General features: G+C 36.9%; 1 protein-coding gene across 2 annotated transcripts; it reads right to left on the reverse strand.

Moving 5' to 3' along the window:
• Positions 1-22,008: 22,008 nt before the first annotated feature.
• LOC121383175 lies at positions 22,009-50,058 on the reverse strand. Of its 2 annotated transcripts, none has more exons than XM_041513017.1 (19): positions 49,621-50,058; positions 47,151-47,270; positions 44,755-44,929; positions 43,355-43,499; positions 42,094-42,221; positions 41,712-41,766; positions 41,000-41,099; positions 38,225-38,608; positions 37,344-37,505; positions 36,579-36,675; positions 35,483-35,570; positions 34,161-34,230; positions 32,601-32,714; positions 31,985-32,049; positions 31,435-31,523; positions 30,594-30,660; positions 28,895-29,061; positions 27,499-27,673; positions 22,009-22,225 (listed from the first exon to the last, which is right to left on the reverse strand). In XM_041513017.1, the coding sequence occupies exons 2-19, from the start codon at positions 47,254-47,256 to the stop codon at positions 22,154-22,156; spliced, it is 2,259 nt and encodes a 752-aa protein (XP_041368951.1). In that variant the 5' UTR covers positions 47,257-47,270; positions 49,621-50,058; the 3' UTR covers positions 22,009-22,153. The 2 variants fall into 2 exon arrangements, with proteins under 2 accessions (XP_041368951.1, XP_041368952.1); XM_041513018.1 differs by having other exon boundaries at positions 49,677-49,705.
• Positions 50,059-72,089: the final 22,031 nt, after the last annotated feature.

The raw sequence follows: 72,089 nt of genomic DNA on the forward strand, positions 1-72,089 counted from the left end.
AACAAAAGTCAACAATGCGAACTGAATAAATTATAACGAACAACAAATAACGAGAATTGAACACTGTAACATAAAGCAGAAATGCGAACTTAACAAACAGAAGTCAACTATACGAACTGAACAAATTGTAACATACATCAATAATGAGAACAGAACAAACTGTAAAATAACGATAATTAGAACGGCCAAACTGTAAAATAACGATAATTAGAACGGCCAAACTGTAATATAAACCAATAATGAAACCCCACGATAATAAAAACTAAACACACTGCAGCAGAACCCAGTAATACGTATTAAGCAATCACTTAACAAAACTAAAAGAGAGAACTGTAATAGAAAACAGAAACGAGAGAAACCAATGAGAAATGAACACACCATAACAGAAACCAATGATGGGAACTGAACAAACTAGCAGAAATTATTAATAAAAACTGAACAGATGAAACTGAACAAGACAATCAAACTGAACAAACAACAGAATGTTTAAGACGATAACAGACTGAAATGTCAGAGAAGGCGATACGAACACATATAACATATATTAGTAAGTAATATATTAATAAGATTTTTTGTGTGTTAAATATCATGTTCTGAAAAGAAAAGAAAGAGAAAAACAGACACCAAATATAACGTGCAAGACCAGACACTGAGAGATAAGAAAGGAAAACATTAATTAAAAAAGATATGACTATATATACATGTATGTATAAAACAAATATATAATACTTTCAACTACATTCTCGTAGAAAACTAATACTAAATAATTGCATTTACTAGTAGTCCACTGGCTAAGGGGGTCGCCTTGTGCATAAAATGTCCCCTAAGATACTCTTCATATTCTTTAAGTACAGCATTTGAATGGATAAAAAAAAAGTGAGGGTAGACTGTAACCTGCCAATAACTGAAAAAATGACGTTCAAAGCTGAAGCATCCATGGCCAAATTTAAGGGAAAGATTTAGAGGGGGCAACTAAACTCGTTCTAACTATGTAACCAACGCTGCCCTGTCACTACAAAAGGAAGCAAGATACGTTTTTAAGTTTTCTAGAAAAGAAGCAAAAACATAAACTTAATGGCTCTCATAGCTAGCTGTAACCATTCAATAAACCATTCATCTCATAGCTAGCTGTAAGCTAGCTGTAACCATTTAGTTGTGTTAAAAGGGACTAAATGAACAGATAAAACAATATTATGCATTAAAATGTAGCAATGAGAGTCAACAAAGTTTGTGTGTTTGTTTGCGAAAATGTTTCGCCATGACAGGGCTGTTACGGTCACAGAACAGCATTTGCTAATACTGGATACCTCAAATCTATATTGTATAAACACTATATTGAAAAAGGCATACTTTTTATGCAAGATTTATTGAATGAGCAAGGACAGTTTATGGATTATGAAGTTTGTAAAGCAAGATACAATATAAAATCAATTTTTTTAGAATATGCCACTTTAATAAGAGCAATCAGAACATTTATTAAAACTGATAACCAAATATTTGTACCTCTGAACAATCCAATTTTCCCTTTCAATCTAAGAATTTTTCTAAAAGATGCAAAGGGATATAAAACAATATACCAATTATTGAACAGGGATAAAGTAATACCTACATCACAAATAAAATACTGTAAATTGGGTTGTACTTTTTCTCCACAAATATGGGGATATTATTACAGTTTACCGTTTTCAGTTTTAAAAGACCCATCTTTAATGTGGTTCCAGTATAAAATCTTACACAGAACTATAGCAACAAATACTTTTTTGCATAAAATAAAATATATAGATTCTGATATTTGTCATTTTTGTTATCTCCAACCAGAAACATTGGAACATTTGTTTTATAATTGTACAAAAGTTGCTGAAGTCTGGAAAGCTGTTAAATATTGGTTACAAGCCAAAGATGAACACATCTCATTGGACAAAAATATAGTTTTGTTTGGACTTACAAATCAAAAATACAGATTTAGTAATTGGCTAATTATTAATGTAAAATATTACATTTATATAATGAAACTTCATAAGTCCGGTCTAAATGTTGAGGCACTTCAAAATATAATAAAAGATAAACTGCAAATTGAAAAATATATATTGTATAAAAAAATGTCAGTTCAGTTAATTTGAAGAAGTTTGAAGACCTTGGCAAATTTTCTTCGAAACAAATGGTTAATGGTTATAGTTTGGAAATCTGTCTTCTTTACTCTTTATTTTATTTTACTCTCTCTCTCTCTCTCTCTCTCTCTCTCTCTCTCTCTCTCTCTCTCTCTCTCTCTCTCTCTCTCTCTCTCTCTCTCTCTCTCTCTCTCTCTATCGACTTGAACATTCTCTCTTATTTTTTTATCTGCCCATATGAAACCTGTAATGTAAAGGTATTGTATATTGGTTATTTTTAATAGAGGTTATTCACGGCACATCATTTTGCATCCCTTGTTGAGAATAACCTCTATACATGCATATTTATATATGTACATGCAGAGATTTGTCCAGGATTTTTCACCAGGGTCCCATAGCAGATGAAATTGGGAAAACAAAATAAACAATGAAGACAAATTGAGAATTTTCAATGCATGTTTCTTTTGGGAGGGGGACCTTTATGGGTACCAGAGAATGTCTGGATAGATCCCTGACATATAGGCCTATATTATAGACTCATACTGTAAGTAATGACTTTAGGGCCCCCAACCCTGACATTACCAAATGGTTTCTGGGGTAATAAAAATTTAAAAAAGAAAAGAAAAAAAGAAAAAAAAAGAAAGATACTGGATACCTCTGAGCCATAAAACTATTTTATTTAATGAGGTCAAAAGGTCGTGGATATCAAACAATTCACAAACTTTGAGTCTTGGATGAATAAGATTAATTTTCCACAAATGATTGGTCTTTATATAATTTGTTGTATGTGTACATGTGTGTGTGTGTGTGTGTGTGTGTATGTTTGTACTGATGTATGTATGTATGTATGTTTGTTTATATGTATGTACTCGTATGTATATGTGTATTTGTGTGGGTGTTTGTATTTGTGTATATGTGTGTGTGCTTGTGTTTCTATGTGTATGTGTAATAATTAATATGGTGGGTGATATGTTATTGAAAGAAGATCGCCAAAATCATGTTTTGGGCGACTAACGTCATTATGTTTAAATGTTTAAAGTTGTCCAAACGGGACTGGTCACATTTGGCTACCTGGCGACTGGCAGTTTGGAGCCCTGGTACATGTGTATGTATGTGTGTGTACGTGTGTGTGTACATACATCTGCATGTGCATGGTGTGGTGATGTCTTTGTGTATGTATGTATGTATGTATGTATGTGTATGTATATATGTATATGTGTATGTATATATATGTGTATGTGTATGTATATATATATATACAGTGTTCGAGATTAAAAATTTGGGGCAGTATCCCAGATGGATGCTAACATTTCAAAATCTGGTATCCCACCTGAGAATTTAGTATCCCGCTTAAATGATATTCATAAATAACATCGTAATAAACTTGGACGACACTGTTACTTAACTTAACCGGTAAATGACGATTTTCATTGTTTTATCGAACAATAAAATGCAGGATTAAAAAAATCAACAACATTATATGGTATCCCGGTGGGATACTGGGTTAGTGAAGTCTGGTATCCAAAATTAAATTCTGGTATCCCCGGGATATTGGGATACCGTTAATCTCGATCTCTGATATATATATATATATATATATATATATACTCTTCAAAAAAAGAAACGCAAAAGGGTACAAATGGGTTATAACTCCGATTTTATGTTTCCTACCGGTTCATGCTTTGTGAATATAAGGTCATTGCATGTCCCAAACACATTCCCACGGTTACATTCAATAAAACGCAGCTACTGTACAATAAAGTTCCAAAATGTGAATATTCGCAAAAACGCAGCCACGTGCAAACCATGTCACCACTGCACGTGTGTTGTCTGCACGTGCAACATGAACACCGACAGTATAAAAGTGCAGGGTGTTCGCTTGCCTGGCCTCTGTATCTGGCCGACAGTTGACAATCCAGGACATGCCACGTCTCAGTGAACCGCAGAGAAACAATGCCATCGGCCGACTAGACGCAGGCGAATCCAGAACGGCCGTTGCCAGGGCATTCCATGTGTCCCCAAGCACCATCTCCAGACTGTGGGACCGTTACCAGCAACATGGATCAACACGTGACCTCCCTAGATCCGGTCGACCACGGGTCACTACCCCCGGGCAGGACCGCTACATCCGGGTACGCCACCTTCGGGAACGATTGACTACTGCCACCTCCACAACCGCAGCAATACCAGGTTTGCGCAGGATATCCGACCAGACAATACGGAACCGCCTACGTGAGGTAGGAATTCGTGCCAGACGTCCAGTTCGAGGTGTCATCTTAACACCACAACACCGTCGACTCCGACTGCAGTGGTGCCAGATTCACCGACAATGACAACTGCGATGGAGACAGGTGTGGTTCAGTGACGAGTCCCGATTTCTGCTCCGACGTCATGATGGAAGATGTTGCGTGTATAGGCGTCGTGGTGAACGTTATGCGGCAAACTGCGTGCAGGAAGTGGACAGATTCGGCGGGGGTAGTGTCATGGTGTGGGCAGCCATCTCACACACTGGCAGAACTGACCTGGTCCACGTGCAGGGCAACCTGAATGCACAGGGCTACATTGACCAGATCCTCCGGCCACACATCGTTCCAGTTATGGCCAACGCCAACGCAGTGTTCCAACATGACAACGCCAGGCCTCACACAGCACGTCTCACAACGGCTTTCCTACAGAACAACAACATTAATGTCCTTCCTTGGCCATCGATATCACCGGATTTGAACCCAATTGAGCATCTATGGGACGAGTTGGACCGACGCCTCCGACAGCGACAACCACAGCCCCAGACCCTGCCCGAGCTGGCAGCAGCCTTGCAGGCCGAGTGGGCCACCATCCCCCGGGACGTCATCCGTACTCTGGTTGCTTCAATGGGCAGGCGGTGCCAGGCAGTTGTCAACACACGCGGAGGCCACACCCGGTATTGACTCCAGATGACCTTGACCTTGGTGGTGTGTCCTATCACTTACTCACAATGGACTAGAGTGAATTGTGAACAATCCTCCAACATTTGGTAATTATCGGACTCACCATTCAATAATTAAATCAATTCTCCAAATGTTACGACAATGTGGTTTTGCGTTTCTTCTTTTGAAGAGTATATACATATATATATATATATATATATATATATATATATATATATATATATATATATGTGTGTGTGCTGTGTGTGTGTGTGTGTGTGTGTGTGTGTGTGTATGTGTGTGTATGTTGTGACAGTTTTAGCACAATCCATTGTGTTCTTGCAATTAGCTCCCAATTCCAGTTTGTATGTTAAGACTTGTTCAACCGTTGCAATCAAGCTATCTATATTGATGCCATTACGATCAGATCAGGTCAGGTCATAGGGTTTTACATGCACATTCAGAGCAAGCTGTTGTAACACACGTCTGTCATGGGCACAGATGCCGGCCTTGGTCGGCTCCTCTGTCCAGGACAGGAATATGTCATAACGATGTTTCCAAGTCGTTTATGCTTTCAATGTTGCTTGTCCTAGCTTTACTTTTGTAGGCACAGCCAGTTAAAGTACTGATGGCATGCAATAGCTTATACACATTGGATCCAGCTTTTGCAACCAAGATATATACAGGATCACATCGAATGGAATCATTAGCTTTCACATAGAGATTATAGACAATTAAAATGGAATATGTGTCTGGAAACATCACTAATATCTGACACAGGGTTTCATATTTTTGCATGTAATGTGGACGAATGTTCATTTGCTTCTTTGACATCAACACACTGCTCTGGACTTTACTTGTACATCTATTATATGGCATGGATTCATCTGGTCTCCATGTATATGGCATGAATGATTATATCTACAAATCTGCTGTAAACATTGAATTGCTACATAGGGTTTTCTAAATCAGCATATTCATGAAAAATAGGTGTGTGGTGTTAAATACATTTTTTAAAAAGTTTTCTAGTTTTCGTTTATGAAAACTGGTCCCAAACGTCATATCGCTATATCATAGTTCATTTCAGAGCTTATTATATCTAGTAGATTATAAGCCTTGGTGTGGTGGTCGAAAGTGATCATAATTTTGGAAATATCATGTCACATGACCCTGTATGCTTTTGTAAAACATATAGTTCAATATTGTAGTAGACTGGCGTAGCTTCAAATATTGATAAAAGCATAAAACGTGGCAGATATGAAGACTAATATACTAATTTTATATAGATCATTTTCAGATATTAGGTCACCTGAAATTCTACACGCATGCGCAGGATGCTGAAATGACCTAGAGCCTGTGTGTACCGGCTATAGAAATTAAAGCCAATATAATGGGTGTCTATATAAATATTATTTGTGCTGGAATGTATTGAAAGTTGAAATTAAGACCAATTTAATTCATACAGTAGGTAGCCATCTTAAAATTGAAAATGACTACATTAAAATGTGTTTCATTACTATAACTGGTTTCAATAAAAACACAGTTGTGATAAAAGAAAAAAACAAGATAAAAAAACCTTGCACATAAGTAAACTAGTATATATACAGATAATTTTCAGATATTGGGTCACCTACAAGTATTCTTGTTTGCGCATGCGCCATGATGTACTTATATGTACCAGTTATGCAAACCTGACAACTTACTGAAACCACAGCTTGATTGTGGTACTGTTGTTCTTTATGTTTCAAGCTCAAAGAGCTGGGCACCAAACTCACTACTACATTGACGTGCCTCCAGTTGTATGCGAAATTAAAGAAACACCTAGTTTAGCTTCAGGTGTAACGTCCTTGTTGAGAAATATGTTTGAACATGTGGCTCAAGAATATAAGAAAATGTCGAAAATACAGTGCCATCTTGTGATACATACCATGCAAACCGACAGCCACTGAATATCGAATTATCTCACACACTTCACTGCTTCCTTTAGCGCATCATGCTACCCATTCCTTTTGTCATGATCAGCCTTCTGTGGACGTGGGTGATAATGCAGTTGATCATTTAAACAAAAACAGTCACCAGTACTGATATTTAACAAGCGGCAATAATTATAATATTACCAAACAGATCCAAAGGAAGAGGACTAAAAGGTATACTCAAGCTTACGGAGATGTTTGGAGGGCTCGATGTAAAGATGGTAACTCTGGGGACAATGAGTAGCTTACTGGAGATAAGTAGATGGATAAACGTATTATTACTAGCAGAAATTGTATCACCTGGAACAGATTATTCTTTCTTCTTCTTTTTTTTCCTTCTTCTTTTTTCTTTTCTTCTTTTTTTGTTCTAGGTATACAGCACAGTGTAAGCTGCTGCTGTCTTGTACATTCTGCAGGACTAGTCCTATAAAAATTCCATAATCGCGGATGCAAGCAATGTGCAACCTTTAATGGGATTTAAATATTGGCAAAACTACAAACCTGCCCCCAGTTTTAGACCTGAGCAATTGCAATTGCAATGGATTTTGAATTGTGTATTCCTGTCTATGTGTGTTCGCTACGATAGGCCTAAGTTAATGCACCATGTTAATGACTTTACAAAGGCCACACCTACTAGAGATATGGTCACTTCACGGTATACAAGACAAAACAAGTGTCCCTATCTGTGCGGACCGACTAAGCACGTGAAGAGAATAATGGAGTTGGAGGTGCAATTCGTTTCCCTTAAAATGCAGGTGCTCTTCAATGATGAATGATTGCAAGCCCAGAGGTCACCCGCGTTATAACAATACTATCAATACTCTATGCAGCGTTTGGTAACATGTTGATGCCAAGCCCTGATATGAATACGGCCAGAAAGAAGCAGTTTGCAAGAAGAAAATCTGTGTAACGAAGATCATCCAGCTAACTGTACTTGAGCAACATGCAAAGAGTGAAATCTACCAAGGTGGTCATATCTAGGCTCTTTTTGCCTACTAGTTGAGGCTGAATTAAGATGGATGATGACAAGTATGAGCCACACTTGTCGGTTTATCCAGAAGCCTGAAACGCCTATCATAAATTGGTTTCTTGTGGCTGCAAGAAAGGATGGCAAATGTTACAAAGCTCATCTTCAGATCATTGCCCTGTCTTGGGGTGTGAAGTATGGGGGGGGCGTTGTATCCATTAGCAGGCTTAGCACCAACATGTACAATATAGCATGTTATTTGAATGAATGAAGTATTTTTTATAATTACACTGAACATCGATACTATGATGAATTTCTATGGTTTGTTGAAGGAACATCTTTCAAATTAAAAACACTTATGAATTATGCTATAGAATCAAGTTTAAAGGGGATTTTTTTTATTATTTACTGTGACAAACATTCATTTTTTTTTAAATCCTTTTTTTTTCAAAATAAAGAGATATAGCTATTTATTTGATTTTTACTAAAAATAAAAGTGATGGGGTCAATGTGACATGATATTTTTGAAATCGTGTCCACCGTTGACCATCACACAAGATGTTTTAATAAGATACATGTAATAAGCTATAAAATGAGTTATGATGTGGCCATGAGACTTTCAGAAGCATGTTAGAAAAGAACATGAAAAGTATTATTTTTTATTTAACCATCTGGTTTTGTTTTTGTGTCATTAATATGATATATTTTCTTGTTTTATATAGCAACAATTTTTTTTTTTTTTCTCTTGATCCATTAAACTAAAACAATATTGACCATAATTTTAGAATGTTAGTTAACCTTAAAAAGAAGGGGGGGGGGGGGAGATATAGCTCTTTATATATAGTTTTTGCACAACATAAGTACTGGTCACATGACATGATTTTCCTAACATTCTGACCACTTTTGGTCACCACACTTGAGGTTTATAATAAACCACATAAAATAAGCGTTCAAGTGAGGTATAAAACCGACTTCGATGGTGTTGTGGTTAAGCTATCGGACATAAGGCTGGTAGGTACTGAGTTCGCAGATCAGTATCGGCTCCCACCCAGAGCGAGTTTTAACGACTCATTGGGTAGGTGTAACCCCACTACACCGACTTCTCTTTCACTAACCACTAACCAACTATCCTGGACAGCCAGCCCAGATATCTGAGGTATGTGCCCGGAACAGCGTGCTTGAACCTGAATTGGATATAAGCACGAAAATAAGTTGAAACTTCAATGAATTAATGAATGAATGAGCAATGAAGGTCGGAAAACGTTGTTTTAGCGTGCATAATGATTACCTATGGGTGTTTGATCTTGCTATATGCTTTCATGTTGTTTGAATCTGAAAGTACTTGTTTCAGTGTGTCAGTGATATTACAAACACAATGATAATGGCGCCACTTTTACCTGTAGCTTTGGCGAACTTTTAAAAGTTTATTTATTACTTATAGGTGCATTCCACTACTCAGTATCTGAAGAATTACGACAATAAATTTATACAAATTGCTATCACTTGGCGAAAACATTGGTCCATTCTCAAATGTTCATGACTTTTTTTTCTTCTGGTGACCTAATTAAATTAAATATTTGCTTAATGATTATTTCATTGCATAGATGGTTCTAATACAAACATTTTGAGAGGTCATGTGTTGTTCTGACAGATAATACAAATTTAGTTGCCCACACCCCTGAAACAAATTTCTAAATATGAAGAGTAACTTAGGCGCAAAAGAATACTGACTCGCTACCCAATCCCAAATTACTTTCCTGGTGTGACTTGGTGTGGATCTCGGATGGGCAGACGGATGACGCACGGGAAAGATGGAAGAAGAGGACCAGAAAAAGAAACAAAAAGGATAACAACAATAACGGCACAAGCTTTCCGGCCCTTATCTGCCGACCCTATACGAGTTGCCCCCGACAATCGGTGGCGGCAGAACTGGACAAACGATCACTGACGGATCGGGTACAAATTCTATATCAGATTTTGGTTACAATGGCAAAGATTAATATGTAAAAAAAAAAAAAAAAAAGGCTCACAAATAACCCCCCACCCCCCTCCAACGAAGAAGAATCCAAAACAAAAACTCACCGAACTTCCAGGCGGTTCCACAAACTTATCGTAATAATTGTGACGTCAAATCATTGATGACGTCAACAACGTTTGTAGCCAAGGATCAAAAGCACCTCCTAGCGGATGTTTCTAAATTAAATGGACAACTCGTCCTTAATTCCTCCATCTTCGACTAAATATTAAGTGAAAAAAATATTATGCAGGGTGGGTGTCTGAACTATGGGGAGCGACATTTTCAGAGGGGTTCGAGTCGTAGGCACGGCGGAAGTAAGTAAACACTGTGGGGTGGGGGTGGCTGACTGAAACGAGGGCACAAAGCAAAGTTTCTGTTGTCCGAACCAAATTGTTAACAACTACGAAAAATTACTTTCCTACCTTTAATTGCCGTTAGATTTCCTCCAAAGTTTGTCCAGACAGAAATCTTGAAAAAACCCATTACAATGACACAGATTCCACATACCAGATGATAACTATGTCACCTATATCGACTTAGCCGAGAGCGCATAGGGCAAAAAGCATGTAATTTTGTGTCAGCTGCCATTTTATGGAATATTCTTCAAGAGGGGTGAAAGGATAGGACTTAATCTAACAACGTCATAACATGTTATGATATGAAAGCAAACATGATCACGTCATATTATTATTATTTTTTTTTTTTTTTTTTTAAAATAAAGATACCACTAGAGATAATTGATTTCATATTAATTGTTTCAGATACTTTGGAGGCTTTCACCCCTCTTGAAGAGTATTCCATAAACAAGCAACATGGCAGACAGCAGAAAACTGCATGTATTTTTCCCTATGCAATATCAGCAAAGACGATATCGGCGACATCGTTGCAGTCTCATGTGTGGAATCTGTATATTTGTAGTGGGGTTTTTGCGATTTGTGTCCGGACAAACTTTGGAGGAAATCTAACGGCAATTTAAGGTAGGAGAGTACTCTTTTGTAGTTGTTAACAATTTGGTTCGGACAATTGGGGGTTCGGAGGTAGGTCTACGCTCCTCCATAAAAAAAACTATTGTCCGAACCAAACGTGTTAACAACTACGAAAAATTACTCTCCTACCTTTAATTGCCGTTAGATTTCCTCCAAAGTTTGTCCAGACAGAAATCTTGAAAAAAAACCATTACAATGACACCGATTCCACATACCATATGATAACTATGTCACCTATATCGACTTCGCTGAGAGCGCATAGGGCAAAAAGCATGTAATTTTGTGCCAGCTGCCATTTTGACTTTTTATGGAATATTCTTCAAGAGGGGTGAAAGGATAGGACTTAATCTAACAATGTCATAACATGTTATGATATAAAAGCAAACGTGATTATGTCACATTATTTATTATTAATTTTATTATTATTATTATTATTTAAAAAAATTTAATGAGTATTCCAGAAACAAGCAACATGGCAGACGGTAGAAAATTGCATGTATTTTTCCCTAAGCAATCTCAGCAAAGACGATATCGGCGACATCATTACAGTCTCGTGTGTGGAATCTGTATATGTGTAGTGTTTGGTGTTTTTTGCGATTTGTGTCTGGACAAACTTTGGAGGAAATCTAACGGCAATTAAAGGTAGGAGAGTAATTTTTTGTAGTTGTTAACAATTTGGTTCGGACAAAGATGCCCTGAAATGCAATTTCCTGCATTCTACAAGTAAAGTTCATCTGATTTATTACCAATAATATTTTTTATTCAGAATTATTGCCAGAGTCCGGGTCCTCCATGGTCCCGTATCCATAGACTGTTCCCTTGTGACGCGCCACATTGACAATGAACCTTGTTTTGCTTAGTGGCCGTTCCTGTAAGTTGAACCCGGGGAACATGTGGCCTTGTGCACGGCAACACAGGGAATGAAAATGCTCATTCTTTTTCATACGCCACAAGAGTGTACAAGCCATTTTGGTGTTGATAGTGATGTGAAGCTATTCTTAATATGAGTGAAGCTGGATTTATTGAGGTGGTGAGAGGACAGTAGCTGCTGTAGGACCCTAAAAGTAAGGATCACCATGACAAACACCAGTAGTTCGGTTCATCCTTTAGTTGTAAACAAAATAATTTTTGCTTTAAACGTTTTGGTGCTTTCCTTGATTTCCATTCTGTTCAACGTTTCTTTTATAAGATAATCACGTGGTGATAAGTAGAATAATTCAGTAGTGCACACTCCACAGGGAACATGCTATGAAGACAGAGGATACACGGCCAAGTACGAGGTCATAACGCCACAAGTTCACAAGGGAACAGTCTATGGATACGGGGCCTAAGGGTCTATACATTATCGGTCTTGTGGTTCTCTCATTCACCTTGGCGCCAGACTGGAGATAAGACGTGTCGTTTGCAGCTATCGGTCAAGCATTGTGGGTGTGGGTAATTTTTAGCATGCTGCCATCAGAGAACAGTTCAAGCACGCCTGCTGTGGGCACAACCTCGACTTCGCCAGAGTTGTCTATGACAGTAAGGGGGGGGGGGGGGGTGGATTTCGAGGTATGGCTGTAAGTTTCCGTTTAGTACTGGCCAATTTCAAGCATAATTAGGTTCGGCTTTGATTTACCCAATGTCAGAAAATATTGAATACTACTTTAATTTTTATATAATAATAGACTTTGCAAAGATAGCAAAGGGCAAACTACATGCAGTTTTCTGCCGTCTGCCATTTTGCTTTTTTATGGAATACTCTTCAAGAGGGATGAAAGCCTCAAAAGTATGTGACATAATTAATATAAAATCAATCTTTTAAAGGTCATTGATTTTATATTAATTATGTCACATAGTGGTATCTTTTAACAAGCAAATACCAATAATAAAAAAAAGATAAAAACTTTATTGCATATAAACATTCCACATACGGAACTGGATGCAAAACATATGCATAAACAAGAAACAAACAAAATGACTAAATAAGAACTAATTATGGGCAGTACATGTATAATCGTGAACAAATTTGCATTCCGCACCAGCACAGGCTGGATTTTGGTTTTGCATAATATATATAAATTTATCTTGCATACTCATACTTTTAAATAGGTAATTATGGAAAGTTAGATATGCATATAATGTGACACGTTGACTATTATATTTCTTACATATTATGATATGATGGTATTCATCTTCAGTTACATTGCAGTGGTCACATAAATGTTCTTCCACTGGAGTGAAGGGTTTTGTATGGCGCCCAGTCTCTATTTTTAATTTGTGGTCACTGAGACGTAATTTAGTAAAAGCTTTACGGTGTTCCGGATGTATACAGTGTAATAAATATGGCTCTAGTTGAATATTGTGTTTATATAATTTGTACGTTCGCATCTTATTACTGGATCCATCTCTTTTGGCTGGAGCTATAAGGTTTTATTTTTAAATATTCTGATACTTAGTTTTAATTATATTTATAAGATGAATGGGATAATTGACAGTGCTTCGTTTTTGATTCAACTCACCAATGTAATAATATAATTTGTGAAGCCAACCAATATTTTTCTTTTCAAGGCTTGTGCATTCAGAGAAAGCATGTTGTAAAATAATGTTGTCCGTAGTTTGCATATGGGAGTAAAAATGTAACATTCTTTTTACCACAGACAACAGGAGTGGGTACAAACCTAGCTCAGCTCTAGAGGCCCAATTATGGGTACGACTATTAACCTGTAGTGTTGATTTACAGAATTTTAAAAGCACTCTCTCTGGCAGGAAAGGTTCCAAATATTTTAATGATATGAACTGGGCACCCCAAACCTCACTGGCATATAAAAGGACAGGCTCAACAAGAGAATTAAATAACTGGCATGAAATGTCTACATGTAGGTTAACATTTGAGAATTATTTCTGCATCTTGTAAAAACAACCTAGTCCTTTGCTCCAAAGTGATCGGGAACATTCTTTAAAATTTCCATTTTGAGTAAAGTCAACCCCTAAATATGTATACTTTGTTACAACTGGGACTTTATTGCCCGAGAGATGCCAAGTAAGCTTATTTGTTGTACTTTGGCCATCAAAAATAACAAGTTTTGTTTTATTTAAATTAATAGTAAGATTGTTTCATTACAATATATATCTAGTTGATCAAGGAGCTGTTGTAGACCATGTGGGGTTTCTGATAAAAGTAGAAGATCATCTGCAAAAAGTAGATGGCTTAAGCGCATTGTGTCTAGTGATACTTTATCTCCAATGTTACATAAATATTCTTGGAAGTCATTAATAAACATAGTAAATAGTGTTGGAGATAAAATACAGCCTTGGCGAACACGAATGTTTGATTGGAATGGTTGTGATATGCCTTTATCAGTCTGAACACTATATGTAACATTAACATATAAAGATTCGATTATTTTTAAAACATTACCTGTAACCCCCATAAGAGCAATTTTATTAAATAATTTGCTTCTATCCACAGAATCGAATGCTCGTTTGAGATCTACAAAGCATGCATAGACCTTTTTCGTTTTACATTTATAGTTATCAATCAGGGTTTTTAGTGTAAATATGTGATCTGTTGTTCTAAATCCTGTCCTGAACCCAGCTTGACAGATATCAATTTGGTTGGTTTGTTGTAGGTAGTCTACAATTCGTTTATCTGTTATTTTGCAAAACAATTTACCAATACAACTACTTAGAGAGATTCCACGATAGTTACTTGGGTCTGTTTTGTCACCTTTTTTTGTGCAAAGGGACAATTATTGAAAGGCTCACTGTGGAGGAAAATAGCCTATTGACAATATATCATTGAAAAGTTTGACAACATGATCTAGTATTAACGGAAAGAGACATTTGATAAGCTCATTACTGACATTGTCTACACCCTGTACCTTTTTCAGCCTAATATCTTCAATACATGCTATAATTTCCAGTGCTGATATTGGTGAATTAATCACTTGGTTATCCTGCAGATTAGTATAATCAACCTCATTAGAAGAACAATTAACTGTTGGATCTTGGTAGATCTTTTCAAAGTGGTCTACTAATTCATGAGGATCAGGGAACACTTCGGGGTTTTTTTATCCTTAATACTGTTAATTGTATGCCATAAAGCTTTTGTGTCATTCTTAGGTATACTTCTAAGTTTTGAAACAAGATCACTTTTATGAGACCTTTTTTTATGACGGGTTAATCTCTTATATTTCTTTTTGGACAGAAATGCATTTTGCTTTGTTTCTTGTGTTATTAGCATTAAATGTCTTGAATTTAGATTCCATAGCCAATTTGGCATTTTAGCATTCTATGTCAAACCAAAGATTTTTATTCAGAGATCTATTTAGATTCTGATTTTTGGTAGCATATATATTTATGGCATTTACTATAGATTCAAACAAGTTGACATAGCAGCTTGCGTCTACATCCGACGTTGGTGGTGGTGTCAAAATGAACCTATTGAGTGCCTCTTTGTTTTCATCTGACATTACTGCCGAGTATACACGTGGTTTGCTATTATTGTGCCATTTTCTTTGTTTACGTTTCGTGAATTTATGGCTGATTTATTTTTTGGATTTTCCTGTGGAGAACTGACAGTGATCTGATGTCCATGAAAGTGGTTTAATATTAAAATATTTCAAATGGCTGTAGAGTTCTTCAGATGCAAGAACATAATCTACAACACCCTGACCATTGTACGTGTGGCATGTAAACTGTCCCAAGTGATCTCCAACTGTTCTACCATTTAAAATAATTAAATTTGATATGAGGTATTGTCCAAATTTGTTCGTTATATTATCTCGGCTATTTCTTTTTGTCTCTATGGTAGTAAAAATATCTGACGGTACACGTTTTCAAGAAAATTAACTCCATCACTATTCACACACCCACACTCGGTAGCAGTTCTAGCGTTAAAGTCCCCGCCAATTATTATCGATCCATGCTGCGAATATTTTAAAACTTCATTACTTAAAACTTCAAGACATTAAAGGGATCTGTTGTTAAATTTTTCCAATATGATGAATTTTCAGGTGGTACATAAGTAGTGCAGACAAATATATCTTTGTCAACCGATAAAAACGTTTTACTAATTCTAATCCATAATGTAAATTCACTACATGCTACAAAAGAAACAAAAGGCTTTAAACCAGTTTTACATTTTAAAAAAAGCCAATCCACCACGGGATGCTTGCACAAACTGTTTGCGTGGATTGGAAATTGAAAAATATCCTGTAAAAGTGAAGTCACTCGTTTCCTAACCATGTCTCAGAGAGACCAATAACACGAAAGTTTTTAAAACACTTATTAAATTCATCACGTTTTAAGTCGGATATACCTTGTATATTCCAAAATGAAATATTAAATTGTGAATTTGATGTTAACATTAATCAAATTCAACCTTCCGGAATGCTGATCCATTGGCTATATAACCCCCTACTTCACCTCTCTCACATACACTTCACGTTTTGCACACATTTGTGTACATGAATATCGGAACAGTTTATTGAGATGCTGCAGTATATATTGAGCACTCTGATGATCAGTGAATGGCATCCTGCTGGTAGCGCTTGAGAATGGATGATATTGATGTTGATTGCTTATCCTGTCATTTGGAGTTGACGTCATAATGTTTGCTTTTATATCACAACATGTTATGATGTTGTTAGATTTAATCTAAGTTATATCATTTCACCCCTCTTGGAGAATATTCCATAAAAGGTCAAAATGGCAGCCGACACAATATAACATGCATTTAGCCCTATGCGATCTCAGCGAAGGCGATATTGCTGACATGGTATCATCTAGTATGTGGGATCTGTGTCATTGTAATGCAGGGCCGTACCCTCCGGGGGGGGGGGGGGGGGCAGCTGCCCCCCCTGAGAATCTTGTCCTCTTTTTTTATATATATCTCCAGTAATAGCATAGAAATGTTTAATCTTTATAGTATGTTAAAAATTATTTATAAAATTTCGCTATATGACCGCATCTGGCTGCAATACCGGTCCGAACAGGTGGTTCATTAACCGATTCACTCCGGCTGTCTCTTACGTTATACACTACTGTCCCAAAAGGTCAATGCACAATATTACAAAATAACATGAGGGAAATACAGCCAGAAGGCTTACCATTAAACATATACTACTCAAAAGAATTTAAGGGCCAGACGATATTTTCGACATTATTTTCTGAATGTCAATTATATTAGCTAGACCATAATGTCACACATGGTATTGTTCCATTTTGGCGAAAGTGGGTCTAAGCAACCCATAAATTAATTAAAATCCAGTCATTGACACTGTCGACTAGTTCTAATGGCGAAAACATGCTTACATTTGCACGTAAATTAGGGCGAAAGCGAAAGGTCTGCTAAGTGCCCATAACTTGCTTTTTCACAAAGCGCTTCATTTGCACGCTTTGCATGTGTATTCCATGTTCCCAATGCTGAATTTCCGTATAATTGGAGCTTGCGTTCGTGTACGGTGCACACTCCAAATTCGACAATGGTACGACGTCAACTGACTATCGAAGATCGAGGAAGGGCTATTGCTTGGCTTCAGAATGGCAATACGCAAAGAAATGTTGCTCTGAGACTTGGTGTCGGTCAGAGTGTCGTTGGCCGACTGTGGCAACGGTACCAAGCATCGAATTCTGTTCGAAATCGTCCACGTTCGGGAAGACCCCGAAGCACTACAAATAGAGAGGACCGCTACATCACCAATATGGCTCTACGTCAACGCACAACCACTGCACGCCGATTACGTGACAATCTGCGGACTGCGACTGGAACTCAGTGTCTGATCAAACCATACGCAGTCGTCTGAGAGCCAATAATCTACGCTGCCGTCGCCAGGCTGTTCGACCACCACTCCTACCACGTCACAGAACGGCCAGACGTCACTGGTGCACGCTTCATCTGCGGTGGCAACGTGTTCAGTGGGGTCGAGTGATGTTCACTGATGAGTCCAGGTTTAGTCTCCAGTTCAACGACGGTCGGGTTCGTGTCTACAGACGTCCTGGGGAGCGCTTCGCTGACGTTAACGTTAGACAACATCGCCGGTTCGGTGGTGGCAGCGTCATGGTGTGGGGCGGCATCTCTATCCACCACAGGACCCCCCTCTATGTGGTGGATGGCAATCTGAATGGAATCCGCTATCTGAATGAGATTATCCGGCCGTTGGTTCTCCTAGGCCTTCAGCAGATTGGCGGCGGGGCAGTTCTGCAGGATGACAATGCCAGACCCCACCGCGCCAGGGTGGTAACGGACTTTCTCAGACAACAAGGTATCGCCAGGATGGATTGGCCAGCATATTCGCCTGACTTGGCCCCAATAGAGAACTCCTGGGACGAATTAGGCAGGAGAGTTCGGGATAACCATGCCCCTCCGGCCAAGCTTCATGATCTGGGTCAACTTCTTATGGCAGAGTGGCAGGCCATTCCCCAAGAGTTCTTCAGACGTCTGATCAACAGCATGAGGCAACGATGTGTCGAGTGTATTCGCGCCAGGGGTGGATTCACACACTATTAAACGAATGTTCTAATGTGTAAAATCCATGTTTGACAACCTTCAACTTTGACAGCATGTCATGTGACTTTCTTGTATACAATGATGTTCATTTGTGGTTTTTTGTAAATATGGAACAATAAATAAAATATATGAATATGAAATTATTTTTTTCGCCATGACTACTATCACTTTCTGTCTTAATGGACAAGTCTAATAAAACTTGGAAAAAGAGCTTTGTTCGTTCAACAATATTTCATTCGGCCATGTTCAACTGCCCCCCCCCCCCCCCCCCCCCCCCCCCGCGCTAGCTACGGCCCTGAAAACTGTATATTTCCCAGTATAGTGCTCATGCTAAATGTTTATTTGCGTATAAATAAATTTTGAATTTTTTTTTTTTCGGGGGGGGGGGGGGGGGGGGGGGGGGTTTGGGTCCTATTTCAAAAAATTATTTATAAGGCTACCAATTTTTACCTAGGGCTATCGGTGAAAAACGTTAAGTTTAAGGCCTGTAATACATAGCCTACGTGTCATGCAGTAATATATTTTTGCAATTTAAATATGAACAGAAATAAATATTATTGAAAGATAGAAAGAAAAAAGAAAACAGAAGAGATGCAACGAAGTTCCCTAACACATACGGTAGTTCAGCTCCCAAAGTATCTGTGCTCATGTTTTGCATTTTGCAAACCATGTTAAATAATGTGAAGGAAGACTGATTTTTAATACATTTAATTAAACACATGTAACAACAAGAAGTTTGAATCTGAAAACAAATGTTAGAAAGAAACATTAAATAATGAGTGAAAACTGAAAACTGTTAAAACTTTTCAAATAATCCATTAATCAATCCATAAATACGCAAAATAACATGTAGGCCTACATACAATGTATATAATATAAAATAATAAATTATTTTCATGTACCTTTGAATGTGCTGGCATTTTCCTGCCGCTCCCATGATCCAGAATTATTCAATATCCATCAAGTTACTATCAAGTAAAATATTTACCACACAGTTGGATCTGTAATGTGTATCCCCATCTTGTGTGCTAAACACTAATCGAACAAAACTTGATTAACATTTTCCAATAATTCAGAATATTCTTGAAGCAAACAGTTCAAATGATCATCAAATTAGCTGTCTAAATAATCTATCACTTGCTCAAAATGATAACACATTCAAAGATGATGTTTGATTATAAAAGTGTTTTTCATTATTGAAAACAAACAGAACAAATTTCAAGTAAAGAATGCTTTTTTCTTTACACAGTAATTCTTAGCATACAACATAGTTTGTGTCACAAAATAGTTTTATCCAACCTTGAATTCTGCAGCTGTCCGTGGATGTTTCACCAACTTGTTTTTCTAGGGTTTGAGAGAGAGTGAGCGACATTTCAAAATTATTGTTTTTAATCATAAAATGGATTTTTGTTTTTTAAACATTTCGTTACCAAATTATTTGTTTTCGCTTCTCACAATTTTTAGAGTTGGCATTTATAACACTTTTGACTTATTTCGTAATGCAGGAGAATAAAAAATGTGTTGGTATGTGCCCAAAATAGCCGAATTTGACAAAGGGATGCAAACTGAATTGAATAGGAAAAGCTATTGAAGGGCAACCAGAAAATAAATAAGCAAGGACCTGCATATAGCAACATTTTCCAAAGGATATCAACTTTGCCAGTCGTGGGTGAAAAAATATTCAGCAAAGCATGCTTAAAAAGTTATACTGCAACACCATACAAATTCCTAACCGATACAACATATGGTATCGATCCCAATATTCTTCATAATTTGTCACAGCAACTGGCTCAGAGGTACTATGAGCCTGCTCCAGTTTCAAACATTTTTCATGGGCCTTGCAGGCCCCCACAAACTCCTAGCTGGAAAGTACTTGTTCAGCTAGTGATGACCTCTCTATGCTCAGGTGAAATCAGGTGGGGGTCTTATGGCGGGTTGGGGTGGGGGTGGGGGAATACACAATCACCTGGTTTACAGAGCAGAGGCGCCACTAGTATCCTGTAATAAAATTGGAACCCAAATAACCCTATGTCCTGCATTTCTTTGGCATTCAGTGAAATACTATAGTATTTGATGTTTTGCTCTTTGAGGACAACTATAAGCTACATGTTCAAAAGAGCTGCACATGGTACATCTTCGCTTTCCAGGCACCCACTGGTAAGTGCGAACCGGTTTCTTCGGAGACTCGCCGGTCATCACCGGACTGTTGTGTTGGGCCCCACTGCCCGAGTTCAAGGATTCATCAACGATTTTGGCATAATCAACATCTTTAAAGTCCAACAGGAAACTGTCATCATAATCATCATCATCAAATTCATCCTCAAAGTCTAAACCAGAAATATATTGAGGTATAACTCTCATCGGCTTGACGTCACTGCTTTCAATTTGAGCACCTGCTTCAACATCGTGTTGTTGAGTGAAAAGAATGTGTTGGTCGGTTACATTTGTCATGTTTTTGCCGTCTGCTTCGCTTTCCGACCACGACTCAACATCATCACCGGAAGTATCACCGACTGATGCTTGTCCATCGTATTCCGTAAACAATTCTGTTTTGGGAGACTTGTTGCTGCCCAAAACATCTTGCACAATTGACAACAAAGACTCCTTCGCACTCTTTGCTGGTGACTGTTTAACGTGACCTGGCACTGGACTGTGTTCGCCCTTAGAAACATTCTCAACCCTGCCGTCACTGCAGGCAAGAGGAGAGGTCTGGCTGTCTGTCACGTCCTTGGAATCACCAGCCTCCCACCAATCTATCACAGGATCTTTATCACCAACTGAAGCTGGACTAGCGCCCTTCTTAACAGACGCTTTATTGGATTTCCGCAGTCGAGACGGCAGGTACTTTTCAGAAACAGAATCAACACACTTCACACTCTCTCGTTTGTTGCCCTTGCTAGGAATGTCCGAAAGCGGAGACTCTGACCTAGATTTAGCTTTTTCTTTTGAATGCCTCAAAAAATAATTGGTAATGTATGGTTCAGCTGAACATTGAGCTGGCATGATGTTATCTGAAACTCTGCCGACGTCCTCCATAAATGGGGATTCTAATGTCTTTCTGGAACTTGCTGATGTGTCTCTCATGACAGGAATAGCACCACCTTCTTTACTTTGTTTCTCAGAGTCCAATTCAGAACTGTTTCTAGAGGCTGGAAGTGATGCATCATTAGAGGAACAAACTGGATTCACTCTCTCTCCATACAAAGGATCTGGCCTGTACAAATTGGAAGAACCGGAGACAACAGTCTGAGGACATGAGTCGTACCGTCTCCTGTTACTTAGGTCGTCTTGATCCCAAGGCCCGGACTTTGACACTGGAGTGTCCATCACAACATTCAGTCTTGCTCGCCCACCTTCAAACCAGTCGACAGTGTTCTCATACTTGGAAGAACTATCCGAATTAGCACACTTCCCCCTTGAACTGCCACTATCTGAGACGCTGTTCAAATTGGAGTCTCTGAAATGCAAACCACTATCGCCACTTTCAGCACTCCGGTTGTTGGTACAGAGCTTTTGAAATCGTGGAGGAATTTCTCTACTGCTTCGGGTCTTTCTCACTGACCCCAGTTTTTTAAGCGCCAGATTCTTCAACTCGTTGATGTTGGCAGGATCCGTGTTCTGTCCCCTCTTACCATCGGTGACACACTGGGCCCAGGAATGGTAGCGAGACAGGTCTTCTGTCAGTGATGTGGATGGGGGTGATTTCATGAGGCTCTCGGCAAGAGGACGACTACTTTTCCACTGATTGGATACTCTGCTGGTTTTAATGTTTGGAACTAAAATGAGAAAAAAAATAGTATCATCACATTAGAATCTGAAGCAGCATATATTAAAATGTTAAATTACAAGAATTCTGTGCAATTAAATGTCTCGCCTATCACAGAATGTTTCATGCACTGTGATGAACATCCACAGGTGCAACTATAAACCAAGTTTCAATGACCTAGGACTAAAAGCCCCACCCTGCTCAAGCAAATTTTCTCTTTTTTTCAATATACATCTCAATCCTCACTTCAAACTTCACTCGCCACAGTCTAGACCCCTCTACTAAATTCCTGTTTGCGAGAAACTGATCTAAATGCCATACTTTTAATACAAAAATAACTAGTTCACACCATCACCACCATCAAAAAAGAAAAACCTAAATCTTACCATTTACTTTGTAAAAGTGAGGGGTGGGACATAGCGGTGGTAAAACATTTTTTTGATGTGCAATTGGTCTGGGATCGATCCCTGTCGGTGGTATGTGCTATCCTGTCTATGGGATGGTGCATATAAAAGATCCATTTCAACAGAAACATGTAGCGGGTTTCCTCTTAAAGTGTAAATGTCGGAATTACCAAATGTTTGACATTCAACAGCCAATATGCTCTAGTGGTGTTGTTAAACAAAACAAACTTTTAACTTTGTAAAAGTGAGACAATATTAACGGTTAACAGGTTTAAGTGCCAAATATTTATCCCTTATCAGCCATGTGGAACTGATCAAACAGCTGTATTTAATAAGTTATGATAAACATTAGATGTTTAATCATGTGCACACATCTTATTTCGTTGATGTTTAAGATTTAATGAATTTAAAATCAACATGTGATGATTATTGTTCATAAATTCAGCTTATAAAGTTATATGTTAGTTTTATAAACTTTATGTCTTCTTAAAATCAGCTACTTACTTTCCACTAAAATCCAATGTAATAAAAGTACATCACGACAAAACTGACATGGTTCATACTTTTTCAAGACCAGGAAGATAAATTTCCAAAACTCATTTCAATATGATTCACTATTAAAAATTTCATTTTATAAGCATTTCGCTAACTGCCCGTTTAATGTATTACTTACACATTGGTAGTACCTGGAGTGAAAATAACATTGGGCAACCAAAAACCAGTTACATTATACCTTTTTTATGAAATATGTTCCAGTCAAAATGTTCATGGGTAAGGGCAAGTAAAGGTTAAGTCCATGGTGACATGATTCGATCCTTACATATAGGCAAGTCTAAATAAAAAGTGCACATCCTGCCATACAGTGTACTTGTAATATCATCTTATGTTTATATGAATGAAATTTTGTACATGTAAATAGAGATCACTTAATGTTTACCACATTTACATGTATTGTTTTAGTTATCTTTTCCTTCATTGCCTCCAGCTCCCCTTTCTTCTCCTTAATAGTTTTTATGATAAAAAAATGGCTGTCTTAATCAGCAACCTCGATTATACAGTCATTGTTCTGCATGTACAGGTATTGTAAAGGACCAAATAATATAGAGACTGAAGTGAAAAGCGGTTGTTTACCGGAGAGAAAAAAAATAGTTTGTTTTTAATTTTATTTTCAGCGATCAAATATTGATTTTCACCACTAAGCTTTTTAATATATTGCCAAAAGTACAATTTTCCAAAACTATGAGCATATTTTTATGTGATTTTTCCATAACTTTCCAGGTCCTGGAAATGACAATTTTCCCCCCAAAACTTTCCAAAACCTGTAAAAACCCTGAAACCATGTCCTTGATACTACTGAAGTAAAAAAAACACCCATACACACACAAACCCATTTAAAATCCTGAAGTTTTGTGATACATTTTTCTTCCAAATCCACACCTCTGAAATTCATAACAATGATAATTTTGTTGGCTAAACACACTTGCAAAAACCAACATGAATGAAACGTCAATTCCTACAATTTGTGGAGGTTTTAATGGTTAAAAAGGTACCGTAGTTTGTTTTGTTTAACGACACCACTAGAGCACACTGATTTATTAATCAGCAGCTATTGGATGTCAAACATTTAGTCATTTTTGACATATAGCATTAGAAAGGAAAGTAGCAACATATTTCCAAGTAGCAAGGGATATTTTATATGCACCATCCCACAGACAGGATAGCACATACAGTGGCTTATGATATACCAGTTGAATGAGAAATAGCCCAATGGGTCCACTGACAGGGATTGATCCCAGATCAACCATGCATCAGATGAGCACTTTATCACTGAGCTATGTACCCTATCCCTGGATTTAATGGAGTACCATAATTCCCGACGCATTGACCGTGGGCTATTGATTTTCAAATGCCTAACTATACCTGACTATCTACTGGTTGTGCAAGCAGTGTGACTGTTTCGATTTCTCAGGGCTAAAAAGCATGTGGGCAGCATATAATGCTTGTTAACAGGCCTCGCTGGTGTTGTGGTTAAGCCATCGATACATAAGGCTGGTATTTACTGGGTTCACAACCCGGTACTGGCTCCCACCCAGAGCGAGTTTTAACGACTCAGTGGGTAGGTGTATGACCACTACACCCTCTTCTCTCTCACTAACCACTAACAACTAACCCTCTGTTCTGGACAAACAGCCCATATTAGCTGAGGTTTGTGCTCAGGTAAGCGTATTTGAACCCTAATTGGATACAAGCACGAAAATAAGTTGAAATGAAATGAAATGCGTGTTTCAAGTGGACTGTACAAGGAAACAAAATCAAGTAAATAATTGTATGTCAACAATTTTAGAACACCAGTGTTTGAACCATATTTTAGGTGGAAATTACGACAAAACAAGAGTACCTGTGAGGTACATGATACGCCCATCAGGAGTTTGACGGAAAACCATATCTATATTAATGAATATGTTACAGGTATGATTCAATTCTAATTATGTGAAATTGCAATGGGATGGATGAACAGTTCGTTTTGGACCAACCACCATCCCAAGTTGTTCCTACATGTGGTTTGATGGTCCTGTATGCATCTGTATGAAAGATATGATCTGGACAAGGATCTACTGTTATGTGCAGTAGACCTTGAAAAGTAGGTCACAGTGACCTAGTAATAGTACACAACACAAAGCCATCCCAAGTTGTTCTTACATGTGAGGTTTGATTGTCTGTATGCAAGATATGGTCGGGACAAGGATTTACTGTTATGTCAGTAGACCATAAAAAGTAGATCACAGTGACCAAGTGACTGACGATCAAAAGAAAGTATACCAATTATTTTTTCAAAGTATTAAAAACAACACAAAACACAAGTTGATGCAAATGTTATATTTTGAAAGTATAATAATTTGGCGATAAATAAACACAAGTATACTCAATAAAACCCATAAAATGATAATATCACAGTGCACAACAGCACTAGGAGTGAAATGTGCGATTTCATAAAGGACCACTGATAACGAAGGTGAATAAATTTGACCACAAAGAACATGTTTCAATAGCGTGTATGTCCACCATGTGCAAGTATGCAAGCATGGACCCGACGTCGGACAGAGTTTGTTAAGCACCTAATGACGACATCAGGTATTGCCCTCCACTCCTGCCTCAGTGCCTGTACCAACTGATCCCTGTTCAGTGGAGGGTTAGGATGACGTCGAATTCGCTGGCCAAGATGATCCCACAAATGTTCTATCGGTGACAGGTCAGGTGAACGGGCTGGCCATGGCAAAACATTGACGTTGTTTGCGGCAAAGAACTGTTGCACCACACGAGCTGTGTGAGGTCTGGCATTGTCCTGTTGAAACAAGAGTCTAGGATGGTGTTGCAAGAACGGTAACAGGACGGGACGTAAAATCTGGTTGATGTAACGGTGTGCGTTAAGATTTCCGTCAATGACAATAAGGTCTGTCCGCTATTGGCCACAGATACCGCCCCTAATCATCACAGATCCACCACCAAACGGTTCAGTCTCCTGCACACAGCACGGAGCTGTTCTCTCTCCTGCATGTCGGTATATCCGAGTCCTGCCATCAGCTCTGAATAACTGGAACCTGCTCTGATCAGAAAAGAGTACACGTTGCCAGTTCCGATGTTGCCAACGCTGAAACTGACGTGCCCAACGTAAACGTTGAAGTCGATGTTACCTCGTCAATGTCATCCCTCTGAATGGTCGATAGGCCCTGATACCATGCTGTCGTAGTCGACGACATACAGTGTGACGACTGATGACATGTCCAAGGCCAGTCGCTGCAGATGACGTCACAGCGAGGAATCTGTTACGTAAGTGTAAGATGCAGAGATGGCGGTCCTTGTTGGCTGTTGTGACGCGGGGTCTTCCATTTCGTGGTCTGTCTGCAGTCCTGCCAGTCACCCTGTAATGCTGTATTAACCTGGTGATCATCAATTTTGGGCAATTCAGGATTCTTGCCACATGGGCATAACTCGCACCCACCTGCACCATACCAATAGCTCTCTCTCTTTCTTCAGCAGTTAGCCTTGCCATGTTCTCTGGTGTTTTACTGTTGACTGAGGCATGTTCTAAGCAATGGCACCCTTTTTTATACCCTTATGTGCACGAGTATCAGGTTTCTCTTGCAGTATAAATTTGATGAATAAACTCATTTTGCACGTGCGGCATCACCCAAACGCAGCAATATGCAACTATTCGTCATTGATTGCATTATAACGAACAATACTGGAACCTATCTAACCTTCCATGAATATGTATTGTGTTTATTTATAATAAAAATAATTGGTATACTTTCTTTTGATCGTCAGTTTAGTATGCGATACACCACCATCCCAAGTTGTTCCTACATGTGAGGTTTGATGGTCCCGTATGCATCTGTATGCAAGATATAGTCGGAACAAGGAATTACTGTTATGTGCAGTAGACCGTGAAATGCTTCTAGACTGTGTTTTTATGATACACATTAAACATAATGACCACTTCGGGAACCAGTTAAAATAGTTATCAAACATTTATCAAACACGGTTTGGCTGAACGAAGGCCAGCTCTGTAGCTTACTTATCAAGGGGTAGGTTGAGGTAGCCATTAATCGTTAATGATTAATAGACTGGTTTTTATGACACACATTAAACCTAATGACCACATTGGGAACCAGTTAAAATAGTTAACAAACATTTATCAAAAACCGGCTGGCTGAAGGAAGGCCATATATATAAAACTCAATCCAGACTCAATCTCTAATGACTTCCCACACATACAATTTGTAAGGCGTTGTCTTGGAATTAGTGTCTCAGACTCTGTTAGGGTCTTGAGACTAGACTCTAAAAGTTTTACAAGCACCAGGCCAGCTGTGCAGCTTACTGATGTATGGAATGAGACGTGGAGCGAGTTCTTCGTCCGTCTGAACTTGAACACTGCAACTGCTCTGTGCGTCGTCTGGCATTGTGTGTCATGTGTGACCGGCTTTGACATGTCCAGCGATAGTCCAGGCTGCAGCATCGAGAGGAGTAGCAGCAGATATCTTTGGCGGAGGGTCCTGCCAGACGAAAAAAGGTTTTCAGTATTTGTCATAATTTGATACAACATAAAGTCTAACATTGAAAGAAAAAGTAAATGCACATAAAAGTCCCTTAAAAAGGCCTCTGAGAACTGAAAATTTGCATAACCCATTTATGAGTTACACAAAAAATAATTCAGGTATCCCATTCCAGTTTTGCCTAACCAATAACGTCCATGCTAATCATGACCTAAATTTACTGCGTGAACTAAAGATAGGTCACACAAAATTAGATTTGCACCAACATGTCATAATTGTCAGGGACCTGCTTCTAATGGTATTTTAATATTATTTTGCTAAACTGCTTACATCTCCAACATAAAACTGTTTTTGCTGGTAAATTGTTTAGCATCTATTAAGACAAAAAAAATTTCAGATTAATAGAATCCATCATATGTTGTCATGTGGGATAGAAAAAGTACACCCGAGGTGGTGGACATTTCAACCCGGAACGAGGCTTGTCGAGTCCCAGGATCGAAACTTCCACCACCTCGGGTGTACTTTTTCTATCGCACATGACTGCATATGATCAAGTCTTTTTCTCTCATCCATTCAATAAATAAACCATTATTTCACACGAACAAACAATGATGGCTGAAAAAGTAACTTCTTTATTTGACCATTGTATTATAAATAAACAACACTACCATATTTACTGCGTCTCTTTTATGTGTAAAATATAATTTTAACACTACAAATTAACAAGATGGCTTTTATAATGAAGGTTTTAATTTTTAAAAATCTATCTAAAACTAACAAACTCAAATTAATATGATGTCATATATTACCAATGACATAATACTCCCCATGTTAAATGCAATGATGGTATAGCCTATACAAGACAGATTTATTCTGTATGGGCTGATGACAGGAAATGGGTCTGTCTTGCATACCTAGGGATGGGGGAAAACTAGAGTTTGATATTTTTTATTCGATGACCTGTACAGTGACTATTAATTTATAGCAATGCTTAGTTTACAGACAGATAAGAAACCCACTACCACCACATGTACTATTCATTTTATATATACACTTTCCCAGATATGGGACGCCATGTCATAGACTATGGGTTGGGAAAAGGAAACAAGTAGCACAGTGGATCCATTGAGTGGGATTGATCACAGGACCCGTCACACCTCAGATGAGCACTCTTCAACCCAAGTCCACTCTCACACTTAAGAGTAATAAACTATAGAGTACCTGTCAATGTTGTCGCTCAGTATTCTGTCTCGGACTTCAGCCTGCAAAGACCTGTGATTTGTTGGTGAAATGTCATGCACCAAATCACCTGCTATATTCCAGAAGGCTACCAAGCACTCGTTGTATATCTCCACCAGTCGCTTTGTACGGGGTCCGATCTGGTCATTCTGAAATTTGTTTAAAATATATTCATTAGGACTGATGAAATATGCCGGTTCAGACCGATTTTTGTCCAGAGTTAAGGTTCTTGTGCTAGAGTGATCAGAAAATACCAACATAAATAAAACGTCATATTCACCAATCGTTTGGACTATGTGTAAGACATCTGTGGAATCAAGACTAAGCAATGCTTTCTTTAGTGATTGGTATAAGACTGAAAGATCTTTGAGTTTCTAAAAAAAACTCAATGCAAATCAAGATAAAAAAAATATGATGGATCGTCAGTCAGAAGCGGGACCAGACTTGATGCTGAAAGTGGGATACTGATATTCACTATGGATACCAACATTTGACCGTAATAAAAATATGTTTCAAACCAGAACACATTTAAAAACAACAAGCAGAATAAATAACATTAAATAAAGGTCTGAATTTATAGGGGTTTTTACCGGCCTCAGTGGCGTCATGGTCTACAGGCTGGTAGGTACTGGGTTCAGATCCCAGTCGAGGCATGGAATTTTAATCCAGATACTGACTCCAAACTCTGAGTGAGTGCTCTGCAAGGCTCAATGGGTAGGTGTAAACCACTTGCAACCATCAGTGATCCATAACTGGTTCAACAAAGGCTATGGTTTGTGCTATCCTGCCTGTAGGAAGCGCAAATAAAAGATCCCTTGCTGCCTGTTGTAAAAGAGTAGTCTATGTGGCGACAGTGGGTTTCCTCTAAAAAAAACAGTGTCAGAATGACCATATGCTTGACGTCCAATAGCCGATGATAAGATAAAAAATCAATGTGCTCTAGTGGCGTCGTTAAATAAAACAAACTTCTTTTTTTATAGGGGTTTTAATGAATGTCACAATGCTTCAATAAAGTCTACCGAGTGTCAGCAGAAAAATAGTCTGTCACTGATTTCTGTGACTGTCTGGTGTTTCAACCCGTTACAACAAGTATGGTTCGTTGTTTAGTAAGTCTTAAAAGAGGCGCGAATATTTCATAACACTTTGGTGTACTAATTACTGGGGAACTGTCTTCATCGTTTAAAAGGTGTCCACAGGCAGACAGTAGAGGTAAGATTGCATGCCAGTGTAGACAGAGCTAATTACTATATAGACCGTTCTTTTGTTCTTGAATCTGCATCCGAAATCCAGAATAGACAGCATCCGGTTTAGGCAGAGTTTTGTTCATGATAAATTAATGGTAGCTGGACGAGACTTTAAAACTGCCAGTTTAGACAGAAATCCGGTTTAGAAAGATGCCAGTCCACTGTATATAAATGTATATATATGCATAATCTATAAAATGGAACATCATAAGTGCAAACAAGCAGGGAACATCACTATGCAAGTTTCAGAAATCACTACACAATTTTAAAACATTAAACAGTAGTTGCTAATCAATTTTCAACTAGAAAAATCGCTAATCAAGATTTTGAAAACAAAATGTTCCCCGTCAAGGACCCACTCCATTAGCAGTTTGACTTAAAATATGGGCTTCAATGGTAATTAATCTACTAATTTCAGTATTAAATAATTCTCTTACATTTTTGTTGAAGAGAACCCATCTCTCACAGGCTGAAAGTATGTACTCTTGGATAATATCGCTAACACTGAAACGTGAAGAACACTTTGATGAAGTAAAAACAAACAACTGACAACGGGGACTTTATTTCAATGGTTTACCACAGTCCAATATATTCCAAGCACATAAATATTAAAAAAACTGATTATAATTTCAAACAAATTAACTCTTAAAACTTTAATAGTTTACTGGTAGTACTGGTTATTTTGGAAACACACATTAAAAAAACACATGAGGCCAAATTTACAAAGACTGTTTATGTTTTACACGCATGTATCTACATACATTTACTATGCTTAAGCACCTGAGTTTAAGAAAAACAGGCTTCGTAAAAATTCGGCCCATGATTTATAAAATTGAGTCAGAATGACAACATTGTGAGAGTTGTAAGCAAACTCTAGCTCAGCACTTGGCTCACTGTGTGTTGTGAAACTGCTATAAACCAACAGCTCAGCAAAACCTCTAAAAAATATTCTCAAGTACGTCTTTGCTCAACCACCAAGACCAGTAATAATTATTACTAATCAGGCTTTCTGCCAGAATATAATTTGAGGGTACGTAATAAAAACAAAACTCATCATAAGTGGCCCATCTAGGAGTTGATGCATTTGAAACCTTTATAATCTGGACACTGCATTTCATGTACTTTGACCATTTTTAAACAGAACTTATAGATTAAAATGTATCCACTATCCACTAATTTAATCGATTTTAGGGTACTTAAGTTTACCCTCCGTACCCTCTCGCAGAAAGCCTGCTAATACAGTAACAGCTAAAGTCCACAAATAAACGAGAAAATTACCTGGTAGCCCAAAGCCTCGAATACAGAAATATCTGTCCAAGTACTTGCGCAAAGTCTGAATGATAGCCCAACGTCTTGCCAGGGGAGATCTGTAAGATGAAACAAAACCACGATGAGCAGAACAAATTTACAGTTAGTTCTCTTTGATGTTCTCAAGACAGGAAATTTCATACTTGTTTGCCATATATGCACCCTCCAATTTAATAATAAAAATGTTCTTTCTTTTTTGTGAGCGGAAGTTGAAGGGGAGGCACTCTATGCCATTGCATACCACCCCTGCAGTTGCCCACGGCAATCAGCAATGCCGAGGAGTTTTTAATTCTCTACGGCATTTTTTTGCCTTGGATTATATTCAGGTTTTTTTCAATGGCATGTTTTTTGCCATGGACATTTTCTTAATTGCATGGGTTGTAGCATAGATAACAGTTCTAATGATTTAAAAGAAAAATTAACATAATATATATATATATATATATATATATATATATATATGAACAGACAATAACCATATTTAAAAAGCAGTTTGTGTAAAGAACTAAAAATATCTTACCCGTATGAACCGTGTATGAGAATCTTTAAGTATTTTCTCCAGGCAATTTGCAAAGTTGGCACATTCTGAAATGGGGGATAAAATGGAAGGAACATATTTAAAATGAAGGCTTTAACAAATCTGAATAAATGTGTTTATATGGTTACTGCAAATCAATGTATGTATGCATGTATTGGATGGATGGATGGATGGATGGATGGATGAACAGATGGACAAACGAATGTACAAAAAAAAAAAAAAACCAAACAAAACCTAGTGACACTAGAGCATAAGCAAAACCTCTCTAAACAATGTCAAACAATTTAAAAATCAAATGTGGTAACACTATTAATGAGTAAATGGTCCATATAGACAATCCGGGCAGGCTCAGTCGGTTGAGTGCCCACTTGGATTGGGGGTTTTCTCGTTCCAACCAGTGCAACACAACTGGTCAAAGGCCGTGGTATGCGCTTTCTTGTCTATGGAAAAATGTAGTTTGTTTCTTCTCTAAAGACTATATGTCAAAATTACCAAATGTTTGACATCCAATAGCCGATGATTAATAAATCGATGTGCTCTAGTGGTGTCATTAAAAAAAAAAAAACTTTAATTTTAACTTTATATAGACAATTCTTACCACAGTAGGAGTCAAGAATTGTTAAAGTCAATCCTTGCCAGTCCGGGTTCTTCACAGCATGTTCCACAAGCACGTCTAGAGCTGCCAGCAACCCAACAGGCTGTCTAGCACCATCTGAAAATACATTTACGTGTACATAAACCCAACAGGCTGTCTAGCACCATCTGAAAATACATTTACATGTACATAAACCCAACAGGCTGTCTAGCACCATCTGAAAATACATTTACGTGTACATAAACCCAACAGGCTGTCTAGCACCATCTGAAAATACATTTACATGTACATAAACCCAACAGGCTGTCTAGCACCATCTCAAAATAAGTTTACATGTACATAAACCCAACAGGCTGTCTAGCACCATCAGAAAATAAGTTTATGTGTACATAAACCCAACAGGCTGTCTAGCACCATCTGAAAATATGTTTACGTGTAAATAAACCCAACAGGCTGTCTAGCACCATCTGAAAATAGGTTTATGTGTACATAAACCCAACAGGCTGTCTAGCACCATCTGAAAATACGTTTACGTGTACATAAACCCAACAGGCTGTCTAGCACCATCTCAAAATAAGTTTACATGTACATAAACCCAACAGGCTGTCTAGCACCATCTGAAAATAGGTTTACGTGTACATAAACCCAACAGGCTGTCTAGCACCATCTCAAAATAAGTTTACATGTACATAAACCCAACAGAACCATATGAAAATAAGTTTCATAGTTACTCATTATTTACCACACCCCTTAAGTATGTGTAGCATCAACTGCAGTACTGGTCAATCAGTGTAGATCAGAGAACACAATTCTTCACTCACAACTCTGATAGGGTTAGTGTTAGGAATACCAATTTATACATAATGATTCTAAAAGTTTACGAAGAGGTATAATTAACGCAGGTGAAAAGCACACCATTAAACCAATGTAAGCTGGGTATTACCTATTGGTACTATTCTGTGAAACTCTTCACTCACAACTCTGATAGGGTTAGTGTTAGGAATACCAATTTATACATAATGATTCTAAAAGTTTACGAAGAGGTATAATTAACGCAGGTGAAAAGCACACCATTAAACCAATGTAAGCTGGGTATTACCTATTGGTACTATTCTGTGAAACTCTTCACTCACAACTCTGATAGGGTTAGTGTTAGGATACCAATTTATACATAAAGATTCTAAAAGTCTACAAAGAGGTATAATTAATGCAGGTGAAAACACACCATTAAACCAATGTAAGCTGGGCATTACCTATTGGTACTATTCTGTGAAACTCTTCATTCACATCTCTGATAGGGTTAGTGTTAGGAATACCAATTTATACATAAAGATTCTAAAAGTCTACGAAGAGGTATAATTAATGCAGGTGAAAACACACCATTAAACCAATGTAAGCTGGGTATTACCTATTGGTACTATTCTGTGAAACTCTTCACTCACATCTCTGATAGGGTTAGTGTTAGGAATAATCAATTTATACATAAAGATTCTAAAGTCTAAGAAGAGGTATAATTAACGCAGGTGAAAACACACCATTAAACCAATGTAAGCTGGGTATTACCTATTGGTACTATTCTGTAAAACTCTTCACTCACAACTCTGGCATCAGAACATTCACTATGAAGTAGAATCTGAAAAAACATACAAAAATTTAAGGATTGTCTGTTATTTCTTTTACGTTCATTGGGGTATGAACAAAAACATCTTTTTCGCAAACTGTGTCAGCTTACGGATGATTTCTTTTTATTCACACCCAGATGAACATAAAAGAAATAACAGACAATACTTATAATTAAATTTGAAACATACTAATTATAAATAACACTAAAAGACCATATTTTATTTTTAATAATTTTTTTTAGTTCTAAACAATAAGTTTTATAAAGATAAAGTACCAGTATAAAGTGATGTCATCTGGCATGACGTTTTTCCTGATGAAGTTATTTCTTACATTCATTGAGAAATGAACAAACTCACGTTGCTACAGCTCGACCAATGGCATGACGTTAAATGGAATGAATGCAACGGAAATATAATTATTCAATAATAACTTTGAAACTATTTTTAAAGAGATAAATATAACAGGAAAACAACTAGTAATATCGAAACCTCAGAACATGTGGTTAAACCAAGCCTTGGTCAAGAGAGAGAAGATACCAGTTGTCTCTACATGGGCTACTCCCAACACAAAACACCAAAGGATTTGCACATGAACTTTCCAATACACAGGATAGTACACACCAAGATAATTGAAAATCCAGTCAGGGGACACAGGTTGAGGCGAGGATAAAAAGCCGGAGTCCATCAAAGGCAATTTATCCTCTAAAGTTTGTTTTTGTTTATTGACACCGCTAGAGCACATTGATTTATTAATCATCGGCTATTGGATGTCAAATATTTGGTATTTTTAGAGAAGAAACCTGCTACATTTTTCCATTAGTAGTAAGGGATCTTTTATATGCACCATCCCACAGACAGAATGGCACATACCATGGCCTTTGATATACCAGTCATGATGCACTGGCTGGAACGAGAAACAACCCAATGAGCCCACCAAACCGAGATCAATCCTAGACCAACCGATCAATACTCTACGCTATCATACTTCATGGATATAGCTCTACTACCTACTGTCTGGTATCTCAAAGGTAATGGTGGGTGCAGTCCTGTGGGAAAAACCACAAGAAACACATTTGCTACTATTCAGAACAAATAGCCTGTTATGTTAGCAGATTTCTTGATTCTCAAACATTGGACAAAAAAGGCTGTAATATACTTAATGCTTAGATGTCATTAAACTAACATTAATTTCTTTTCATAAAACAGCCACACACACACACACATACACACACACTTGTAAAATGGATTAATGGACAGACATACTTGTTCAAGCTGTTTGGAGAATTCGAAAAACTCAATCTCGGTCATCTGTTTCACCAATCTGTCTTCACTGTCATCAGAGTCATCATCACTGGGAATGAAAAACAAAACCACCATTTATTAATAAATCAATGTTCTCTAGTAGTGTCATTAAACATCTGAACAAATTTAACTTTAATAACGATCCCCATAAACTACACTTGTATGTTCACAGCTTAAGTTAGAGATTACCAATCTTAATTATATAGGATTGTTGCTCGTTTTAACCAAAAAGGAATCAACATTTTAAATGGTTAAAATGGATTCAGATACATTTTGGTTTTTTAATTGTAGGGTTTCTGCCAGAAAGAAATTTTTGGGTATGGTGCTATGGAATTCAGTTTTTAGAAAGTGGGTGCCTTTGGGCCTCCCCCGGAAAGAAAATGGAATTTGGGATTCCTCAGATGCATTTTCCTATCTCTGTTCACCTTGCTTTGTGTATTCCTTCCATAATGACCGGCCTCGGTGGTGTCGTGGTTAGGCCATCGGTCTACAGGCTGGTAGGTACTGGGTTCGGATCTCAGTCGAGGCATGGGATTTGTAATCCAGATACCGACTCCAAACCCCGAGTGAGTGCTCCGCAAGGCTCAATGGGTAGGTGTAAACCACTTGCACCGACCAGTGATCCATAACTGGTTCAACAAAGGCCATGGTTTGTGCTATCCTGCCTGTGGGAAGCACAAATAAAAGATCCCTTGCTGCTAATCGGAAAGAGTAGCCCATGTAGTGGCGACAGCGGGTTTCCTCTCAAAATCTGTGTGGTCCTTAACCATATGTCTGACGCCATATAACCGTAAATAAAATGTGTCGAGTGCGTCGTTAAATAAAACATTTCTTTCTTTCTTTTCCTTCCATAATGTGTCATCCTGCTGTACATATAAAAAGAATAGTTTTATAATCATTTAAAGCCAACATTAATCATACAGTAAAAAAGAAAATATGTAAACAATTTTGGGTACGACACCATACCCAAATTATTGTTTTGGGGGGGATGGGATTTTACCCGTTTTACCCTCTGGCAGAAACCCTGAATTGAGAGATAATAATTATTTTTAACAACCTGTGATCTTTTTCCAAGCATTCTGTTGGTGAATCCTCAGCAGATGAAGTGGTCCACGTTGGCAGCAACAAAAACCCATTCTTTACAATGGACGAAACTTGGAGAGGAAGAAAAAACACAGATATTTATTATCAACACCCAATCATTATAAGCCTTATGATGCAAGAAAAGAATTAGTAGTAGTAACTAGATCTCATGAACAGGCATCACAATAAGCCGTGTGTCTGGTAACTTGTGTAAAGGTTACCATAAAAAAAAAGGCCTGGTAACCTATAGGTTACGACACATTAATATTTTCATTAATATTACTGTAAAATCCATTCACAGATACACAGTTACTTTGTTATCCATTCATTCATATCACTGTTCTCATTATACTCATACTTGTATGTATATATTATATTTGTATAACACACAACTATCAAAACTGAGGTGATGGTGTTTTACTTTAATAACAGTTTGTGGACAAGAAAGTAGTACAAGCACCATTTTCAAATTTTTTTGTAATGTGCTAAAAAAAATACTGTAAGAAGTGAAAACTGGGGAAAATTGCTGCTGAGAGTGAGATGTTTGGACCAGTCCAGTGCTGCAATGGGGGCAATGCAGTAATTGAGAGGTCGGTTTAATGTAAGAAAGAAGGCACACAAATATCCTCCAACTGTCAAAAACTTTACATAACAATGCCATATACAACATTAATGAACCACAGTACAGCTGGTTAAAGAAAGGAGTATTATGACCAGTTTTTCAGTTTATGGATATTACCATCTGGCAGCTTCCCGTCAAGTTTCTTTGCTGGAATTATCGGACTGGTTTTCGTCATTTCTGTCAGAGATCCTGTCACCTTTTCAATCTGTGCAATCTTGTCACTGATTGCCCCATCGTTCGTGTGTGCATTGTTCTTGCCAATTATTAGATCAGTCATTTCTAAAACAAAATTGTTCATTAAAAAAATACAGAAACAAGAAAAAGCTTTCATATGGTTATACACAGACAAAATGCTACAAAAACGTTAATTTGGCTCCAAATGACAATAACACAAAACGAATGAACAAAACTAATAATATTTACTTTTTAGAAAATACACTTATTCTCAGCTCTTATTATTCAAATGCGTACATAATAAATCAGAATCAAAGTCTCAAATCCAATAGAGAAACCGGAGAAAGTCAAAGGATTGACAGGCAAATTTAAGGAGCTTAGCATAATGGAAATGAGGACGTTACCAGAATTTTGAATGTTTAAGAGAAAACTGTACACAATAAGAAGCCAGGATATGGTAGTGCCAAAACATACATTATATACCAATAGAAGGTTATACGTTATCTTTTTAAAAATATAATTTGTTCATAGATAAAACAAAAGAACTTTAAAAATCTATTATTAATTTAATATCACTTCTTTTTTAATTTAATATCACTTCTTTTTTAATTTAATATCACTTCTTTTTTAATTTAAACTTTAATCAGCTGAAGCAAACCATTTCATAATTTTCTGTCCTCCAGAAGTTTCAAAAATATTTTAAATTTATTAGTACCTAATATAATGCTCAGATGTGGCATTTAATGAAGAAAAAACTAGATATAAAAGAAAAACTAATTAAAATAAAAATGAAATAAAAAATGGCAGAGCTACAAATGACATACCCCAGGTAGCGCTTGTCGACGGCTGTGGTACATCTTCACAAATAGTCTGAATATCGCGCTGGAGCTCTAGCTTTGCCTCTTTCTTTCTTTCATCATCCTTCTTCTTTTCTAGTGTGTCTGGACAAGCCATTGTGGTTTTCAAGATTTCCGACAGATCAAAACTCGGGATAGCAGGTGATGGAGTCTCAGGAGACAGGGAACAACTATCTGTTTCGAAATCATTGTTGTCGGAGTAAACAGACTTTCCAGGAGAGTGGTCTTCACTGTAACAAGCAGATTCTTGTGGAGATATTTCAGCAACTTTGGTTGTTTCTTCACTTTCTTTAGTTTCTTCTTGATAATCTGTCTCAACTTCATTTCTTTCTTGTGTTTCATTTCCATCATCTAGAAACAAAATCTTAATAGGTAAGCCATTTTTTATGTAGCTATTTTTTAACGCCTTGGCTAAAACGACTTTGCCATAGTAAACTTTATAAATTCTGTGCATCAGAGATGAAAATAAACTGAATAAAAATCTTGATGTAGCATCATGAGAGATAGGGCACCAAACTCCTGTAATTGCCCACAGCAATCGACAATGCCTTGGATTTTTTAATTTTCCATGACATTTTTTTGCTGTAGACTATTTTGGATTTTTTTCCCCACAGAATGTTTTTTTACCATGGATATTTTCTTAATTGCAGGTATTGTGGGACCCATATTCTCAAAAATGTGTAAATCCAGAGTAGCATGTAAAAAGTGTACATGTAACTTATATTTTTAGGGTTTTTTAAATAAATATAAACAGACCCTCAGCCAGAACTAGTGGTGCACGGAGTCCTGTGTCCAATAAATTAAACGAATACTTGTGTTTTCAGAAGGGAAATAATCGTAAACATATTTACTTTGAAAAAAACATTGCACATATACATAACATGATTATATGACATCCATTGTAGTTTTGGAGTCAGCATCAGAAACATGGTGCACACAGAGTGGTCTCCCTTATTTTCATCCTGCCTAAATTTCACTAAAATTATTCCTGTCCCGAGTCAGGCCACCGATCTTATCAGAGGTCGGACTCGGAATGGGCGTGTTTGAAACCCTAGTGTTATATGAGCACGTTACACTAGTTAATCTATCTATCTATCAAATCTAATCTAATCTAATATAATTTAAATCTAATCTAATATCTATCTATCTATCACCAAAATGTCAATTAACAGTCCACATAAATATAAAAATCTATATCTTCATATTTTGACATTTTAGATAATTTCCTAAAGTAAACCTCTTAAAGAAAAAACAAAGATGTCTCAATTAATTTAATTCTGACAGAGAAGTTATATTTATGACCAGCTGTAAGAATAACATGCTTCTCATATATATATGTAAATGCAGACAAATGTAACTGTAAGATGTAAACATAAATGTATACACATTTGACAATATTAGTGCCCCAACCCTGCAATTAAGAAAATATCCATGGCAAATAAAACCTGCTGTGGTATAAAAATCCAAACTAGGGTCTGCCACTTTAATACACACAACACTATATTTTCTCACGTTTTCCACTTGCGCACTGGAACTGTTGATATCTAATAACATCTGGTTGTATGGAAATAGTGTTTTATGTACCTTTTTTTCACAAGTGTTAAAATGTTGGGGTTTTGCAGAAAGTGGAGTTCCCTAATAATACAGCTATCGACAATTGGACGATAGAAAAGGGACTTTTATTTGCAGCGTTTTGGAATTTGTAAAGTATCATAAACTTTAAAATGTTGTCACCAGGTCAATGATTTCAAAAGGTTTTTTCAGCGACATTTTCTGGTTATGTATAATGTGTTAAGAGAAATAGGTATATAGATTTGAAAATTCACTGGCCATGCTGAAAAATCCACTTGCCCAATTTTAACTGGTGATAAAACTAACAAAAATGTAAATTAAAATAATTAACTTTTTAATGTACAGTTTTTATACTGAGATCATGTTTAATCATTTTGTAAATTTACACAACAGATAGGCTCATTGGGCATACTTTATGGTTTGTTTAGAAAAATATGCAAACAATTTTCATCAGTTTTTGACCTATTAAAAATGTTAAATAACTGTTTCCAATAAAACCACCTAAGTTATAAATAATAATCCATGTTACCTATTACAACAATTAACATTAAAAACAAATGAATATTTTATCACTTATAAATGAGTATATATTTATTACCGTATGAATGGGAACTCCTCCTCACCCACCCCCAAAAGAAGGAAATTTTCATTTAGGTTATCATGTTTAATAAACCCTTGCACGTGCTGTAACCTCACCGTGGTGCAGGGGTGTAACATTCTCTTTGAGAATGGCCAATACAGCACAAATCCCCTTGTTTTCTTCAAGATACAATTAAAATTTTGAATAAAAGTCAGTATCTATCTGTGATATTTGTATTTTTGCACAGTTCTTTACACTGTGTTTTTATTTAAATCTTGAATTTTTATACTGATGTTGATCATCACTTTATTTGTTTGCATTACCATAGTTTGACGCCCAATAGCCGATGTATTTTTCGTGCTGGGGTGTCGTTAAACATTCATTCATTTATTCACTCATTTAATAAACTTGAACTAAACGGTTTAATTATTGATGATTGATATGAAAAGTTAAATCACGATACATATTGTATTGTGACCCAAGTATCGAGATATGTATCGTATCGCGACCTCCCGTATAGTTACAGCTCTAATAGGTATGTATTAGTGTACACACACACACATCACACTTTAAAAAATGGCGCCACTAACCTTGCTCCTCAACACTGTTATACCACTCATAGTACGAATCTGGCAAGACTCGTGTCACGTCTTTCGCAAACTCAAGAACACTGTCCAGAACATCTGTCGGCTGATTAAAACGATACATTATAATCAATGTTTCCTAAACCTAGTATCAGCATTTAATTGCTTTAAGATGACTATCAACTTAAAGTTACACAAACAAACAAACAAAAACAATTTCTGGGGTCTTTTTTAGCAAATAAACTATTATAAAGCAAACAATGCAGTCAGTGGTTAGGCATTTCAATCAAGCTGACATAACAAAGTCCCATGATCACTATATATGCTTATCAGTAAAAATATCTCCAAATGAATGCTGAGGTAAGCAATATATTCCATAAACCAATAGAAATGAATGTTTCAAAAGCTTCAAGATAGTGTTACCCATTTAGCAAACTTCCTGTATGTTGATCACATTTCACAAGACCATGAAAAAATCCAACTCGTATACTTTAGCTACTTAAGTAAATAATGAATGTAAACAAGTTTTCAATTAAAAACACTTTTAAAGAAATATTAGTGATTTTGTGATTCTTGTGGCGTGTTTGGGTTGTTTTTTTATGAAGTCAGATAACTGCTATATTCCAGTATATAAAGGACAAATTAAAAAAATCAGTGATATTTTTAACAAAAATAATACTAAAATTTTAAATTTTTTACAATGAAAACAGTTTAATACCACTCCAATTTCTTCTTCCAACAAAAGATGTGTAATAGACTTTTGATCCCCATCTCTGAAAAATCAAGAAAACCGTAACGTAGGTGATTTTAAAAGGATTTGATTACTATGTCATATAAATAATAGCCAACAGGCAAGAAAACAATTTTATAAGTCTAAAACTCTTTCAGCAGCATAAAGTTTTTTATTCGATAAATTAAAAAAAAATTAATTTAAAAAAATCCAATTAAATTACAAATTTTTTTTTTCCACATGCACTTTGATGAACATCCATAGGTGTAACTATAAACCATATTTCACTGATCAAAGAGGATGCTTTATTGTCTAGCAGAGCCTAAGAGACCTTTGTGAATGAGGCCCCATGTTTGTAAATAAGACTCACTGTTGATAAAGAGATATTTCATTCAGCATTTCCAGAGGTTTGAAGGAGACGATGGCAGCCTGCAGAATGTGCTCTTTGGTCAGTTTCTCAAAGTATTTTATACCACGCCCTGTCCAGGTTTTGGCAATCTGAACGAAGATAAAAACACCGTACATCATGTTGTATACACAAGACATTACTAAAATGTATTAAGCCTAAACTTCAGGCATCTGAAAGTTGTGAGAATGATCTTTTCATTCGCACGTCGTTCACGCAAATCTAATTAGCATAGCCTATTTTTTGTTCACGCATTAAATTTAGCACATTATTTACATGGACGTAACAGATCACGCAAAAAGAAAATGGGTTACCCGAATTATTTTTGTAAACCAATAAATGGCTTACATAAATATTCAATTATCAGAGGTCTGAACTTTAATAAAAAAAACTATTAGCACAGGCTTGGAATTCAGGTCATGTATTTTATGACCTACATACCTGACCATTCAGTAACTGAATTACTTTTGTATAATTTGTCAATTATAATTTCCATCACTTGGAGGTTACTCAACTGGAATACGAATACACAAACAATACCGTCATGCATAAGAAATTTTATGCACTGCACTAGCCTGCAACCAGGATATCACAAACAAAACAAAAAAACATTATATAATATTATACTTGTATATATATTTATCACATGAAACCACGTTTTACTACAGGCCAGTTATAAATGATCTACTGTATAATAATAAAAACATTTTTTTTAAAAATTAAAAACAAATTTGGTGTGGGGTAGCCTAGGGGTGAGGAGCATATTGATTTATTAATCATCTGCTATTGGATGTTAAACATTTGGTAATTTTGACATATAGTTTTAGAGAGGAAACTCGCTACATATGCACCATCCCAGACAGGATAGTACATACCACGGCCTTTGATATACCAGTCGTGGTGCATTGGCTGGAACGAGAAATAGCCCATCGACCCCAGACCGACGGCGCATCAAGCAAGCGCTTCACTACTGGGCTACATCCCGCCTTCAGGAGGTTAGGATGACCGAATGTCATTCTTCACTAAGAAAAACAAGTGATCACTCCTACTCACCTCCACATTTGTCTTTAGGAGAGCAGCAAATTGATCGCCATGCAAGAAAACATTTAATAAATTTTATTTGAAAGTTCCGGTGATTGCTGGCCAAGTACCATTTCAAGAGCGATCTTCAGCTCACCATGATTTTACTCATGGGGAAAACCGAGTGTAGTGGAAACAAACTTACCGGTCTGATTCCTGCTAAACCACATTTCATCAGTTCTAGGTTTACAGCAAAGAAGTACGCCGGCACAGCTTGACACAGTCTGTTAGTGGTCACTAGTTCGGTGTTCCCGTAGTCCATGTAGAAAACATCAACCATTCCCTTTTCCCTGAAATAAACGTCATATAAACTCTAAACAACTATTCCTACAGAAATAAATGTCATATAAACTCTAAACAACTATTCCTACAGAAATAAACATCATATAAACTCTAAACAACTATTCCTACAGAAATAAACGTCATATAAACTCTAAACAACTATTCCTACAGAAATAAACATCATATAAACTCTAAACAACTATTCCTACAGAAATAAATGTCTCGTCTACGATAAAACTTTTTGGTGCACTGTGATGAACATCCACAGGTGCAACTATAATAGTATAACCAAGTTTCATTACTCTACGACTTGTGAGAAACGGATCTGAATGCAAAACTTTACATACTTTGCCATTTTCAAGAGGAGTGACATTTTGCACACCCAAGTTCAAGACACAGGCGTGATTACTTCCCAATAAAAGCAAAAGCCACATATAATCAGGACTTCTAGATTATGGTAACCCATTTACAGGTTACCATAAAAAATAGCCTGGTAACCTATAGGTTACTACAACTATATGAAAGCTAGAATTGAATTCCTGTTAGTACCACTTTTAACGCGAATGTTCTAATATGATATTGATGTGTGCAAACCTCGGTACGAGAAACGAAATCCGCAAGTAAATTTATCTAGCGGGCGTTGCTTAAACGCGGATTGCCGAAACTGCTTTGCAACTGCACAAATGCGCACGAACATCAGTGCAATTTCGTATGAGAAAATGAAACACAGAAGTAAATTGATCTAGTGGACGCTGCTTAAACGCGGATTGACTATAATTGCTTGCAATTGCACAAGTATGTCCGAGAAAATGAAAAGTTTGGAATGCATTGCCTGGTTTACATTCGGAAACGAAACTACCGTTACGTTGAACTGTTTGTCGAGAACGAAACACCATTCTCGACTTTTCTTACATGTGGTAATCTCCCTGTAACCTGAACTACCATTCTCGACTTATTTAGATGCCTGCAATGTTGGGCTAGTAAAGAGCTACTATTGCCGTGCCCGACAGCTAGTGAAAACTTTTTGTCAAATTCGGCAGTTAAAAGACTAATTTGTAAATATGTATAACCTGCTTTCACCACCACCAAGTGTTACTATTAATTAGTTAAATTATATTAACTTAAAGTAGAGTTAGTGAATTTTTAATCGTGGCTAGCAAATTTTTAAAATCCCTAATCCCATGACTAGTGGATTTTAAAAAATTTCTAGAAGCCCTGTATATAATGCATAAAAATGAAACTCAAAATGAATCATTTACTAACTTGTTTGTACGAGCAACCTGAGCTCTCTTGCATTTGCCCGCTTCATCGGGAGATGTCACCAAGACATAAGATCCTTCTTCTATCGATTGGGCGGGGATGGATGGAAATGTGCCAACTTCTTCACAAAATTCTTGAAAGGAATCCTCCAAACTGGAAAACTCATCAAAACAGTTTTCTGAAAGGTAAAATGAAAACATGAAATATATTGGCAGCTACATGTACACAGTGTTAACAAACTTAAAATACCAGCAAACATTTTATATACATTTCTCCTGCAACCACCGTTTCTATTGACAGAATATGACGACGGATAAAGCAAAGTCATATCCTGCTACTAGCAGGTTATGACTTTTTACGTCACTCATATGACGTCACACGCATAGCTACTTTACAAAATCGCTCATTTGACCTCTAGGTCATCGTACAATGTGGCTGAAATAACAGAAATAATAGCTTTTCCCCTTAATTTTTATGGTCTGCAGATAACTAATTAATGATGTCGGATATCCGACTGCTTTATTCTGTTTAGGTAAGAATGAGAAATTCCGTGAGACTCTGTCAAGTAGAATTTCTCCATTCGGCCTGATATCCGACATCATTAACTAGTCATTCTTTATGTACCAGTAGCTTTATTAGAAATTTGTCTATTATTTTGTATCAATGAAATATCAAAGACGTGCATAAAATCATTATAGGAAAGTGTCAATGCTGTTACACACTGCAAACCAGTAATACAAGAGACATTGCACATTCATGTTTATAAATAACATAGTTATAATATACATCAAAAATTCACTGCTAACTTACAAGAAATAAGGGAATACTTGGTAATGTAGACCAAATTTCAGTCATGATTAGCATCATTGTCTGTATAAAGCACCAAGACGTAATGTGGGAAATGTTGGTAACATTTGTGAGACTGAATGTCAGCAACACGGCTACTAGTAACTTCCCGACATTATGGTTGATGTTTTTTGTAGCAGTCATTCCTTCCTGTTAGTGTTGGTATAATCCCCTATTTCTTTATACCTAACCGTTCGGTCAACGTGTAAGTGTAACTCGGGACTTCATTTTTTGTTCGAGTGTTGTGGTGTTTCGATCGACACTTCCGAGTTCGAACCAACAAGATTCTACTCTGTGTGTGTGTGTGTGTGTGACGGAGACAGCCGCCTGCACATTAACTTTTGACCGGGGTCTGAAACAACTGGAGTAGCACTTTAATGATCGAAAGCCAGTGCATGGAGTAATTACCCAAGAAGGTTCCCCTATTAGTTAGATGGTATCTGTACTGTTGGTAGTTTTAGAGAATCGGTGTGGCCATTATTTCGCCACTCGTCCATAAATGGCAGGACTGCAAAAGATGGGACCCAGCTGCCAAAAATCCAAATAGGGGATATAAGCTGGGAGTTCGTTCTGTATCTAGGAACTTGGGTGGCAAATATGTATAGAGGCAGTGGAAATGCTGTCGGCTGGGCGAACTTTATTAGTCCAGTGGACATAGGTAACTATATTTTACTGCTCTGTAGTAACTGAAGGGTATTTTGTTGTGGCATTCAAGTATTATACCTATGTGTATTCTTGTTTTGCTTAGTGTGGAAAGGACAGCTGGTAATCTAAGTCAGACCGACTAAAGTAAACTGTAGGCGTGGCTTACCCAAAATATATAGAGAGGTAATCCTAATATTATGACCTGGTAAATTGTAGGTCGTCTGAATATTGGATGTAGAGAAGACTGAAGATAATAATTAATTATCTCTATAGGTGGTAATTCTAATATCATGACCAGGTAAATTGTAGGTCCTCTGAATATTGGATGTAGGAAAGACTGAGGATAATAATTAATTATTCTAAGGTTGGGTGATGTTTTAACTGTGAGTGGTAGCTATATCCCTACTTGTCAAGTGATTAAGTTTACATGTGGTACTCAGCCTAGAGGTGGGTCGAACACTTTCTCAAGCACCAACAGGGTTCGAGCCAATGGGATTCAACTGTATATACACACACTACAGGAAAAAACACATCAGTAACTACAATGTAGCTCTGTATGCTAGTAAGCAAAATCGGCCAAAGTGTTCAGACTACTTTTTATTTCAATAGACTGGTTGGCCCCGACAAGTTGTTGCAATTATAACTGAGACACTTTCCGAGATGAATATTATGCTTTACACCGTACAAAAGACACTTGTGTTCACTTTCATGTTCCAATTCAAACACAGAATGTTTGCTATTTATAAAGATATTATGAACAGATTTAAATATAAAAACATTATCTTGAAAACCATAAGATTAAGATTGATTTGGATCTCCAAATAACATGTTGCAGTTATACCTGATAGACTTTCCGAGATGGATATTAAGCATTACACTGTACAAAAGACACTTGTGGTCACACTTACGAGTTCCAATTTGCACCCAGAAGTTCTGTGGATCCAGAACATGCATAACCCGCCCACAGAACAACTCGGTGTATCCGCTATCATCATCATCAACTTGCTCCTCCATCGGTTCTTCAGCCTCTGAAATACATTAACAGTCAACAAGATGTCAGTCCAATAGTACAGGGGTAGAAATTGTGAAATATTGCTCCTGGTCTGGGGGACTAGTAGGCTAGAAAAATTACTAGTCTCCAAGAAAAATCACTAACCCTCCTAATATTAGGGCATCCTGACAAGATAAAAACTATGTGGTTTTTAGTAAGCTGTTACGTAACACACATTACCTAAGTAGTGTATAGTCACATCATGCAGGGCTCAAACTTAACGGCAGCACCGACGGCAATTGCCGTCGTTGAGATATAAATTGTCGTAGGTAGGGAGCATCACCGACAGCATTTTGTGCCATCGGTAAAGCTCCTCAACAATGGTAAAATGTATACACCTGGTGTACATTATCTGCCAATATTTAACCATTTGCACATTTAAAAAATGTCTACATATAACAAGATAGCCTTAAAGTTAGGTATATTTTTTGCAAATGTCACTTTTAAAAAAATTGCAAAAGGCAGGCTTCAAAATCGCCGTCGGTGGAATGTTTCACCCACTGCAATTCTTTTAAAAATTGCTGTGGGAAAAAAATTCTCAAGTTCGAGCCCTGTCATGGCAATATAGCATGACAGAATCTTAAATTTGGGCCACATCGGCTTAGAATTACTAGCATGTTACATCACAAAAACTTGTATTTCGTTGTTCAATATTGTGATACTGTAAATTGTAATTAACAACTAAAATACTAACATTAGTCAATAAAATACACTGAACATGTTCGATTGTTTTTCTACAATGTTCTAGTATTCATGGAATCAAGATAAATAACTGATGTGAATGCTGACAGCTGTGTTTATAAAGACTGGTGGCATTTGATTATTTTTTTTTTGGGGGGGGGGGGGGGGGGAGAGAATATATTTCTTACACAATAGCTGGCAACTATTTGGTTTTTCCATTTGATACATCCATACATCTCTAGCCGTAGTGTAAGTAGACCATGGCTAGAGAACACTCGCAGTGGTGCAGAAACAGAAAATAGTTTACTAGCCCTCCAGACCTGAACCAACTAAAACATACTAGCCCGCAAGTATTTCTACTAGTCCGCCAGCCTATAGAATAATATATTATTGTTTAACAATATTATAATATAGATTTCAAATGATAGATAGAAATTTGACAAAAACATTATTAATGACATTTGGTTGGCCAAGTGATCAACATCATGTTGTAAACAAAATCAAGCCCACCCCCACCCCCCAAAAGAACCCCTTGATTAACAAAAAACAATAATAATAAAAAAATATTTAGGAAAAGATCAAGTTTTTCACATTTCTTCTTGTTTATTCTCAATCCGGTAAATGTATTGTGTATTTCATGATAATTCTGAACAGTTTGTTTGAATGGTTTGGAATTCTGGTAGGGCTGATGCAGAGTTGCGGATTCGATGGGGGAGGGGGAGTTTACGGTTGTTAGAAGAAGATAGATCGCCCGTCGGACAAGTAGTTGTATTTTTTAACTCGTTCGTCAGAATATTTACATGCATTTGGCGAGCAGGCGAGTACTTTCTGCAACCCTGAATATAGGCAAAGGAGTTTTGATCAGATTGGTTCGTCTTCGCAGATGTCTATTCAACCAATGTTTTCCAATTTGTATAGCAAAAATAAGTGCCTGTCATATATTAAAAGCTTGGTTGGACACTACCGTTCACGTCATTTTTATTTTTTTCTGGTATTATTAAAGTGGTCTTTTTATAAGCTACAACATAAATTGTGGAAATCAATATACAAAATTATTTACGTGGCCCGTTTGTTAAGTGTAACGTGCGTTATTTTTCACACTTGCCAGATTGGTATTGCGTGCGCTGTAGAAGCATGATCGCACTCGCGCATATTAAAAAGCAAGGTCTGATACCAGTGTTCGAGATTATCCCGGAGATACCAGAATTTAATTTTGGATACCAAACTTCAAGAACCCAGTATCCCACTGGGATGCCATATAATAACTAAATTCTCAGGTGGGATACCAGATTTTGAAATGTTAGTATCCAACTGGGATACTGGCCAAAAAATTTAATCTCCAACACTGGATACTAGATTACGAAATATAAACATTATGTTGCTTTTATAGAACAAAATGTTTAAAAAGGTATTGTATATAACTAACCCTAACCCTAAACTTACACTAATTCTAACAAATATTTTTAGGGGGTGCGGGCGGAAATTATACTCTTTTGTTTTTATAAAAGTAATAAAATATGTTTCAAACTTTCTTAGTTCTATTTTGTTTCACAATCAAAATTGATAATCCTGGAACAAAATTCAATGTTAAATTTTTATCATAGTTACGTGTGAATGAATATGAAAAATTAAGTTAAAAGTAATACCCTCGTAATTCAACAAGTCGTCTTCAATATTAAAACTCAAGGAAATTAAAAATTACATCGCAGAAGTTTCCCAAGGTACTTTCCCGGACTTTCGCTTTACTAAGTGCTTCACGTTTGATTCGCTTTTTGTTAATACAGCTACTGACACCAGTCTATTCTAATTGTACAGGATTATTTCCCTTGAAACAATCTGGCCCCGTGCTCTAGACTTTAAAATTTTAAGTCCAGACTTTAACGTCATTGCAACGCCATTCAAATAGCATTACATTATAAAGTCTGGACTTTATTAGAGACTAGACTTTAAGTTGTATAAGCACGGGCCCAGCTAGACCAAATGAAGTCACATTGCCGACAATGTTAACAGTACACGTATAGGAGAAGCCACGGTGACGTCACATGTTTTGATCACGTGGTACCGCGCGAGCGCTGGTAGGCAAGAAACCAGTTGACAATACTGGCATTAGTAGTAATGAACAATCGAATGTTTTTCCGTCAATTAAATCAGTGTAGACTAGTTTTGATGAATGGTATTTTGTCATGGTAATTTCATACGTTGTTGTTAGATGCACAAGTCACTGTAGTAAGGATTATGAAATTAGTTTCATCAAATACAGTGGAAGCGAAACGTTGAACAGTTAAAGCTGACAACAATCAACTTTGCCCATCCCACAACGGAGATCGTCATTTTATACAAGGTTTGTTGTATGTTATTCATTCGTAATACTAATACACGTCAGTATTTATTGAAATGAAAATTGAAAAGATAATAAAAAAAATAATAATAAAAATAAAAGCCCCCACCAAACTGACATGGAAACAAAGATGCCCTGTGAACAGTAGGCCTACCCAGTCAATCGACAAACAACGTTTTATGTAACTTTTTGTTTTGTATTGACAGATCCATTATAGTGGGTAAAACAAAAATCTGAATATATTTTATATTGTATTATGCCATAAAATATGTAGGTGGCTGGAGTATTTATATTTTTAATTAAATAACAGGGAGTGTGTGTGTGTGTGTGTGTGTACAATCAAGCATATATATATTGTTTCATATGAAAATGGTTCTGAAATATTTCCATTTATTAATTATATTATATGTTAATTATAATGTTTTACTTTTTGTATTGAAGAAGTGATCCACAGGTGTATTTGTAATGTGTAAGTTGATTTTTAATAATAAAAAAAAAAGGTATAAACATTTCAGGGTGGGATATCAAATGTATTAAATCATTTGTTTGGGATTAAAAATAAGTAAATACTAATAATAAAACTGGATATTGATCCACAAGTTGGTGATAGCCACCATATTTTATAAAAACATAAATTATGTTACATGCATTTTATTATATAAGTTATCTGAATTTGTTTGCAGCAAATAAAGAAAGAAAAGGGGAGCTGATTGTATTTACAAGTATTATTGTCATCAGTGACAGATGTCAATATGTCTTCACAAATACATTTATGTGTATTCAAATATTTCCATAATATTCAATATTCACAATATAAAACTTTCATACTTATATATCATAGAAATTTACCAACTTTCTTATTTTTTTCTAGGTATCAGTGATCCCTGTTTGTGGACAAAAAGAGAACCGGCAACTCTTGGATGAAAAATGGGCCTTTCACGATGAATTAAGGGCGTTTTAAGTTTTAGGGTGAATTAAGGGATGCTAAGGAGAACACTGGTATTGGATTCAGCGATTCTTTTCTACAGTATCTCATGTTTCTGTGCATAAGAAGGATACCAGAACCTTTTTCACTGACTTTCCAAACTACCATGTGCAATATTATTGGGGCTATCCAGTATGTGATGATGACATTGATAACACTTGGATTTAATCTTTTTTTACCAGGATCTCTATTTTCTAATAAAAACAGACTTTACAAAATCAATAAAATTATATCGAGAAACAATAGACAACACATATTTATTATTTTCTTTTTCTATTATCATTATAAACCAATGATCAAATGATATTTGCATTGTGTTAATGTGTGTCTTACATTTAAACATTGTATTGTTACCATTTACAGTAATTTGTTGTTTTAACTGGTTTATTAATCAGGTTGAAAGTGATAGCCTTTGAAACTGTGCCTCTTGTCAAAGGTAACTGACACTGTTTTAGATTTGAAAGGAAGGAATCTTTTTATTTAACAATGCAATCAAGTCATTTTAATTACGGATATATAGAGTCCGACATGTTTAGGGATCACACAGATAATATTAGGGAGGAAACCTGCTGCTGTCACACAATGGATTACTCTTTCCGATTAACAATAAGGGATCTTTTATATGCATCAGCCCACAGACAGGATAATAAATAGTGTAGCCTTTGTTACACCAGTTGTAGAGCACTGGCTGGAATGAGAAATAGCCCTATAGGACCACCAACAGGAATCAATCCTAGATCGACTGCGTATTAAACTATGTCCTGGCCTGCATGGGATTAGGCGATTAAAATATTAATGGCAATTTTTATGTATATATATATATATAAAAAATAATGCTACAAAATGTTCTGAAGATGTAAAGCACAAAGGTGAGGGACCAAGTAAATTAAATTTGAGATGTATCCGGTTTAAAAGGCTAAGTTCTGTACTAATATTTAAAAAGGGACGCTGTAGCTAGAGGGAGAAATGTATGTGTGGTCATGGAACATGTATGGAAACTAAATTTAGGTTCCTCCATTTTAATACAATGTGTTAATATGTATCCGATATCAACAAGTTTAAGGAATAAAAAAGGACTTGATAAAATTAATAGTTTTAAAAGTTTTTGTAAAGTTTTCTAATAAGATACTTGCTTAAATTTATTGTTCATGAAAAGCCTTACAAATGAACCAGTAGACAAGTCTGATGTGTTTATATATATATATATAACTACTGTCTATATACTGTCTACTGGTTGTTCATTTGTAACAAATGTTCATATATATATATATATATATATATATATATATATATATGTATGTGTATCTATATGTACATGTATATGTATATATACATATATGCATATATATATATATATATGGGTTATTTAAAATTGTTTAAAGAAATAATTTCCTTTAACAAAGTGTAGGCCAATTATTTCTTTTAAACAGTTTTAAAATAAAAAATATAGGCTACTCGTTTTATTTTATTAGTTTTATTTGTGTGTGCGCGCGCTCGTTTGTAATGCTTTACTTGAAATATGGACCAGACGCTTTAAAAATACATGGACTAAAAATATTTATTCAGGTGAAAAGAAAAAGAAAAAAAAAGGAAGTTTGCTATAGTTTTGAACTCGGTCAATCGTCAAATTTTATGGGTGGAAAGAGTACATGTATCTCCTCCATACAGGAGCTATGTAGAATAGCGTTCCCGTGCTACAAGCGGTAATTTAAGCACGTGTTGGCCATTCTTTGCTATTCACGCTACGCTAGTTCGCTTTGTTACTAATGGCCATTATGATAGACTTCTGCCTACCAGATGCGCGCGCATGCTGATACGTGACGTCACTTCCCTAAACACATGGCTTCTCCTATAGAAATGTGCCACTAAACTTGGCTAAAGTATACTGCACTCTTAAGACTTTTCTGGGGGTGGGGGTGGGGGTGTCAGGAAATAGAACTTTACAAATACACTGACTATTAATTAAACGGGAGTTCTCAATTCAATTACGATCTGAATCAATTCAATTTATTGCACAAAACAATCTGATATCAACAAATGGATAAGAATTAAATATAACATCGTAACATCAATAATAACAACAAATAATATTAATAATAATAATAACAATATGGATGTACAGGCCAGCCGGAGACACAAAATTTGCAATCTTATTTATAGGAATTAAAATGACTACATTATAAAAAAAGAAATGGTCAAAGTAGGCCTACTTGGAAATAATTAAACTAAATTACTACCCCACTGATAGCCGGAACAAGAAGTTTACGTTTAGAAATATAGCTGTCAATAAATGTTAATGCATGATTAATAATTTCAATGTCACCATTCAGTTATTGTATGACATAATAAATATAATCTGTAAATTGCTATTTAGAGTAGAAAAGGAGTTTAAAGGAAACATGTCACGTAAACCCTATTTGGCACCAACCATGTACAATTAATTATAAATTGAACCACCTAAAAAAAAAAAATATAAAAAATTAATTACTTAAAATATCTCCATAAAAGAACCCCAGATACGAGCTCTTAGCGGAAATTGCCGATCTTTAATGAGCAGGGCAATCACGAGGTCCGTGACGTCAGAGACGCGTCGCTTGATCTGACGCCTTACACTTAAAAGCATTAGTCCGTACCACTCATAAAGAATCTAAGACTTGCACAGCTTACCAAAACAATGAGTGTTCGTTCGCAAAACGTTTTGCCGTATCAATATGAGCTGTTAGTAAATGAAGAAAGACACACATTTACTTACAACAGTGATACTGAAGAAAAAATGGATAGCGAGTCGGAGGGTGGAGAAACTGATGGTGCCAGACCAGACCGGTCGACCAATTTACAGCCCGGAGCCCGAAAGTAACCCGGAGACAAAACCAAAACTCGGATGCTAATGCCGAGGTGTATACTGTTCATATTTAGCATAAAGATACACCTCGATATGATGTATTTAAATATGTAAAAAAAATATAAATGTAGGACAAAAAAAAATTGGGTTTTTTTTTTTAGAAAATATCGCATTTTTTTTATGTTCGGGCTGTACATAATGAAATCTGTATGCACAGTGTAAACAAAACGCTCTAATTTACGACAAGGCGCTTCACTTTCATTAACCTGGCTTGTAAAACAACATAAATGACTTGAGAGTATAATCAACTTTTAAACTAAATATATTTCTATTTGCATCAATAGAACGAAATGGGGTTATAGTATTTTTCTCTCATAAAAAAAGTAGCATATTATTAGGCCTATTGGTAGGGTGCGTTAGAGTAAAAACGACCACTCACGATACCCAAGTGATAATTTTCTTTTCTTTGGTACTACGTAATTGGTCAGTTTTGTAATTTTAGATGGGAAAGTCTACTTAATCAAGGGTTTTACAGCATTATTTACAGTAATGAAGCAGGGCGGCTGATAATGTCCATTAACATTGTACTATAGTCGCGACAGGTTACGCCACAATACCCTGTGATCTTTAAAAAACTGGCACGTATTTTGTGCGTATGTCTAGACCGTGGTAATCACTTACCTGGTCGATACCCTGCAATTTACACCTGCCAATCAGGAATCACATGTGCAGGCCACGGAAAGAAAGGACCAATTAACTAAAACAACACTCCGATTCTCAAGTCAGCCCGTGGATGAAACATAATAGTTATTTCGACACCGACAGTAGTGGTTTATTTTGTATTGAACTTCGTGTTGCTTTGGGGCTTCGGGCGATGAGGAACGTTTTTGTGACGTATTCCGCCCGAAGATTAAAAACATTATTTAAAATTATTATTGTTTTCTACACATTTTTTAAAAACATATTTAAATACATCGTACTGAGATGTATCCTCATGCCAAATCCCATGTTTGTATATGCCATATTTAATTACTTATTGACGTTTCCTTCTTCGGACGGCGAATACAGATTTTGTTATGTAGGCCTACAGCCCTAACATGAAAAATCTTTTTTTTTTCAAAAAAAAAAAAAATAAAAAAAAATTCTACATTTTTGTTTTAACATATATAAATACATCATGCTGAGGTGTATCTTTGTGCCAAATATGTACAATGTACACCTCGGCATTCGCAACAGAGTACTGTTTTTGTCTCCGGGTAACGTTCGGGCTCCGGGCTGTAAATAGGCTGACACCAAAGTACTATGCGGTGTTGGTGTCCAATCTTTTCTTTTGCGATAAAATACACGCGTCTTTCTTCGGATACAATCCTTTGGAAAACCATAAAAAGACAATCCCGATCGTTTAAACTGTTTATTTTTACACCCAAAGGCCGCGCAGTACGGCACTGTTGGACTGAAAAGATCGTAAGCCCCTTACTCCATATATAAACAGTTAACAACAATGGAAGAGTACAGCGGCTCTGACGTCACTTCCCTTTTTTTCCGAACGCTCACGAAGAAATATGCATAAATCGTACTTTGATACTGATTAGCGTAATTTCTTCATTTTAAGTTAACTACACGTATTTTATTGTTATAAAGTTATTTGTATATTATTTTTATATCATTTTTCTTTTAAAATGAGCTATAATATGGTCACGTGTCATGTTTCCTTTAAGGTATCAAATAGTTGTTGCCCTTCAGCACTACAAATAGTACAGTCTAATACAAAATCCTCTGTTCAATCGGATTTAAAAAAAAAATCTTTTTTTTTTTTTTTTTTTTTTTTTTTTTTTTTTTTTTTTTTTTTTTTTACAGAATGTCTCAAGTTCAGTATGAAGACTATGTGCATTATTTCTTATTTTAGTAAATTGTCTGCGTTTTTGGAAATTCGGTTAGCAAAGCAAATAGTTTTTGAATTTAAATTCTGAATTGAATAGACCATGAGTAGACTGTTCCGAGCTTAGAATCATTGTTTTGAATAGAATTTGACCAGAAGTTTATATATTTCGACTGGCGGTCTTGTTTCAACTTACGCGTAGCCTATAGACCTCTGTGAGGGTAAACAGACCCAAATGACTGTTCCATATTTGACTAAAGCCGAAATTGATCCACATAATTTTTATATAAAATGTCCCGTTTAAATTAGATGAGTTATTAGAATAATATGATTCCGTATATGCCTTATGCATTACTGGCGTAAGAAGCGGGGGGTGGGGGTGGAGGGGGGCATGTGCCCCCTACACTTTTCAGATATTTTGCTGTATATTTGTTTTATAATAGTCTAAAAGTGTGTAAATATACAAATGTTCCCCCCCCCCCCCCCCCCCCCCCCCCCCGCACCTTCCTACGCCACTGTGCATTACTGACGAACAATCATGTGTTCCCAGTGTGCCACTACCAGTCGTATGGTTAGTGACACCGATGATTCGTATAGTGGTAGTACTCTTTTATTGTCGTCGCTGTACCAGCGCGCGTTGTGAAACACTCGTACAACGGTCGATAAACTCGGAAGATCGATCAAGTTTAAGGAAGATTTTAATAGGTTATAAGATACACATTTCACAAGGTATAGTTCAGTTCTTCTCTGGGTTCTCGTCACAGAGTTAACTGATAGGATGATCGTGGTTCGGGATAAAATGTTCACAGGAACTGCATCTGCCTCACGTTATCGTCGGATGTTTCAGTTTTACTTTCGTCAGAAAGTATAACGACCGGCTGGGTCAACAAAGTAGCTGCTTCTTGGATTGCCGTTGGCCGGAGCTTTTCGTGGTTGAGAAAAGACTGTCGATAGAGCTTGCTGGCTCTTCTTTTAAACACTACTGGCACGAGGAAGGTATGCGGTTTATGCAGCGACATTGGTCGGTTGAGGCCGGATCTGTCCGTCAACACAGTCGTACGCGGTCATCTCGCACCGTCCACAAACTTCATATACTCTTCAAAAAAAGAAACGCAAAAGGGTACAAATGGGTTATAACTCCGATTTTATGTTTCCTACCGGTTCATGCTTTGTGAATATAAGGTCATTGCATGTCCCAAACACATTCCCACGGTTACATTCGATAAAACGCAGCTACTGTAAAATAAAGTTTCAAAATGTGAATATTCGCAAAAACGCAGCCATGTGCAAACCATGTCACCACTGCATGTGCAACATGAACACCGACAGTATAAAAGTGCAGGGTGTTCGCTTGCCTGGCCTCTGTATCTGGCCGACAGTTGACAATCCAGGACATGCCACGTCTCGGTGAACCGCAGAGAAACAATGCCATCGGCCGACTAGACGCAGGCGAATCCAGAACGGCCGTTGCCAGGGCATTCCATGTGTCCCCAAGCACCATCTCCAGACTGTGGGACCGTTACCAGCAACATGGATCAACACGTGACCTCCCTAGATCCGGTCGACCACGGGTCACTACCCCCGGGCAGGACCGCTACATCCGGGTACGCCACCTTCGGGAACGATTGACTACTGCCACCTCCACAGCCGCAGCAATACCAGGTTTGCGCAGGATATCCGACCAGACCGTACGGAACCGCCTACGTGAGGTAGGAATTCGTGCCAGACGTCCAGTTCGAGGTGTCATCTTAACACCACAACACCGTCGACTCCGACTGCAGTGGTGCCAGATTCATCGACAATGGCCTCAACTGCGATGGAGACAGGTGTGGTTCAGTGACGAGTCCCGATTTCTGCTCCGACGTCATGATGGAAGATGTCGCGTGTATAGGCGTCGTGGTGAACGTTATGCGGCAAACTGCGTGCAGGAAGTGGACAGATTCGGCGGGGGTAGTGTCATGGTGTGGGCAGCCATCTCACACACTGGCAGAACTGACCTGGTCCACGTGCAGGGCAACCTGAATGCACAGGGCTACATTGACCAGATCCTCCGGCCACACATCGTTCCAGTTATGGCCAACGCCAACGCAGTGTTTCAACATGACAACGCCAGGCCTCACACAGCACGTCTCACAACGGCTTTCCTACAGAACAACAACATTAATGTCCTTCCTTGGCCATCGATATCACCGGATTTGAACCCAATTGAGCATCTATGGGACGAGTTGGACCGACGCCTCCGACAGCGACAACCACAGCCCCAGACCCTGCCCGAGCTGGCAGCAGCCTTGCAGGCCGAGTGGGCCACCATCCCCCGGGACGTCATCCGTACTCTGGTTGCTTCAATGGGCAGGCGGTGCCAGGCAGTTGTCAACACACGCGGAGGCCACACCCGGTATTGACTCCAGATGACCTTGACCTTGGTGGTGTGTCCTATCACTTACTCACAATGGACTAGAGTGAATTGTGAACAATCCTCCAACATTTGGTAATTATCGGACTCACCATTCAATAATTAAATCAATTCTCCAAATGTTACGACAATGTGGTTTTGCGTTTCTTCTTTTGAAGAGTATATATGAATTATAGACTGACCACCGCTGGCCCATCGCTGTTCCTTTAATGTCAGGAGAATTAGTTCGGAGATTTCTGGACTCACTTCCGCTGGCCATAGTCGTTCCTTTAATGTCAGGAGAAATTAGTTAGCTATCTGTTCCTTTAATGTGAGGGTATTGTGTTACACCAGTCAAAACCAGTATTTTGTTGCAAGGGGTAAGCATGTAATAAGAATTGGTTGCTAGCCAAGTCAGATATTTATATAATTTTATATGAACATAAATATAATTTTATTTGAACTTTTTCAAATGGAGTATTCTCACATATATATTTTTTAAATCCCCAAACAGTTACTCCTTTGAGATAATAGGGACTCCAAACCTCACAGCAATATGTTAAAATGGGACAATTTAAGCAGTACAATATATTGAAGGCTATGGGTAATTGTGTCCGATATCAATCTGTGGAGTTTAAAGATGGCTTTGGTAGCCTGAACATAAAGTCTGTCAAATTATGCGCTTTTTAAATTACCCGATGCAGTACACATTATACCTCAGTAACAATAATACTGAACAGTGTTAGTAAATGGAAATGTTTTTATGAGCTTGCCATCTTTGTGAAACACAATAAAAAAAATTTTTGACAAGTGACCCTAAGCCCTAATTTTATTTACAGTAGGTACTAATAGTCAGAGTTTTGTAATCCTAGCTGAGATTTTAACGATAAAACAATGGCACCAGCAAACATGAGACTGCTAATTGTGTGTGATATCATATAAAAAAATGGTCACAGTTTGGTATGAAAATGTCCTGCAGATCACGAACATATAAAATTTAGTTTTTCTCTAAACTTTTACGAGAAGTACAAACTGTCATTTTATTCAAGAGAAATTTCACAGTATCGACTTATCACTGCCAACTATATGTGATATATTTTAAATATACGTCTAAAAAAAAAAGAAGTAATTTTGTTTTATTTAACGACGCCACTAGAGCACATTGATTATTTTTTTAACTTATCATCGGATATTGGACGTCAAACATATGATCATTCTGACACTGGTTTTTTTAGAGGAAACTCGCTGTCGCCATATACGCTACTCTTTTACGACAGGCAGCAAGGGATCTTTTATTTGCGCTTCCCACAGGCAGGATAGCACAAACCATGGTCTTTGTTGAACAAGTTATGGAACCTTGGTCGGTGCAAGTGGTTTACACCTACCCATTGAGCCTTGCGGAGCACTCACTTAGGGTTTGGAGTCGGTATCTGGATTAAAAATCCCATGCCTCGACTGGGATCCGAACCCAGTACCTACCAGCCTGTAGACCGATGGCCTAACCACGACGCCACCAATGTCGGTAAATATACGTCTAAATCCATTGAATTAAAGGAGCAGACCCTAATTTCAGCTTGAGAAAAACGGACACTGTTTAGTTAATCTACAAACCTGCAAACATTTGGATATAACAGAGAGAGTCTGTAATGTTTCAACAGGGATATACTGTCTAAAAATTACTAAAGCTCGTTTTGATAACCATTACTTCTCTGACGAATGTGCGTTTTTAGAATTATGAAAAATGCATTTTGGGCTATTGCAAAAACCTGGATGACCAGAACCATGTACGCAAATTAATATTCTAAATAATAAAATGTAAGTACAATGTCACATACTTCTAATTTAAATGATCAAAAACGGCTTTAATAGTGAAAAATATTTCGTAGTTTTTAAAATCTAGCATCTATCACTTTAATTGCCTAACAGTTTATCAAAAATGAGCACAACGTCGTTTTGGTTTTGGGGAGTGAAAAAATGCAAATAAGACTGCGTCCGCATAATTTTTGCATTCTAGACACACTGGAGCGGGATTTGACCCAGTGTTAAAGCGTTTGCTGGATGATCGGTTGATCTAGGATCGATACCCATCTGTCGACCCATTGGGCTGTGGTATGTACTGTACTGTCCTGTCTGTAGGATGCGGCATGTTTTTGTTTTGTTTAACGACACCACTAAAGCACATTGATTTATTAATCATCGGCTATTGGATGTCAAACATTTGGTAATTCCGACATATGGTCTTAGAGAGGAAACCCGCTGCATGTTTCTATTAGTAGCAAGGGATCTTTTATATGCATCATCCCACAGACAGAATAGGACATACCACGGTCTTTGATATACCAGTCGTGATGCACTGGCTGGAACGAGATAAAGCCCAATGGACTTCTACGACCGTTAAGATTATTAATCTGAGCGTATCATTCGTAAGTCGGAAGTTGGGACATTCTGGGATACTGTTAATAATTGGATATTCTTAAAAACTAAAATCAGACTTCAAGTGAATCCACAAACAATTATGTTAGGCAACCCTAACTATTCTGAAAAATATAATAATATAAATCTAATACTGCTAATTGCCAACCAATAAATATATAAATCAAAATGCAAAAGTCAACAACTAACTTAAACTGGCTTACAGAATAGTCTGAACACGTATTATCATAAAGATAAGTATACTTTCATGATAAATAACAGAACCATCCAATTTGAAGAAAGGTGGAATTGTAGGATAAAACTAATTATATAAAGTATAATGTATTTTTTTTTTTCTTCAGAAATATTGATGGGTACATTATATTTACAGAATATATAGAATTGATTTACAGATGAATTATGTTAATTTTTATATTACTACACATGAGACCATTTTATAATGCATCATCTATTTTGTTGTTACATGTTTCTTTTATCGATATATATCAGGGGCCTAATTTACACAGGTCTCTTAGGTTCTGCTAGACAACAAAGCATCCTCTTTGCATGTCTTTTAGGATTGCACTGCGAGATCGTAAAGTTGCGAGAGTTTAGTGAATTAGGCCCATGCACTATATTGTATATTTTTGTGGTGAAATAAAAAAGAAAAGAAAAGAAATAACAACTCTCACAGAGCATGTATGTAAAATGCATCAAAACGTGTTGCAGCATTTGTAAAAGTATAGTTTGTTTTATTTAACGACGCCTCTAGAAAACATTGATTTGTATCTTATCATCGGCTATTGGACGTTAAACATATGGTCATTCTGACATATTTCTTTAGAGGAAACCCGCTGCCGCCACATAAGCTATTCTTTACGACAAACAGCAAGGGGTCTTTTATATGCACTTTCCCACAGACAGGACAGCACATACCACGGCCTTTGATGAACCAGTTGTGGACCAATGGTTGGAACGGAAAATAACCCAAACTGCAAATGGGTCTACTGAGAAAGATCGATCCGATGACCGACCGCTTCACAGCATTTGTAATGATGGAAGTTACTTGTAGAATGAATGAATGTTTAACAGCACCACAGCACAAAAACTATGTGAAGAATGCAGGGTAATGTTTTTAAAACATCTAATTTTCAAAACTTCTCGGGGAGCATGCCCCCGAACCATCTACAAAATCTACACTCGCATCCCCCCCCCCCCCCCCCACTGCCCTCCCCAAACGTTCTCTTTTGCCTATACTTTAGTGCCAACATGTCTTGTCCACTCCCCTTGAAAACATTCCTGCGAACGCTCATGTTTACAGAAATAGTGTTTGGAACTAATACTTGTAAACCACTTGTTCAGATTTGTGATGACAAAATAATTACAATGTTTACAATGGGAATAATAAAGAAAATATTTCCCACTGAAATCGGCCTAGTCCTTTAGCCCTTACATTTGAGAGTGCTGACCAATATTTACGTTATAGCCAGAGATTTATATTGCAGCTGTGGATGTACCAAGACCCCGCTGAGAGATCCTGTGTCACACTGGCCAGTGTCCAGAATTCCCCGTTCAGTGTTTCTTTGGGATAATGGTCACGCGTGCAATGTGTTCACACGTAGCCCGCCATTATTAAGAATTTAAACTAAATTTGGAATTTGAGTTCACGATGTAACACTGCCATTTTTATCTTAATGCATGACTTAACAAAAAGCTAAGTAACCTGACTTAACAAATGGCTTGCGTTGTTGTTAAACACTATTAAACTAACAAACAGAAAATTTAAATGCTCTCCAAAATAGTCGATTTTATTATTCGAACGGAAAAACAATTATTATATTACCCATGTGGTTAAAAATATCTTGGTACATATCAAAGTGATACGTCCCACTAGAACGCCAAGTGGGGTGTAACACTTCGAAGTCACATGATTACGTCATCGATTGACGCCCTACAACCTTACAGGAACGTCAACCAAACGAAATGAGCAGCCTAATATAAATTAGGATCGATTATGGGTATTAAATAGGATATTAAACTCGCTACCATTTCGTATCATGTTTATGTATCTCATGAAATAATTTTTATTGTCACTCGCTAAAGCTCGTGAGAATTGAAAATTATTTCACTCGGGGCATAAACATGATACGAAAAGGAAGCTCGTTTAATATCCTAAAAATCGTGCTCTATTTCATCTAAAAATATTGGATTATAAAACTCTCTAAAATAACCTTTAAAATCACTTTTTAAAAACGGCTAATTTTGTGAATTTAATGACAGAAAATCACCATTCAAATTTTAAGTAATCAAAACAAAATTATTATAATTATAAAACAAAAATAAAACCATTCTGAGGTTATAATACCAAGTACCGGTAATATCTTAAAGTAGATGAAAATTGCTATTATTATTATTATTATTATTATTATTATTAATTTTATTTATTTATTTAATCGGGGGGGGGGGGGGTTGGAGGTGTGGAGGAGGGGGTAAGAAATGTAATACTAGTATTACTACGCTCGTATCCGATATTGACGTCCTCCACTTAAAGATCATCGCATCAACATGACACCATACGCATGCATAACTTTGGGGAGACAGTTACTATTCTGGGCCATCGCAAGGACCTTACAATATGCGACGATTTTGGAATTCCAAAATCCCAGAGTTTCATCGCATCATGACGTATGGACTCCAAGCGATGGTGCAATAAGGAAATATTTCGCACGATCGCTAAATGGAGAACGGTCATTAGATGCCATTTATTCCAATACGCGTTTATAAACGAATATTCTTTGCAACAACAAATTACATCTGAAATCAATACCCCAAGGAGGGCGAGGACGGACGGACGGGCAGACTCCGTCATGGAGGGCCACGACTGTCAATATTCTGACGAATACGGTTACTCAAATAGTATTTTCTCTAATTATCCATGTAGGCCTATCACAATATACCATTACATTCAGTAGTAACTTGGCTAGTAAATACCGCATATAAATATTGTAACTACATGTACATACATGTAATTATATAAAATGCTTACCTCAAGAAAGAGTATAAGGTACTGCTGCTACGATTGGCAGAATAGTGAAGTGTCGTCTATTGGTGCCCAGTTTTCAAATGCCAGTGGATATTTCCACACGTCACACGACCATATATATTACCGCTGTTATAACGGTCTTCCCCGTTGGTCACTGGGATGCTGAATTACACATGTGCTAGCCCTTGGCCAAACTGTGGTCACTTCATGACATATAAACGTAGTATGCTATTTATAGAACTGCAACTTTTCTCTAAAGGGACATTCCTGAGTTTGCTGCATTGTAAGATGTTTCCGACTAATAAAATATTTCTACGACTAAACTTACATATTAAATATATTTTCTGGTTTAGAATATCAGCGTCTGTACATTAAATGTGTTTTTGGTTGTCTTAATATTTGTAAGAAGCCCAAACTGGATTTTGTCTTCAAATAATTTCGTACGTACGAAAAAATTATATAAAGGAAATAAAATGAAATTTAACCTAGTACAAATATTAGAACGATCAGAAATACGTTTAATATACAGCCACTAATATTTTATGCAGAAAAATATATTTGATATGTAATTACATTCGTTAAAAAGTCTCTGTTAGTCGACAACATCTTGAAAATTGCAGCAAACTCAGGAATGTCCCTTAAGAAGTTTGTTTTGTTTAACGATACCACTAGAGCACATTGGTTTACTAATCATCGGCTGGTCGATGTCAAACGTATGGTAATTTTGACAGTCATAGAGAGGAAACCCGCTACATTTTTTTCCGATAGTAGCAAGGGATCTTTTATATGCACCATCCCACAGACAGGAGAGCACATACCACGGCCTTAGATATACCACTCGAGAAATAGACCACTGGGCCCACCGACGGGAATCGATCCTAGACCGACCGCACATCAGTCGAACCGCTTTAACACTGCGCTACGTCCCGCCCCTGTTAAAAGCTCAAATTCAGTGAAATTGGACCCCTTGACCCTTAAGCACGCATGCATATATGCACGTACGCACGCACGCACGCGCACACACAATAACAACCGATAGTTGTGTACCTAAAATGAATACGTTTCATTTCAATTTATTTTCGTGCTTATATCCAATTAAGGTTCAAGCACGCTGTCCTGGGCACACACCTCAGCTATCTGGCCTGTCTGTCCATAACAGTGTGTTAGTTGTTAGTGGTTAGTGAGAGAGCAGAGGGTGTAGTGTTCTTACACCTACCCACTGAGTCGTTCAAACTCGCTCTAGGTGGGAGCCGGTACCGGGCTGCGACCCCAGTACCTACCAGCCTTATGCCCGATGACGTACCCACGACGCCACCGAGGCCGGTTGGGATGAATAAGTAGAAAATCGAATTAGTTTTTAATCACATTATTAGTAAGACATTTACGATCTTTCAGGGTAGTAGCTCACAAAATTACAACAGCTAAGTCGATGAAGGTATTAGGTATATATATGATAGCCAAAGTTTCTCGTTGAGAAATATACATTAAAACAACAATTATACAGGTATACTGATAGGCTACAGTACTTAACTTCGGAACTCGGACAGTTATCTCCAATTATTAGGCAAAACCTCACTATTTACATTCTTTTATTTTATTTATTTTATTTTATTATTTTCTCTCTCTCTTGTTCTTCTCTTTCTTTTTTTCTTGTTTTTTGTTGTGTTGTTTGGGGGTTTTCTTGGGTTTTTTTTTTTTTTTTTTTTGGGGGGGGGTTCTTGGAGTTTTCTTCTTTCACCAACAGCTTTACACCAAGAGAACAAAATACTTGGAATTCTGGGTACTGTCAGACACCGAACCTGGGGTGTATCTGTTAGCAGACGACTACTATTTGTCATTGATATCTATTAAATTCCCGGCTGGAACATAAACATTGGTCTTACCGGCCTCGGTGGCGTCGTGGTTAGGCCATCGGTCTACAGGCTGGTAGGTACTGGGTTCGGATCCCAGTCGAGGTATGGGATTTTTAATCCAGATACCGACTCCAAATCCTGAGTTCAACAAAGGCCATGGTGTGTGCTATCCTGCTTGTGGGAAGCGCAAATAAAAGATCCCTTGCTGCTAATCAAAAAGAGTAGCCCAGGTAGTGGCGACAGCGGGTTTCCTCTCAAAATCTGTGTGGTCCTTAACCATATCTCTGACGCCATATAACCGTAAATAAAATGTGTTGAGTGCGTCGTTAAATAAAATATTTCTTTCTTTCTTTTTTAAACATTGGTCTCGGCTGGTAAATAAAAGACGTCAAAGTTAAATTACCTTTGGTTAATATGTTTGTTTGTACTTGTTGCTGGGAAGGCTTTCTCAACCTATTTGTACGTCAAGGTTAAAGTTTGTTTTGTTAAACGACACCACTAGAGTACTTTGCTTTATTGTTCATTGGATATCAAATATTTGGTAAGTCTTCAGAAACTCGCTACATGTTTCTGTTAGCAGAAAAAGATCATTTATATATGCACTTTCCCACCGACAGGATAGCACACAATACGGCTTTGATATACCTGTCGTAGAGCACTGATGGGACTTATGTGAAGGACATATATGTATATTAGAATATAATTTGTATAATTATACATAATTAGCAAAGGTAACAAACAGCGAGTATTATTAATATTAAAGTTAAATTTACATCTAATAATACAGTGACAGTTCTTAATATCGTGTTTAAAAAGCATATACATGTACGTGTATGTTTGTATTATTACATTATTGCATTGGTGCAGTCTTATGTACCACTAGTGCCATATATACTCTTCAAAAAAAGTAGGGGAACCTGAAATATTACAATTTCAATTTCAATTTGTTGATTGACTTTGAGCTGAAAGCTCATCAGTACAGAATAATGATATATACATACAGGTAATCAGTGGTGATGTACATAAATTGATATAATTATATTATACGAGCTGTGGAGAGTGCATAAAAAAGCCTATTAAATACAGCTATTTCTCAAATTTGCAGCAAGATATAAATATTTACCTAAATTGCGCATTTGCTTAATATTATGTACAGCAAGCAGCTGAATAAATTTAAAGACAGAAGGCTTTTTCCAATAATATGGCTTAATAAGTGAAATTCTTAAATTGTTATATAATGGACAAACCAATATAAATTCTTTCTGATTTATCAATATTGTGATATCTGCCAGTTTCAATGGCTAGACTATGGGCTGATAGGCGGTATTTAGTAATATGTTTTCTAAAACGTACAGGAAGGTATTTACTAAGGTAGTATTGCAAACCATATATGTTACCATCAGTGAAATATCTATAATAAAAACATTTTGGAGAGTCATGGATCTGACCTCTAATTACCTGTTGTACCTATTAATGTTAATATCAACTATTAGACCAAACATACGTTTTGACAACAGACATCCTAGTAAAGAACGTTCAGGTCTGTTTATCAACACACCGAAACACATTCCATAGTTTGCACGTGCATCACGCAGTTGCCCCGTACATGTGCGTGGGGTGTCATTCTCGATTTTGACAATTTCTAGGAAGGTCGATTAATCACTGTGGAACATTATTTCTGTCAATCGTTTTCATTCTGTTGATCATACAGTTGTTATTTTTTTTGTTTTTAACCATTTTTATTGTTTGAATTTGCGATTTACTGATAAAAAAAAAGTCAACGTTCAAATTTCACTTCTGACCCCAATCGTCCTTCAAGATCTTTAGTGGTCATAAAACCTACTGTAATACTGAACTACCGGTTGTAATGTTTGCCCAATTAATTCACTATTATCATATAACCATTCCCCATTTTCGCAAATTGTAAATTCTTCTTAGAGTTCTCCTATTGTTTTTTGAAGAGTATATATGGGTTAATGATAATTAAACATTTTAAGTCATGGCTTTTAGTGGGGCAGATAAGTTCATTTCATTTCAACTTATTTTCGTGCTTATATCCAATTAAGGTTCAAGCACGCTGTCTTGGACACAAACCTCAGCTATCTGGGCTGTTTGTCCAGGACAGTGGGTTAGTTGTTAGTTGGTTAGTGGTTAGTGAGAGAAAAGAGGGTGTAGTGGCCTTACACCTACCCATTGAGCCCTTAAGAACTCGCTCTGGGTTGGAGCCGGTACCGGGCTGCGAACCCTGTACCTACCAGCCTGTATTCCGATGGCTTAACCACTGCGCCACCGAGGCAGATAAGTGAAAAACTGTTCACTTTATACAAGAAGCAATTTTGGCACGTGTCACTTAATTTTGGCACGTGTCTTGGGTCACTTAAAGGCGACCGGACACCAAAAGACATGTAGTGTGTAATGGATTAAGTTAGCGTCAAAGACCGCATTACTCTAACGTCCGGCTCGCTGCGAGGCACCGGTCAGCTGCGCGTCTTAGGTTTGTGGTAAAAACAGAAGTGTGCAGGATTATGCATAGATCTGAACGAAAGCGAGACAATACGTCATCGGTGAGAGTTACCAAGCAATACCGGTACACGTGTTGATTCTTTGGTTGTGCCTTTTAATCGTCTTGTTTTTTTTTTTTTTGTTTTTTTTTGTCTTCAGGTTTATCGAAATTTAATTTACAAGATAATTAGTGTTATTATATACTGTCGACGTTATTATATGATGGTTAACTGCGCAGTGTTTAACTGCAACAGTAACAGCAATGCATCCCAAGAAACGGCCAACACCATGGTTTCGATTTTCAAAAAAAACGAAAGTTGTTTTAAAACATGGACGCATTATTGTCGTCGAACGGGCTTTACACCAACTAAATACAGCAGGTTATGGTACATTTACAATGTGAAAATTAAAACAAGTATGTACTTAAGATATACATTAAATAAAGGTATTGCAATTTGTTCACATACGAATATTTAAACTTCACATTTATTTATCTATAATTACCAAATTATTTTTTACCGACAGCCCATAACGACTCCATACTAACGTCTCTTGATCTAGTTGGTTTGTTAACCTCATAACAAAACACCTTCAAAACGTTAACCGAAAGTTGTTTTAAAACATGGACGCGTTATTGTCGTCGAACGGGCTTTACACCAACTAAATACAGCAGGTTATGGTACATTTACAATGTGAAAATTAAAACAAGTATGTACTTAAGATATACATTAAATAAAGGTATTGCAATTTGTTCACATACGAATATTTAAACTTCACATTTATTTATCTATAATTACCAAATTAATTTTTACCGACAGCCCATAACGACTCCATACTAACGTCTCTTGATCTAGTTGGTTTGTTAACCTCATAACAAAACACCTTCAAAACGTTAATTATTACGTTAGTTAACAATGTTTATCGTCAGTTCAGTATATTGTCATTAAAATTAAAATGCTAATACTTTGGCAGGAACAACATATGTACTCTGGCCAGAAGGAATTATGGTTAATTAGTTTTAAAGCTAATGTCGATTATTAAAGCATAATAAAATTGTACTTTTCAATGCTTTCTGTATGTCATATTAAAAATACTCTAAACTAAATAATTGTTTTAATACCTACCCTGGGTTTCTGTCAGAGGGTGCGGATGGTAAACTTACATGTATGTACTAAATAATCTCAGAAATTAATGTATATATATAATGTTTTATTTTTCGATAGATTATATATAGTAACATAATTGCTGTTTAAAATTTGTAAAAGTGCGTGAAATAAAATGTTCAATAAAAAACCAAAACATTTCAAAACTATAACCACCGAATATACTCCTTTGAAAATATTTAGTTTTTACAGGTCCGCAGCAACGACTTTGGGAGGTGGGGCACTGACGGACCGGGTATAAACTCTACATCAGATTTTGGTTACAATGGCAAAAATTAATGTGATAAAAAAAAAAGCTCACAAGTGGGCCTGTTTTATTACGTACCCTCAATTTATTTTCTGGCAGAAAACCTGGTACCTTTGGCAGAGGTTGAAACAATTGGTCGTCTAATTTTCAACTGTTACCATAAAATAATATAATTAATCACTTTTGGCATCTAGCAATTTAAAGCATAATTAACAATAGTTACCACATGGAATAAGCATCATATATTATTTTGTTTTACCTGTAATATATTTTACCTGTAGTATATTTTCATCAGGACTTCCTCCTTCCTCCATGAATGATTAAAGAAAATAACACTGGATATATTGTAATTATACTTATTTTATTCCAATATATAACAAATGTGTTTTATGTCAGTATGTAGAGCAAACTACCTGAAACAGTTGGTTTGAAATCATGATTACAAAATCCTAAAGATAAAAGGAACTGGTTCCTAACCTCACCCTCTACATATTAGGCCTGTAGGAACGATATTTGAAGTGTGTGTGTGTGGGGGGGGGGGGGGGGGGGGGGGATACAGTCTCTAGTGAGGGATACAAACTAGATTTTTATCTTTATATCATCTTTATTTATGCAGAGTAACTTGAAAATTTAAAACATATATTTTCATCCTAGAGTGTGTGATGGAGAACAAGTCCCTAGGCCCGCCCCTTCCCAGTTCCTACGGGATAAATGCAAAGACTACATAATAAATTTGTCGATAAGACATATTAGTTGTAAAATGATTGTCAGTATGTGGCAACAGTATAATATTTTCCAACATTTCTGTTTCTGTACCCGGCTGTGGACAGTTTCGGTAGACTGGCAACACATTTTCTTAATAATAAAAAATACACGGTTTAACCAAACACATTAAAACTTGGAGGATAACTAGTTAAGAGAACAAAGAAAATTGTGCTAATTTTAGTTTTTAGTTAAATTATTATATCTTGCTTTGGTGAGGAGGGGACGCTTTTTGCAAATTTGCGAAATCGGCCTATGGAATATCCACTGACGTGTCATATTTACATCTATGCTGAACAAGATTTATGATGAAATATTATTAAATTTTGTGTGCTTTTCTTCTAATTAGGTCCATTTGCTTCAGTTTACATTAAAAATGTCATAAAAAATTATGTTTAAAAAAATGCTTGTATGCTAGTCTATGACCGTGTGGCTTCGTCGGCAGTTGATTCATCCGAATTTTCGTCTAAGACAACATTTCCAGGATTAGGGACAAAGTCTCTGATAAGTGGTTCAAACTAATACGGTTTAGCACAAGCTGGACACAATTTTTCGTCACTCAAATCGCTAAGTTCGTCCATGCTGCTTGGTAGTTTCTTCAGTTTTCCTCTCATCGATGACGTCACGGGTCTAGCTAATCAATTGTCGACAGTTTCCGGCAAACATCGGAGATCGGCGAAAAAAAAACCCAACCAAGACTGGCACGCTCAACTTGGTCAATAAGGGGAGCGCGGTAGTTGCGTGTTGTGGTTTATGACGGCAAACAAATTCATTACGCCATATATATGGTTTGGTATCCGGTCTCCTTTAATGAAAGAAGTCCATTAGCCACTTAAAAATGTTTCAAGATGGCGTCCATTCACAACATACAAATCCCATAACCAGCATAAAAACTGATCTTGTGGACTGATTTGGATGATCTCTGCATCAAACCATATGTTTAACACGTTCAAGTAAAAACTATAACTTTACAATGTCTCTGAGGCTTCTTTTTTTTTCTTTCTTTTTTTGTAAATTATATTAAGAATTCATATTTAAAAACCTCAAAATATCGCCAAGTTTACAACACAATTATTATTATAACTGATTGACTTACAAATGAAATAGCACCGTTAAATGTAATTCAATTGAATTAACCATAATCGTCCTCCCCATAGCAAGTATAGACATCATTTCTCTGAATTCTGTTTCGTGGGGCGGTACGTAACCCATTGGTAAAGTGCTCGCTTGATGCGCGGTCGGTTTGGGATCGATCTCCGTCGGTGGGCCCATTAGGCTATTTCTCGTCACAGCCTGTGCACCACGACAGGTATATCAAACGCCGTGGTATGTGCTATCCTGTCTGTGGGATGGTGCATATAAAAGATCCCTTGCTACTAATGGGAAAATGTAGCGGGTTTCCTCTATGACTGTCAAAAATGACCATATGTTTGACATCCAATAGCCGATGATTAATAAATCAATGTGCTCTAGTGGTGTTAAACAAAACAAACTTTACTGAGTTCGGTTCCAGATAACCAGAAGTCTCCACGTGTATACAACGGTGTACACTGCAGACCGAACTGGTAGCACTTGCACATTTCACAACATCATGTCTTTGTGAGTTCTTGGCAGCTCTGATCAATGGGTGGGAGTGTCGTCCACAAGATCTGCCATAGCTCACCTTGCTCACCTTGCTCACCTTGCTTTGTCCATTT

This window comes from Gigantopelta aegis, chromosome 10 (genome assembly GCF_016097555.1).
Source record: "Gigantopelta aegis isolate Gae_Host chromosome 10, Gae_host_genome, whole genome shotgun sequence".
Taxonomy (NCBI): Eukaryota; Metazoa; Mollusca; class Gastropoda; order Neomphalida; family Peltospiridae; genus Gigantopelta; species Gigantopelta aegis.

Excerpts from the sequence above, each read along its gene's own strand:
- LOC121383175 (XM_041513017.1), bottom strand. The coding sequence starts at position 47,256 with ATGGAGGAGCAAGTTGATGATGATGATAGCGGATACACCGAGTTGTTC. Across the intron at positions 38,609-40,999 it reads TAACAGTGTTGAGGAGCAAG|ATGATGGAAATGAAACACAA; the intron begins GTTAGTGGCGCC and ends TTTTGTTTCTAG. Across the intron at positions 32,715-34,160 it reads TTACAGAATAGTACCAATAG|ATGGTGCTAGACAGCCTGTT; the intron begins GTAATACCCAGC and ends ATGTATTTTCAG.